The sequence below is a fragment of the Panthera tigris genome, chromosome D2 (genome assembly GCF_018350195.1).
Source record: "Panthera tigris isolate Pti1 chromosome D2, P.tigris_Pti1_mat1.1, whole genome shotgun sequence".
NCBI classification, from domain to species: domain Eukaryota; kingdom Metazoa; phylum Chordata; class Mammalia; order Carnivora; family Felidae; genus Panthera; species Panthera tigris.
The window spans coordinates 77,538,019-77,596,816 of record NC_056670.1 but is presented as its reverse complement, the minus strand read 5'-3'; the positions used below and the strand labels follow the sequence as shown (position 1 = coordinate 77,596,816).

General features: G+C 50.7%; 2 protein-coding genes across 3 annotated transcripts in view; one reads left to right on the top strand and one right to left on the bottom strand.

The window, feature by feature from the left end:
- CD2H10orf120 (chromosome D2 C10orf120 homolog) overlaps nucleotides 1-938 on the top strand; it is a 1,676-nt gene extending 738 nt beyond the window's left edge. Inside the window, exon 3 of the mRNA XM_007084877.2 lies at nucleotides 166-938. Coding sequence (XP_007084939.2) covers nucleotides 166-909 — 744 coding nt within the window. The 3' untranslated portion in view covers nucleotides 910-938. The remainder of the gene's footprint in view (nucleotides 1-165) is intronic.
- A 23,219-nt stretch (nucleotides 939-24,157) lies between these two features.
- Nucleotides 24,158-58,402, bottom strand: DMBT1 (deleted in malignant brain tumors 1). 2 transcript variants are annotated; one of them, XM_042961225.1, is made up of 23 exons: nucleotides 58,249-58,402; nucleotides 57,356-57,397; nucleotides 56,305-56,628; nucleotides 55,469-55,498; nucleotides 54,607-54,633; nucleotides 51,659-51,982; nucleotides 48,814-49,137; nucleotides 47,985-48,014; nucleotides 47,337-47,363; nucleotides 44,389-44,712; nucleotides 41,544-41,867; nucleotides 40,715-40,744; nucleotides 40,067-40,093; nucleotides 38,057-38,210; nucleotides 37,571-37,773; nucleotides 36,845-37,165; nucleotides 36,173-36,193; nucleotides 35,012-35,041; nucleotides 34,649-34,799; nucleotides 33,178-33,386; nucleotides 32,165-32,349; nucleotides 27,329-27,717; nucleotides 24,158-24,780 (listed from the first exon to the last, which is right to left on the bottom strand). In XM_042961225.1, the coding sequence occupies exons 1-23, from the start codon at nucleotides 58,358-58,360 to the stop codon at nucleotides 24,483-24,485; spliced, it is 3,906 nt and encodes a 1,301-aa protein (XP_042817159.1). In that variant the 5' UTR covers nucleotides 58,361-58,402; the 3' UTR covers nucleotides 24,158-24,482. The 2 variants fall into 2 exon arrangements, with proteins under 2 accessions (XP_042817159.1, XP_042817160.1); XM_042961226.1 differs by lacking the exons at nucleotides 51,659-51,982; nucleotides 54,607-54,633; nucleotides 55,469-55,498 and having other exon boundaries at nucleotides 58,249-58,401.
- Nucleotides 58,403-58,798: the final 396 nt, after the last annotated feature.

The window sequence follows — 58,798 nt, the reverse complement described above, 5'->3', positions numbered from 1 at the left end:
GAGTCAGGATTTGAACTCCGGCCTGTCCGACCCCAAAGCTCCCACCGCAGAGGGGCCCACACACTCAGCGGCAGGTGGGGACAGGGGCCACCAGGCGATTCTTTCTGGGGGCACCCCCTGCTGCTGCCCCGCTGAGATTTTTGATAGTCCCCTTCACGTTGTCAGCGGCTGGGTGGTGTCCACACCGTGGCGGCAAGGAGATTTCTGACCCACAAGCAAGAGGAGGAGTGGGAAATGCTCAAGGAGCTCCAGTCGCTGTCTCCGGACTACAAGCGGGCGCTGAAGTTCGAAACACAGCATCCCCGTCCCTGTGCCACCTGCAGGCCCCGGGAAAAACTATGGACGGCCAAGGTGATCGTGCCCCCAGAGGAGTTCAGAATGCCCCAGCGCGAGAAGCTCACTGTCGTCAGGCACGTAGAACGGATGCAGCTTGCTCGAGCCCTACGGAATAAGCAGCTGTTGCCCTACATCGAGAGGCTCAGGGGCTCTTCATTTCTGTCTGGAGGGGGCCTGGGCCCAACGGCAAAAGACAAGACCAGGGAAGACGAGGACAGCGAGGTCGTGGCTTTCTACGACTCTGCCAAGCAAGAGGAGAGAGGCGAGGCAGAGAACAAAGCCACAAGCAGACGAGAAATAAAAATGAACGTCATCTTCAAGTCAGAAGAACCGAAACAACGTCTCACATGCCATCCAAACGATCAGAAACCGTTCTTCCCCACCAAGAAAGCGGAACGGTCCATCACTGGCCTAACCAACCGAAATCTTTTCCGCTTAGCTGACTTCCCTGGTGACCTAATGCTGATGAGTCAGGATTTTATTTCCCGGGGGGTCCACCCCGCTGATATGACAAAGGCCAGCCTCCTGGGGGAAGACAGCATCTGGAAAGGGTACTCGCACAAAGCTCTTTAGTATTAAAGTCTTACTTATTGCCATAGTAACCAAAGACCCTGGTCCTTTTCACTCTTGCAGCTCTGCCCCCAGGGTCCTGGGGTCTCCAGGCTTCTCAGGGTAACACCTGACAGCAGAGGCTTCCTGGTTTCAGGCATCTCTTCGCTCTTGGCTCTCAGCTGGCACCATCATCCCACAGCCCAGGCCTTTCCAGCATGCAGGCCCCTCCGCTTTGCCTTATTTCCAGGGGTCCTATGTCAGTTGCCCACTCCTGTGAAACAAATCACCCTCAAATCCAGTGGCTTAAAACAGCAATCGTTAATGTAGCTTGAAATCCTGTGGGTCAGCAATTTAGGCTGGGCTCAGTTGGGTTCCTCATGTGTCCACAGTCAACCATGGGTCAGTTAGGTGACTCTCCTGAGGGTTGACAGCTATCAGCTGGGTCAGTGGAAGTGACTGAGCCACATACTTCCTTGCCGCAGCAGGCTGGCCCAGGCCCGTTCACAGGGCCACTGCAGGATCCAGGAGAGTAAGCGGATGTTTGCAAAGCCCCTGAAAGCCAAGACTCAGAACTGGCACACCGTCCCTTTGTCACATTCTGTTGGCCACAGCAAGATACGAGGGTGGGCAAGTGGACTTCCTCTCTGGATAGGAAGAGGAGGAGGGTCATACTGCAAAGGGCACGAACACAGGGAAGCAGGTATGGCCGGGACCATGATTGCAATCACTCCACCACTGAGTCCCTGGAGCTGGGACCAACCTATAGCCCAGATGGGGAAAAGAATGTTACTTAAGGAGAAGGTTGCCCAGCCAGAAAGTCTAGAGGTCGGTTCCATGCTTCCCACTTCTTGCTTAGGTAAGCAGCTCCTACCTATGAAGGTAAAGCCCACCTGCTCCTGGCCGCCCTGCTCTCGAATCTAGCCAGGGGACTTCCACCTTCCTTCTCAAGCCAAGTGCAGGCACGGGGCATGCACGGATGCCGTGTGCACAGTCCTCTGGGCGTGTCTGCAGGTGGGTCCAGGGTCCCTGAGGTCAGCTCTTGCTTGTGCCCCCGAGGTGGCAGATCCAGGAGGCAGCACCCGGGGCAGCACGTTTGGCACCTGAGAAACAGCACACACTCATTTCATATCTGCATCTGAAGCACAGAAAGGTCTTTCAGTGAATTACACTCTGTCCTCAGCAATCTGCGCACAGTTGGAAAGATGCCGAACCTGCGCCCATGGCCCGCACATTCCTGGGACAAGGCCAGATTTCTCTCTGGCTCCCTCTTCTGGGGTTGGGCATGGGGTTCTCACTTCAGCTCCTTCAGAACCCTGCTGCCCTCTCCGCAGAGGCTGAGCCATGGGCAGGAAGGGGGCTTCTCTCTCTCCCAGTTTCCAGGATAACTCTGTTGGTCACAGGGGCCAACTTAACCTACTTCACTTGAAGCATTGTGTAGGTAGATGCTGTGGCTCACGATTCAGGGTGTCGAAATCACGTGAGCAAGGTGCACACACCAGCTGTGTCTTTTCACGATGTCAGCTTTATTCAGTCATAAAGCAAGGTTGTTAACATTCCAACCTCAATGACGTTCCGCGAGGCATTTAACTTGGCTTCGTACACGTCACACGAGACAAAACAAGTCATACATCAATCAGGCCATAAACAACAAGGGAGGAAGGTAACGTGTCCGTGAGCACGCCGTTGGTCTGTGGACTTAGTCTGGTCCTGGCCAGCCCTTGGCATTCTCTGCTTCTTACGTTCAAGCAGTGGAAGATCCCAGTGTTCAGACAGCAGTCGGGCAGAAACCTCGGGGGCAGTTGCCCTTCTTATGCGGTCAGACGTGGAGTCGAGGTCTGGGGAGTCTGACAGTTTCCTGCCAAAGTCCTCCCTTTTTAAAATTAATTAATTATTAATTAATAATAATAATTCATTATGTTCATTCATTTTGAGAGAGAGCATGCACGAGCAGGTGAGGGGCAGACAGAGAAGGAGAGAGAGAGAGAATCCCAAGCAGGCTCTGCATTGTCAGCACGGAGCCCGGAGCAGGGCTCGGAGCCACGATCCATAAGATCATGACCTGAGCCGGAATCAAGAGTCGGATGCTTACCTGACTGAGCCACCCGGGTGTCCCTAAAAGCCCTGCCTTTGAAAAGCTTCATCCTTCAGAGACCTCTTCTGGTTCTACTGATCATTAGTTCCGGGTTCTTTCCGGTTCTCTTGGCCTTGCTGATTATCAGTTCTTGTACCTCGAGTACACTCTGGTTTTAGCGATACCTAGTCTCAGTTACTGCTCTTTGGCTTTTTACATCACTGCTTGACATGAGTGACTCCATCTTGCTCCCTACACTATTCCTTGTCTCAGCCTAAACATCACCTCCACAGAGACAAAGGTCACCAAGTGCTTCATATATCTGGGCTTCATCAACAAGATGAAGTCGTCCACCCTAAGCTTCCCCACCCCAACACCCGCTGGTGAGGAGGAAGTAGAAAAAGATAGTTATAACGATCTTTCAGCACAGTGTCCCCCAAAAGCAGAATATCTGATGAACTAAGCCGATTTCCTTGTTCCTTGCCGGGGAAGTCTTTTTGACCTTGAACTAACTTGGACTTTTCTAGAGGGCTCCTGGAAAAACTCCAAAGCATTTGTTCTCTCTCCTTATAAAAAGAAAGATATGAAAGTAATTAGGCTTATTTGACATGTTAAATTACATGGAAACATTGTCTGATAAGAAGTGATGTCTGACCCCTTTAGGTTATATTGAGATGGGTACAAATTGTTAATATAAGTTTTCTAGAAACTGTATGACATCCCTTGACATCTGTCCTAGCACAATGTTATCAGTCATTAATTTTAGTTGTTAACTTAAAATGTTGTGTGTCACAGAAATAATGAAATCTCCTTGTCTGTTGCATTGTGATGAACTCTCATCGGATCTTTAACCATGGCCATTTTTGAGGCTTTTGTGTTTTACAGACCATTATTCTTTTACTCTGGTGCTTTTGCAAAAAAGCTCCATTTTCCAAAAGATTCGTGGAAGGAACATGACAAGGAGAGGTTTCTGATAACTTTAGGATCATACCACTGATCTGGGTGAGAAATTCCAGAATTCTAGTGAAAAACCTGGGTTCATAAAACCACTAACAAAAGACCAAAATCAACAAGAATTAATTGCGTGGGGCTGAATAAACTCCTGAGGGTGATTATGACTTTTGCTTTAAAACATCACTAGTTTTGGGCTACCTGGGTGGTTCAGCCAGTTGAGCGTCCGACTTGACTCAGGTCATGATCTCACAGTTCATGAGTTTGAGCCCTGTGTTGGGCTCACTGCTGTCAGCGTGGAGCCTGCTTTGGATTCTGTGTCTCCCTCTCTCTCTGCCCCTCCCCTGCTCACTCTCTCTCTCTCCCTCTCTCAAAAATAAATAAACCTTAAAAAAATATCACTAGTTTCTTAATGTTTTGATTTTCCAGATTTAAGAAGACATGTTTTTCTCTTAAGTTCTTTATGACTTGTAGCAATTTGGTAAAGTCTCTCTTTGTGAACGAAAATGAAACAATTACTTTTTTTCCCTCCAGAATTTGGGAATTCTTACTAAATATTCTTATTTTCATGGCAATATAGTTATTTGCAGAAGTTCAATAAGAACCCGATTTATCTCCTTATAACAGGACACAATTTGAAACATTGGTATGTTACCAAGGCTTTGACGGAATGCCATTTTTGACATGAATCAGATGTGACCAGACAACTTTAAAAACTAAGGTTGACTTTACGGAGCCAAAAAAGCCCCTTAAAAAAAAAAAAAAACTGGGCTGGTACCTTGCTTACAGTGTTCCTGGAAGCCTGGCCATCTGACTAAGGAAGGTCACTTCCTGGGAGGCCCAGGAAACCCAGGATATCTTGGGGACCTCAAGAAGAGTGGAACTGATCCAAATCTATAGGTATCATATGCAAAATCTGATCATGAGTCCTCGGCTTAGCTTCTTAGCCTTGAGAGGCATTAAAAAAATCTAATTTCATGAAAAGTTCTAGCAAAGCAGATTAAAAAGAACAAATACGGTCCCCACTATTCTTGCTGCATTTACATAAGTAATCAGCCCATATTCAATGAGACTAGACTTATATTGCAAACCTTGTTTTGATTATCTCTGAGAGACATGGGGGTAACACTAGAGGGATGATTGTATCTTACTAGAAAACTATAGCACGCCCATATGGGTGGCAGATTCTGCCTTGTTCATTGGCTTTGAGGTTTTGTTATCTACCTGTAAACTGGACTCAACCCTGAATCCTTTTAGCCTCTTCGGATATCTGGCTACAACTCCCCAAATTAATGTTTCCAATTATTCTCCCATCCTCCTGACGTGGAATCATTCAGCACGAAAACTGCTCTTTTCCTGAAGACACTCCAGTTACAGCAGGACAACTTGATATAAACTTCAGGGAAATGCCACCGTGGCTCATGTTTAGACAATTTTTACATCTGTTGCTGTGTGGGCCACTCAGGAAGTTCACCCAGAACATCTGATGATGTTTTTCCTTGCCCTTCCTCTCTGAAACTGGTCATAAAACTCCCATGTGAAAGGGACCTCCCCTGTGCCAGAAGGAAGGAAGTATCCTTATCACCAGAGGTGAGAAACTTGGGGCCAAGGTATCTATACAAATGAAACACATTAAGATCATCCTTATCTTCCTAGTTACTTCTTCACCCTTTACTACTCCCCTCCCCCCACCCCGACAAACCCCTTTGTCTTGTCAGATCTTCACAAATCTACTGTTTGTCTAAAAAGTGTAAAAACTTCCTGCTCTGGTAACTTCTGGTAACTTCGGGTCTTTGTTCTCTTGGGAAGGTTCCCATGTACATGGAACAACTTAGCAAAATTTGACTCCTTTTCTCCTATTAGCCTGTCTTTGTCAGTTTAATTTTTGGACCACGCAGGTATCCTAAGAAGGTTGGAGAAGTTTCCCTGCTTACCACATGCATGGCGGTCACTTTCCCTTAGTGTTTTGTCCATTTCCAAAGGCAGTCAGGGCATAGAACCTGATAAATACCAAGAATACCAAGTATACTAAATATAACGCTCGGAAAACACCCATCCTCAAGGTTTACATAAAAAAAGATTCTTACTGACTTATGTAACCTTAAACTTTATTGGCTAGACTTTGAAAAATTGCATCATGGAAACTGTGACCCTCACTAGAACAATGGCCCATATATTGCTACTTCCGGCTACAATTTCACATCCACCCTGAAAAAAAAGAACCTCACTCTCTGTTTGAACAATTATCACTCATCTTTGGTACACACTCAGAATTCTTTATATGAAACAAATCCAGAACATTCGGAAAACTTCATTTTCAGGGACATTATCTAAATTCCTATATAGATTAATTACCCGCTTGCACGTCTCTTTTTCTGTTGTATTCTGTGGTAATTGCCACCTGAGTGAGTAAGCACAGATGATGTAAAGTCCACAAAAGTACCCCCAAGCATCACTGGATGTTCACTCCCTGCCAGTTAGACTCATCACTCCCCATTTGGCAAACGCTCTTTCTGGCAAGGCGGATAGCTTTTAGCATCTAAGGCCGGCCATTGTCTTGAAATGCGTTCAATCACAGCTTCTGACGACTCAACTCATTCTCCCATGTCAGGGGTGTCCCGGTCATTTGGAAAAAGAGTGTAGAGGACATTCTTTTCTGCTTAGAGGGGAATGTTTTCCATTGAAACCTGAAACACACAGAAACCTTTACATGATTTATAAAGCATTTCGGGTTTCAAAACCATGGTGGCATTGAAGGGCTTATACTCTGGGGGGAGAAAACGTTGACCGATTTTATTTTCATCCTAATGAGTACCGGGTTCATAACCATCCAAAGGTAAACATTATAACCTTAGAACCTGATTCCTCCAGTAGCTGAAGGAAAAAAAGCGGGACAAACATGTTGTCCACATTGCCCCTGCGTCCTGGTTGGCTGTGCCCATAGTGTGCGGGAGGGAGGGTATCCCTTTTTTCCCTTCTGGGCTGTATGGTTGTTCCAAGAATTAAATTGACATAGGACAGATTAACGAGGGGGGAAAATTTGATTATGTATGTACTTATAGAGCCCCCCAAAGGTATGAAACTTGAAAGACAGCCAGATGATTGAGACTTACATACTATCTTGAGAAAAAAAAAAGGGCTGGGAGTTTGGGGCTTCTAGAGAAGGGGGGGTCACGGTTTAAGGGGAAGTGACAGGAAGAAAAATATAAGAAACAAAGGTTAACTTGTGATGCAGGTAAGTCTCTCAGGTGAAACATGAAGGTGATCTCTGGTTGTAGCTCCCTTCCTGGTACAGGTACACTTTCTAGCAGAAATTTCCTTTACGAATATGGTACCTTTACAGACGGGTAACCCCCGTTTCACAGCTTCTCCTGGATTTGCGCTTTCTCAAAAGTAACCAGTTCCAAATAATCCTTATACCAAAGAGGCATATTTTGTGATGGTGATATTCTGTTCCCCTTAATAGGTCTTCTGATTTTGAGTTATCTTTGCACTCTTGAATAAATCCTATTTTTGTTGACTATTTTTTTTATGCTGCTAGATTCAATTGCCTAAAAATCTATCCCATTCTATTTTGTTTTCTCTCACGGTGGCATCTATGCTCAAAATCAGATTGCACAGTTTCCTGCCTGTACTGTTCTAGCCCGTCACTCACATGCAATGATAATTGTATTATTGCAAGGTGATAAAATAAATTGAACAGCCTTTCACCTTCTGTAAGATACTTTATTCTTTGCTGGTGTTTATTTTTGAGAAGGTGGGAGGGGTAGAGACAGAGGGAGACAGAGGATCTGAAGTGGGCTCTGTGCTGACAGCAGAAAGCCTGATGCGGGGCCCAAACTCACAAACTGCAAGATCATGACCTGAGCCAAAGTCAGATGGTAAACTGAGCCACCCAGGCGCCCCTAAGAAACTTTAAATAAGATAAAGATTATTGACAAAGATTAGTTGGCCATACTTTTGTGCGTCCAATTCTGGAGTCTCTATTCTATTCCATTGGTCTATGTGTCTGTTTTTGTGCCAAAACCATGCTGTCTTGATGATTACAGCTTTGTAGTAGAGGCTTTGACAAAGCAGGAAAGAATATCCAATGGAACAAAGACAGTCTCTTTAACAAATGGTGCTGGGAGAACCGGACAGCAACATGCAGAAGAATAAAACGAGACCACTTTCTTACACTGTTCACAAAAACAAACTCAAAATGGATAAAGGACCTGAATGTGAGACAGGAAACCATCAAAACCCTAGAGGAGAAAGCAGGAAAAGACCTCTCTGACCTCAGCCGCAGCAATTTCTTACTTGACACATCTCCAAAGGCAAGGGAATTAAAAGCAAAAATGAACTATTGGGACCTCATCAAGATAAAAAGCTTCTGCACTGCAAAGCAAAACTAAAAGGCAACCGATGGAATGTGAGAAGATATTTGCAAACAACATATCAGATAAAGGGTTAGTATCCAAAATCTATAAAGAACTCACCAAACTCCACACCCGAGAAACAAATAATCCAGTGAAGAAATGGTTAGAAGACATGAATAGATACTTCTCTAAAGAAGACATCCAGATGGCCAACAGACACATGAAAAGATACTCAATGTCACTCCTCATCAGGGAAATACAAATCAAAACCACACTGAGATAAGACCTTATGCCAGTCAGAGTGGCTAAAATGAACAAATCAGGAGACTACAGATGCTGGAGAGGATGTGAAGAAATGAGAACCCTTTTGTACTGTTGGTGGGAAGGCAGACTGGTACAGCCACTCTGGAAAACAGTGTGGAGGTTCCTCAGAAAATTAAAAATAGATCTACCCTATGACCCAGCAATAGCACTGCTAGGAATTGACCCAAGGGATACAGGAGTGCTGATGCATAGGGGCACTTGTACCCCAATGTTTAGAGCAGCACTCTCAAAAATAGCCAAATTATGGAAAGAGCCTAAATGTCCATCAACTGATGAATGGATAAAGAAGATGTGTTTTATATATACAATGGAATACTATGTGGCAATGAGAAAGAACGAAATATGGCCCTTTGTAGCAACGTGGACGGAACTGGAGAGTGTGATGCTAAGTGAAATAAGCCATACAGAGAAGACAGATACCATATGTTTTCACTCTTATGTGGATCCTGAGAAACTTAATAGAAGACCAAGGGGGAGGGAAAGAAAAAAAAAAGAGAGGAAGAGAGCCAAACTATAAGAGACTCTTAAAAATTTTGAATAAACTGAGGGTTGATGGGGGGTGGGAGGGAGGGGAGGGTGGGTGATGGGCGTTGAGGAGGGCACCTGTTGGGATGAGCCCTGGGTGTTGTATGGAAACCAATTTGACAATAAATTTCATATAAAAAAATAAAAATACATAAAAAATTTCAAAAAAAAGATAAAGATTATTGAAGACTTTTTAGTTTTATTTTGTAGTATCTGGACATAACCAATTTCAGCACAGTTTGAGAGGGATGGGATATGATATTTCATCGCTTTCCTAGATTATTGTGGTGCCCACACCCATCTACAGCCCAGCTGGGTGCGGTGCGATGTCACCCTGTGCCAGGGGGTATCACTCCTCCGGCTCCCTCACCTTCAGGACTGGCTCAGAGCCCACTGCCTGCCCCTCAGCTGCACCCGCAGCAGAAGGACTGACACCCACACTCCGCCCCAGTGACCAGAACAGCAAGGCAAGCTCCCCTGTCCTGAGTTGTCTCCTCCCCCATCTGCACACACAGCCCGCCTGCCAGCCCCTCCCAGACAGCAGCCTCTCCTGGCTCACGCTCCTGCCATGCCTCCTGGGAACACCAGAGGGCGACACAGCTGTGCCCTGGGCCTTCTGCTTCTAGGGAACTTGTTACTTTGTTCCCTTTGGGTGCCTGTGATGGTCCCTCCCAGGAGGCTGTTCCGCAGTGTTTTGCTCTGATAAAGAGCCCAGTAAAGAGCGGCCTCTGCCTCCTCTCCCCACCTTTATGAAAACGGAGTCCTTCTGTGATCTCAGCAACAGCGGGGTTGATATTTCCCATTTCACCCTGATTCTCATGGCGGAGTGGGGAGGCTGCCCAGCGGCTCCCTGGATACTGCTCCCCAGACCTGTTCCTGGTTCAAGGAGCCCTGGAATGAGCAGCACAGATTCTGCCCCAGGTGGGGACGCGTTTCCAGACAGGTGTGATCAGGGAAGTTTCCACGTGAGCCCCGCGGGGACGGCCTCAGCTCAGAGCCGCTGCAGGGGCCATGGATGGACGTGATTTTCCCGTCGATTACTCTGATGGCTGGGACACAGGGTACCAAGTCACAGGTAGCCTTGCTACGTGCCAACTGGGAGGAGGTGGTCAGCTCAGGGCAGCCGGCAGCTGTGGTGTGATGCATTTTCAGAAATCGCACAAGTCTGCGATTCATCACAGCCCTTAGGAAAAACTAAGTTGTAAGAACTGAATACACGAATTCATTCAGTTGCATTCACAGCAAAGGTGATGAATGCTCAAACTCATCATTTCGCTGTTACTTAGCTCCATTCTGTTATAATCTCTCCCTCAGGGTGTATCTATGATTGTATCTGGTGGATATTGTTTGTCCGGGGGGGGGGGGGGGGGGGGTGACAGCACATCCTTCCCAACTGCGTGCTCAGTGATGTGACGCTGGTGGGAGATATTGGCCACAGTGGCAGATGAGACACCACAAAAATCCTGCCACGACTCAGGACCACACCCATTGCCAATCATGAAATATTTCCCAACTACCATGCCCACATTCACCAGGAATGGGCCTCGGGGAGCTTGAAAGCCATCCAGGGGTCTCCAGGAGTTGAGATTCCTTCTTTAGCATTGCATCTTAGAAAAAGAAAATGCACTTCGGTAGGTTTGGCATCTGAAGTCATCTGGGTGAAGAGACTCCTGGCAGCTTGAGAAGGCGCCGGTGAAAGCAGGGCCCACATGAAGCCCAGGTGGGGTGATGGTGGTGGGCCCGGGCCTGCTCTGGGTCCCCGAGAGGGGGAAGGAGCCCAAGTAGCGGTTGGGGCAGGTCAGGGCCAGGGAGGCAGGAGGTGGGAGCTACGGCTCAGAAGGCAGGCGCCACACGTCTTGTCTCCCTGCCCGAGCCCAGCACCCCAGACCCTCTCCTGCCCTGCTTTGCCAAGGGGAAGTCTGAAGCCTCTGAGCCCCAGCTTGGGGTCTCTAGCCTGAGGCCACCTCCAGGTGACAGCTCCACGTCTCCAGGATTCTACGTTTTTGTGTGGCCGGAAGACAGTACCGTCCACGCTCTGAAACGAGGACCAGCGTGCCTGACAGGTCACAAACACACATTTGTGCCCCAGAGGCCAAAGCCCCAACAGTGAATGAAGGCGTCCTGTGGGGCCTCCGCGTCCCCGCACAACAGTGGTGCTCAGCCCGGGGCTGCTGCTCAGAAGGAACAGGAGACAATTGGGACAATTGAGACAACTGGGACAATTCCCAAAACAAGCTAAGAAAAAGTTTAACAAGAAATGTGAATTAAGAAGGGAGAAATAAGTCAAAATATGTAAGTAACCATAATAAAAGTCAGTGGGTTATATTAATCTGTTAAGAAAAAGATTATCGTATAAGCTGTTAGGAGCATGAACTGATACAGAGACTTGGAAACTGGTGTGGCAGGGTCTGTACAAATGAAATAAATATTCCCACAAAAATGACTCCAGCCCATTGGCCCAGTGGCCTGCTTTCTTCTGGTCAAAGATATGGGTTAGAATATTGATAGCAGCACTTTTTTCCAGGCTGCTGGACCTACACAAGTCCCAATGCAGAGAAAAAGGGGGAAAACCTGGGGCTACATCCACACAGCGAAATGCTAGGCACCAATGAGAGTAAACGGTGTATGGCGACCCAAAAGGCAACCAGGGAACCTCAGAAACGTAACAGTGGGTGAAAGAAGCCAGACATAAAGGAGTACGTACTGACGCATCCCATGGAGGTCAAGTACAAACCAGGGAAGTCTGCTCTGTTCCCTTTGGGGGAGGGGCAGGGTAAAGGGACTCCCCATTTAAGAATATAGGAATTCTTAAATGCTGAAAACAGGCTGTACACTTCAGATAGTTACATATTTATATGTACTCATGCCCGTAAGTTGTACTGTAGTAAATGGTCAAACGCATGAGTAGGAACTTGTAAAAATCTAGCTACATTCTACTTTCCGTGACATCAACCTAAAACAAAAACACGGAAGGTTGGAAATAACTGCTGAAAATAGCAACCCATCCCTTCCAAAATGTGATGAATTTGAAATAATGATACAAAATAATATGCTATTTAATATACAAATCAATTATATAGATACTAAAATAATGAAAACAGCAATCATAAAGAAGACACAATCACTGCCATCAGTTGCCTACCTAACCACATAACTGCAAAGCAAAAACTCAGAGCATGAAAGGGAAAACCAAGCCAAGCCAAGGATTGGTCATTAGACTTCACCTGCCATACCCATGGATTTGGGTGAATTCTTCTCTTTTCATGGTCCCCCAATATCCTACCAAGAAGTAACCTTTCTTACTCACCCAGTAAGCCAAGTAACAGGCTTGGTTTTTGATGAAGGTTGTGTAAGCATCAGTTCCAAAACGTCCATTGTAGCTCCTAAAAATGTGTGGACCTGATTTCTGAATTATGGATGTTTCAGGGAAAGCCATGGTAATATAATCAATAGACACCCAAGGAAGTTGAAAACTTTTGCTCATACATGTGTTCACCTGGATGGTACAGTAGCTATATTCATAATTGCCAAAACTCAGAAGGAACCAAGATGTCCCGGGCAGGTGAATGAGTAAAGGGACTTTGGATAATGGAATTTCCTTCCAGGCAGTGGAATGTTATTCAGCACTCAAAAGAAATGAGCTATCAAGCCATGAAAAGACATGGGGGAAAAAGCTAAATGCAAATTGCTAAGTGAAAGAAGCCAATCTGAAAAGGATACAGACTGTGCAATTTCACTGTGTGATTTTCTTTTTTTTTTAATTTTTATTTTATTTAATTAATTTATTTATTTATTTACTCATTTATTTATTTATTTTCAATATATGAAGTTTATTGTCAAATTGGTTTCCATACAACACCCAGTGCTCATCCCAAAACGTGCCCTCCTCAATACCCATCACCCACCCTCCCCTCCCTCCCACCCCCCTCCAACCCTCAGTTTGTTCTCAGTCACTGTGTGATTTTCTAGAAAGGGCAAAATGATGGAGACAGTAAAAGATCAGGGGCTGCCAGGGGCGGGGGTGAGGGATGAATACACAAAGCATGGAGGACTTTCTGGGCAAGGAAAACACTCTGTATGATTTTCCAGGGATGGATAAATGTCATGGTGCTTTTGCCCAAACCCACAGAACGTACACACCCAGAGTGAGTGCTACTGTGAATGTGGACTTCAACCGATCACAGTGTTTCAACGTAGATTCACCATTTGTAACAGATGGAGCTCTCTGGTCGGTCCTGACGATAAAGGGGGTGTGCTGATGCGTAGGTGGGAGGCAGGGGGGATATGGGACATCTCTGTCCTTTCCTCTCAGTTCTGCTGTGAACCTAAAACTGCTTTCAGAAATGAGTCTTAAGGAAGCACGAATAATGCCACAGATTCCCTTAATAATAATTTTTTCATCCGTGCATCAATTCCTTGATTCAGTACATACTTCTTGATTGCCTTACCACAATGGAATTCATCAGCAAAAGTTTTCTGCTCCAAAAGACCATAGTTCCAGACAGTGTTACAAGGAAACATCACTGTGTTGAATCATGTTCATCGTATCCAAACTATCTTAGAGGAAACCAAAAGGCTATCCAACTCATTTTACAAGTTTAGAACAATCTGATATACTTGTATTCTGATAGAAGCAAAGGGCAAAGGCAGTACAGGGGAGGAAATGTTAGGAAATCTAATTTATGAACGTGGATGCAAACATAAGGTAAAATAAAATCAAATAGGAGAGAATTTCAGAAATTAAAATTAGTAGTGTGGAAAGTCTTAAAAACAAAGATTTATCTTAAGGATGCAAAGATATTTCAAATCAGAACATCTATTCATGTCATTTCTCATGGTAACAGAATTAACACTAAATTCCTATTAACATTTCAATCAGTTATAAAGAAAATTGAACGAAATTCAATGGTTATGAATGATGACAAAAAATCTTTTAGAGACTAGTCATTAAAGGGAAAGAGCTGAACGTCACAAAATACAACTAGAAAAAACCTCTGGCAAATATTGAATTTTGGGGTGAGACTTTGGAAGCAATTCCATTAAAATTAAGAGTGGTACGTGTTTGTCATGACATTTAGTCAACATTGTGATGGGGGCTCTAGTTACTGTGGCTCACTTCCCCACAGGAAAAAGACGAGGGGACTTTAAATATTGACAAAGAAGAACTTATTATTTTCAGCCAGTATAGTAAACATGGAAAATCTAATTCATCTACATTAAATTGTACACAAACAGGAAAAATCAGACTTTCAACTACAGAAAACAAAGCGGTGGTTGCCAGAGGGGATGGGGGACAGAGAGAAAAGTGATTGAGACCCATCGAACTTGATGAGCATGAGAAATGTACAGAATGGCTGTATCATAATATTAAAAAATTAAAGGAGTATTAAGATTAAGGTTGTTGGGTCCATGTGTGAAAAAGATAACACTTCTTATTGTAATACTATGTGTATCTGGTTTCTATGGAAGGAAGTATTGAAAGACCTAAGAGAAAATGTGAAATGGAGAGACATAGATGTTAATGGTTCAAAACCTTTGATATTATAAAATTGTCAACTTCTTTCAGAAACCTACTGATTTCATGTGCTTCCAAAAATATCAAATTTCCTGGAGTTTGACAAGATAAGCCAAAGCAAGTATGGAAGCACAATGGGTCAAGAATAGCCACGGGGCACCTGGGTGGCTCAGTTGGTTGAGCGTCTGACTTCGGCTCAGGTCATGATCTCATGGTTCGTGGATTCGAGCCCCGCGTCGGGCTCTGTGCTGACAGCTCCGAGCCTGGAGCCTGCTTCAGATTCTGTGTCTCCCTCTCTGCTCCTCCCCTGCTCATTCTCTCTCTCTCTCTCTCTCTCTCTCTCTCAAAAATAATAAACATTAAAATTTAAAAAAAAGAATAGCCACAACAATTTTGAGAAGGAAGAGAAATCACACATAGCGAAGAGAAAATGCACCTGCTGCTCATTAAGGACAGTTCTACAACTGTGGCCATTAGCCTATCATGTTATTGGCACAAGGAGAGACAGCTGGACCAGTGGCAGAGGGACAAGTGGATGTTCATATACAGGTGAAGAAACTAGCGTGTTCCCTTCTACCATTCACAAATGATCAATGACAGGAAAGTGTATAAATGAATTGATTTTAGGTGTTTTGTGGAATGAAACACTTACAGCAGTTAAAATGAAGGCTATAGAGCTATTTCTATCATCCTGGATAAACATCGAATTTGACGTCAGATTGAAAAAAGAAACCCCAAGTGTTGGCAGGGTAAATCTATTACCAAACTTCCAAACCAGTAACACAATATTCCATAATGTGTATGGATACATCAGTACCTATTACTCAGTCCTGAGGTGGTCGGTTGCCACTTGATCATGAAATTATAGCTGAAGAGAGTGATACGCAGTCATGGATTTGATCGGCAGCACAATTTTCTTGATTTGACTTTGGAAAGCCCAGTCGATAGAGCTGGATATTACCTAAGTCTTTCAGAGTTATTTTATGCAAACCTTCAGGATGAGTGTTTTATCAACTCTCATATTCACATATATCCCCATGATTACTCTTGATATTTATTGGGTTGTATTTTCCGACAGTTCTGCCTGGATTTTGGAGTTTTGGGTGAAGCACGTAACTGTAGATACGCATGCAGATACGCATATACACCTCAGGGCCCCTGGAGGCTGAAGGGGACATTTTGTCAGGACGGCCTGGAAAGGTGTTTTGTAAAACCTTCCCCAAACTGCTTGGATCTCCAAAAGTGAAGACCTGGGGCAGGTCTGCTCAGCTTGGGGGCTGGAACAGAGGACAGCCTGGTCTTGTGCTTCCAAGAACCTCTGAGGGGCAAGCACTTTGCTTTCGGGGAACATGGGACTTGCAGGGGTGAGGACGTTTGATGCTGAACGTGACTCTCGTTGCCTGGATAGACACAGTTTGTTCTCCGCTCTTTGGCGGATGGACATTACTGCTGTTTCCACTTTTTGCCTCTTGGGAATACTGCCGCCATGAACATTCATCATCAAGTTTCTGTGCGGACGTGTTTTCATTTCCGGAGATATAAACCTGGTGGCGATGCTGGGCCACCTGGTACCTCTTGTGTCACATCGAGAGTCTGTCAGACCGTCTTCAATAAGGGCTATGCTGTGTTCCTGTGGCTGTGACACTGCCTGGGACTAGCCGTGTGTGTTTCTGTATTATGGATATATGCCAAATGAAGAGAAGTACACACTGTCATCCATGTGGCCACATGTCCCCAGAGGCTGATCCGCCCCACAGCTGCTCTGATTGACACCTGGACCTGCCAGGTGACTATTTAGGTGGTTTTGCCCCAAGGGACAAATACAGGGCTCTTAGTGAGAATGGATACCTCAGAGGTCAGTCCTCCTCTGGTTCTGCATTTTTCACGCTCTGACTTTGGGCAAATCTCTTGGTCTCGGTTCCTTACCTGTCCAGAACACAGGGCCTGCCAGATGTTCTGAGGCTCACGTAACTCAACAGAGGGAAAGATGTTCGACGTTAACCCTAAGCAGGATGGCTTTCCCATCAGGAGGTCGTGCTGGGCTGCGGCCACCTTGTGAGTCTCATCCAGGATGATACGGGGAGGGCAGGGGAGGAGATCTGTCCATCACTTCTCAGTCTAGGCCAGAAAGGACCTGAACCTGGCTGAGGGGGACAAGGGATGATGAGCAGATCCCCACACTTAGCCCCATAGAACACAGCAAATCCTGACACACTCTGGGGGCTCCTGAGACACTTCTGGCCAATGCAGCAGAGGAGGGCAGGGGATCAGATCTCAGGAACTGTGTCTATATAACCACAGGCCTTCAAAGCCACCCTCACTCCTGAGGTTGGCGTTGGGACCACTCAGACGGAGCTGTTCAGCGCCTTCCCGTGGGCCTGGCTACTCAGTGCAGGTAACCATGGTCCATAGGCCCCTTTCTCCTGGGTCTCTCTCTGCTCTCCCGCTCAATTTAGAGATTGGGAGCAATCTGCTTGTTGCCTTCATAGAAGCCCCATGGGTGACACTCTCCCAGACACTCTCCTTCAACAAAATGCCTCCCTTCAGCCTTAGCTAGAGGAGGAGGGGACAATGGAAACGGCCAGGAACCTGGGTGAATCCCATCCTGATTTAATTTACCGTATTCAATTACTTAAACTATAAATTTTATATAAATACATAAATTTATTGAAATTATTTTTATAAAAATAATTTAAAAGTAAAGTTATTTAATTTTAATTATTAACTAATTAAAAGTATTTGTTTAAATTGTTACTGTAAATAAATTCACTGTATTTAAATTATTTAATTATAAATTACAGATTAAATATTCAATTAAATAAGAGCAATATATTATTGTATAATAAATATATTATTCACAGAATTATTTCAAATTCAGCACATTTTGGGGAGGGATGGGTTGCTATTTTCAGCAGTTATTTCCACATTTGCATGTCTTTGTTTACACAGTAAATCATGCATTCGACCATTTACTGCAGTACAACTTACATGCATAAGTACATATAAATGTGTAACTGTCTTCAGCGTACAAGTTGTTTTCAGCATTCAAGAATTCCTGTCATGACCACTTGCCGTCCCTGCACCCACTCCGCTCTCCTAAGGGGAACAGAGTAGGCTTCCCTGGTTTGTACTTGACCTCCACGGGATGCGTCAGTGCATACTCCTCTATGTCTGGCTTCTTTCACCCACTGTTACGTTTCTGAGGTTCACTGGTCGCCTTTTGGGTCGCCATACACCGTTTACTCTCATTGGTGCCTAGCATTTCGCTGTGTGGATGTAGCCCCAGGTTTTCCCCCTTTTTCTCTGCATTGGGACTTGTGTAGGTCCAGCAGCCTGGAAAAAAGTGCTGCTATCAATATTCTAACCCATATCTTTGACCAGAAGAAAGCAGGCCACTGGGCCAATGGGCTGGAGTCATTTTTGTGGGAATATTTATTTCATTTGTACAGACCTTGCCACACCAGTTTCCAAGTCTCTGTATCAGTTCATGCTCCTAACAGCTTATACGATAATCTTTTTCTTAACAGATTAATATAACCCACTGACTTTTATTATGGTTACTTACATATTTTGACTTATTTCTCCCTTCTTAATTCACATTTCTTGTTAAACTTTTTCTTAGCTTGTTTTGGGAATTGTCCCAGTTGTCTCAATTGTCCCAATTGTCTCCTGTTCCTTCTGAGCAGCAGCCCCGGGCTGAGCACCACTGTTGTGCGGGGACGCGGAGGCCCCACAGGACGCCTTCATTCACTGTTGGGGCTTTGGCCTCTGGGGCACAAATGTGTGTTTGTGACCTGTCAGGCACGCTGGTCCTCGTTTCAGAGCGTGGACGGTACTGTCTTCCGGCCACACAAAAACGTAGAATCCTGGAGACGTGGAGCTGTCACCTGGAGGTGGCCTCAGGCTAGAGACCCCAAGCTGGGGCTCAGAGGCTTCAGACTTCCCCTTGGCAAAGCAGGGCAGGAGAGGGTCTGGGGTGCTGGGCTCGGGCAGGGAGACAAGACGTGTGGCGCCTGCCTTCTGAGCCGTAGCTCCCACCTCCTGCCTCCCTGGCCCTGACCTGCCCCAACCGCTACTTGGGCTCCTTCCCCCTCTCGGGGACCCAGAGCAGGCCCGGGCCCACCACCATCACCCCACCTGGGCTTCATGTGGGCCCTGCTTTCACCGGCGCCTTCTCAAGCTGCCAGGAGTCTCTTCACCCAGATGACTTCAGATGCCAAACCTACCGAAGTGCATTTTCTTTTTCTAAGATGCAATGCTAAAGAAGGAATCTCAACTCCTGGAGACCCCTGGATGGCTTTCAAGCTCCCCGAGGCCCATTCCTGGTGAATGTGGGCACGGTAGTTGGGAAATATTTCATGATTGGCAATGGGTGTGGTCCTGAGTCGTGGCAGGATTTTTGTGGTGTCTCATCTGCCACTGTGGCCAATATCTCCCACCAGCGTCACATCACTGAGCACGCAGTTGGGAAGGATGTGCTGTCACCCCCACCCCCCCCCCCCGGACAAACAATATCCACCAGATACAATCATAGATACACCCTGAGGGAGAGATTATAACAGAATGGAGCTAAGTAACAGCGAAATGATGAGTTTGAGCATTCATCACCTTTGCTGTGAATGCAACTGAATGAATTCGTGTATTCAGTTCTTACAACTTAGTTTTTCCTAAGGGCTGTGATGAATCGCAGACTTGTGCGATTTCTGAAAATGCATCACACCACAGCTGCCGGCTGCCCTGAGCTGACCACCTCCTCCCAGTTGGCACGTAGCAAGGCTACCTGTGACTTGGTACCCTGTGTCCCAGCCATCAGAGTAATCGACGGGAAAATCACGTCCATCCATGGCCCCTGCAGCGGCTCTGAGCTGAGGCCGTCCCCGCGGGGCTCACGTGGAAACTTCCCTGATCACACCTGTCTGGAAACGCGTCCCCACCTGGGGCAGAATCTGTGCTGCTCATTCCAGGGCTCCTTGAACCAGGAACAGGTCTGGGGAGCAGTATCCAGGGAGCCGCTGGGCAGCCTCCCCACTCCGCCATGAGAATCAGGGTGAAATGGGAAATATCAACCCCGCTGTTGCTGAGATCACAGAAGGACTCCGTTTTCATAAAGGTGGGGAGAGGAGGCAGAGGCCGCTCTTTACTGGGCTCTTTATCAGAGCAAAACACTGCGGAACAGCCTCCTGGGAGGGACCATCACAGGCACCCAAAGGGAACAAAGTAACAAGTTCCCTAGAAGCAGAAGGCCCAGGGCACAGCTGTGTCGCCCTCTGGTGTTCCCAGGAGGCATGGCAGGAGCGTGAGCCAGGAGAGGCTGCTGTCTGGGAGGGGCTGGCAGGCGGGCTGTGTGTGCAGATGGGGGAGGAGACAACTCGGGACAGGGGAGCTTGCCTTGCTGTTCTGGTCACTGGGGCGGAGTGTGGGTGTCAGTCCTTCTGCTGCGGGTGCAGCTGAGGGGCAGGCAGTGGGCTCTGAGCCAGTCCTGAAGGTGAGGGAGCCTGGAGGAGTGATACCCCCTGGCACAGGGTGACATCGCACCGCACCCAGCTGGGCTGCGGTTGTCTGTAACCTCAGGCTGCACCTGTTTCCTTAAAGATCCTGGGTCCACCCCACAGCCCTTTGCATCTTTGCAGAAGATGCAAACCCTTTTGAGGCCTGTCCCCCTGGGGCTGAGGACACAAGAAGGAGGAGCACCTGAGACTACTGGTCCGGGGACGGGGCTCTGCAGCCAATCTGGGAAGCCCTGGCCCTGTCTTGCCTGGATTCTGTGCTGTCACCTCTCTGAGCCGTGGTGTCCCTCCCTGCCAGGATAGCTGACCCGCACAGCTGTCGGGGGGATTGCGTTTCACTCCATGTCCAAAGTCAGCGCCGGTGAGAGATGCGGAACTAACATCTCCACATAGGTTTTTTATTAAGCGGATAGGCTGAGGCAACATGAGGTACTTCTGGAAAACGCCGTTTCAGATGTTCTCTTTAGAACAAATTGAGTAGCGGGGCGCCTGGGTGGCTTGGTCGGTTAAGCGTCCGACTTCGGCTCAGGTCATGATCTCATGGTCCGTGGGTTCGAGCCCCGTGTCGGGCTCTGTGCCGACAGCTCAGAGCCTGGAGCCTGTTTCAGATTCTGTGTCTCCCTCTCTCTCTGCCCCTCCCCTGTTCATACTCTGTCTCTCTCTGTCTCAAAAATAAACGTTAAAAAAAATTTTTTTTTTTTAAATAAAAAAAGAACAAATTGAGTAGGTATCTAGTCAAAAGGCATCTGGGAGTAGTTAGGGCAAGGCTTTAGGCCCAGCCTCCAGATTCCTCCCATGTGGACACCGAGGACCTTTCTACCTCCTCAGTAGCAGGGCCCCAGCTGGCCCCTTCAGAGGCACTTAAGGACTTCTACACAGTTCTTCTCGCTCCTGGTTAGGAACTCCCTGGATATTTGAAACCACCAACGTCAGGCCCACCCCGCGGAATTCTGATCTAACGGGTCTGGGTGCACGTTGGCAGTAGAAGCTTGAGCGCCCGGGGAATAATCCTCATGTTCAGCCTGGAGTGAGCACCCTGCCCGAAACCAGTCTGGGTTGCCGGAAAACACAGCAGCTCATTTCCACTCTGCCCCAGCGGTGGCGCAGACACGGGGTGCCTGACTGCCCAACAGACTGGCTGGAGGGCTCTGGCCTCTCCTACGGCCTCTGTCCAGAGCCTGGGGTCTGGCTCGATGTCCCCGTCACCAACAGCCATACCTTCTGCCTCTCTGTCCCTCGACCTGTCTCTTGTTCCCACATTCCTCTGTCCACATTAGCCGTTCACTGGTATCTGTTAAGCTGTCACCTACCCACCTATATAGCTGCCATAAAATTTGGCTCTGCTCACGTCCTATATGCTCCTCGCTGGAGATGCAGGGGTTCTCCTGTGCTGCTCTCTCTGCCCCAGCTCTACACGGCCAGAGCCCCAGCTCCAGAGGAGACTTGCTCCCCACTAGCCACATCCACACGACTTCGCTGAAATATACAGAGCCCAACCTTGTGCTGAGGAAAGGGCCATTTCCTCTTCCCTTGATGGCTGCTAAGAGCCCATGGCCAAGAGTAAGTCTGGACATGGCATCCAGGAAGGATGGCTCGTTCCTGAGTGGGAGGGGATATTCCCAGGGAGAGAGAAGAATCCAAGAGGAGTCTGGTGTAGCATGTTTCCGCTTTACAAAGGACCATTTCTAACCCCTCTCTGTATCTCCAGGGCCAAGCACAGAGCCTGGCTTGGGGCTGGTGTCCCACGGAATGAACGAATGAATCTGTGCTGCTTCCCAGGCTCTGATCCTTTCAGCAGTTCTTAGATGTCCCGCTTGTTGCTTTGCTCCTCTGATGTGATGCTCTGATGCCCCCTGGCAGAGCTCACGGAGTGGGGAGGTGGGAGTGGGGGGAAGGGTCACCCGCATCCCATGGAACTGAAGATTTCTCCCTGCGGCTGCTTCCCACCTCTCCGTCAGCCCGAATCCACTGGTAGCTGTGGCCACAACTCTGTTGGAATTCTCCTACCCTCGTCCTGAATGTTTGCCTACAGCCGCTGCCCTTGTGGGTCTCACCCTGCTCAAGTCACATGCTTGGAGTTAGGCTCCCCCTAGCAGTCCCCTTTCAGGGCCAGGGTCCTCGGCCTGGCTCAGAAAGACAAACATTGGCCTTGCCAAGGCAATATGCGAAGGCTCCCGCTCTTACTAAGCCTGATCGAGGTGCCCAGGGTATGGTTGCTCTCCCAGTTTCCGTCAAATTTACTGCCTCCTTGGAAGGCATCCCATCCTTTTGTTTCTTCTGACATCCTAGGGCCACCTGTCAATCAATTTTTTCCTTGGAGATCACAATGCAGACAGGTCCCAGAAATCTAGGGGCCCTGAGGAGTTTGCTCTCTTGCCTAATCTCTCTCCCCTCCTGCACCTTCTGCCCCACTCACTGTACTGGATGTCCGGTCAAAAGCTAAAAGATGCAGATCCCTGGAAAATTGAAGCAACTGTTTTACTTTTAAGTCTCAGGCACTAAATGTGATGCTGCATTAGCATTCTGATCTTTCTCAAGCCTTTATCCTGAATTTCTGCCTTTGGGCAGAACCAAAACATGTCAAGGACAAAGGAAGACACATCTATTCCTTAGAATTGTGGGAGCCACAAGGCAGAGACTGTGGCCTTTGTCATTCCTTTTGACAGCCCACCCTGTTTCCTGAATTCGAAAGGATCCAGTGCTTAGGTGAGCCACTAGGAATACTGAACAAACCAACACTTGCTTTGAAAAAAGATCTGTATTCAGCTTTTCTATCATAAGTAAAGGCTAAGAAGTATACCACATCCAAAGAACCTAGCTTATGATAAGTAAAAAAGAGAGACAGAGAGATTCCATCTAGAAAGAGCTCTCCTGCTTTTTTTGTTCTCTGTTGGCTCAGAGCTGCCTGCAGGATTTGAAGATATTGGCACCTGCTTGCCTGACATTTTGTCCCAGCATCAAGCCTGTGTTTCCAGGAAAACCAGCCACTACCTGTCTGCACTTGCCCTTCACCTTGTGCCCGTGACAAGGTAAACAGAGTTGGGGTGCTGCTGGGCGCCAAACTCTGGGGCCCCTTTTCTTCCTTTCTCACATGGGTTCCAGAGCTGGTGGGGCCAACGTTTGAGCACCACATAAGTCCTCCTGGTTTCACATCCTAGGGCTCCAGGGCCAACCACTGGCCATGAGGGTGCCATGAGGCCCTGGGGTGAAGACTGCCACAGCCAGGAAGACTCCAGCCGAGATGACAGTGTCTGCGGCGTCCCTGTTGGCCCCCCGTCACCAGTCACCCTGTCCTGTGTCCTCTCCATAGCTCCCACCCCACTGGAAGTACCATGCACTCAACTTATCTCTGAATAGCATCCCCTTCCCATGGAATGTAAGCTCCACGGGGGCAGGGGGCAGGGGGCAGGACTTTGATCTCTTTCTGTTTGTCTCCTGGCACATAAGAGTCCCTCGATGAATGGTCACGGAATGAGTGCTCATGTGAGGTAAGAGCCTAGAATCAGCTGGACACGGGCGCACCAGGACACATGACACGAGGAGACAGAGCCGCCAAAGATGCCACGTGGGGTGGAACCCAATAACCCAGAGGAGGGTTTGTGATGACTACCACTACCCCACACCTGTCCCTGTCACCGGTGCTACCACAGCTGTTGACCTGTCTCAGCCTGGACCAGAAAACCTGGGAATCAGTCTGGTGATATGTCATCATCCACACCGCCAACAAAACAGCAGAGCAGGAAATGCGATCCCTGTTCTAGAAGAGGAGGAAAGTGGGATGGCCGACCCCCGAGGAGACATCAGCCTTGTGAGCAGCGGGAATAAACCGATCCTGCCTGCATCCCCACGGCCTAGACCCCGATTCCGCCGTGCCCGGGGACACGGGCCCCTGTTGTTATTACTGTCATGCGTCATAATGTTATCATTAATGTTGTGTTGTTGATACTGGTGACAATGACCATAGTAACAAAAGCCACCATTCATCACCCCCAAGAACTTAAACCAGGTAGAGGCCAAGGCAGTTTAACATTATTTTATTGTAGCTCCTCAACAGTCCTAAAAGGGAAGTATTAACATTTTTGTGTTACAGATGAGGAGTATGAGGTTCTGGGAGTTCAGATCCCAGAGGACAAAGGTATCGGTGTCGCGGGGGGGAACTCTCTTGCCCAAGCACTACACATGGTCCCCCCTAGACCGGGAGCCCATGGAAGAAGGCGGGAAGCAGATGTAGCGAACTCCGCATCGCCCGGTGTGGCACGGCAGGCCTGGCACACGGTGGGTGCCCGATTTGAGGTGGACCACGACACCGACAGAATCATCCCGGGTCCCCGCGGGCCGCAGGCCTAGGGGCGGGAGGGCGGCCACCTGGCCAGGCCCCTCTTCACAGCCTGTGGGGCCTGCAGCTGGATGGGTCCCAGGACGACGTCCACCTTCTCCTGGTAGGAGCCCACGTCCCTCTTGGACCTCACGATGCAGCCTCTGCGGCAGCGGGAGAAGTAGTCGTCCGCCCGGCACACCACCATTTTACACCGCAGGTACACGGAGGGGAAGCGCTTCAGGAAGTAGAAGGAACTGAATTTGAAGCGGGCAATGCGAGGCGAGGGCGGAGAGTAAGATTGGTAGGTTCTGTCCTTGGCACACCTGGAAGAGGAGAAAAGCTGCCTGTCAGCCCTGGGTGCGCTGCCTTTCTCAGGACACGCCTCCTCTAGGCCCGCGTTCCCGGCTGCACCTTCCTGCCCTCAGTACGCGTGGTTCACACATGGCCTGGCAGCCTCCAGGGAAATCCCAGTTCTGGTACCTCAGCAGCATCTTAAAGCGGGAAATCAGCCCAGGGTTGCCGCGCGGACAAGCAGGCCCCGGATTGCACAACGGGTGCCCAGTGACCGTGTGCTCGGCGGCCCTGGCAATCCAGGTGATTCGGGGAGGTCGCGGGGCCCAGAGAGAGGGCAGGCAGGCAAGAAGATGGCATTCCCTTTCCTTTCCTGGTCTCAGGGCCAGGCAAGATGACACTCGGCTACTCTCCAGTGTCTCTGGTGCCGCCCTCTCTCCGGGGCTGTGTCTGCTGACCTGGCCCGGGTGGCTGTACTTCCCACACGAGCCTGACTACCCTCGGCGTCCCCTACTCCAATATCAGCCACCTCCTTCTTCCCTCAGTCGCCTCATCTCCACTGTGTTAGAAGGAACATGACCAGAATCCCCCGAAAGAAACTGTACTATGATATGGATGAGGAGTATCTCCCAGCTCCACCCCGAGCTGAGGAAGGAGCTTGCCTAACCCGTGAGTGTCTCCTACGGTAGGATTTGGCATGACGTAGCGAAGAGGAGAGCAAAGAAACTGGCCCGTGGGGTTTTAGGCGGAGATTTTTGGTGGTGGACGGGAGCTGTCCCTAGGGCGGCCCTGACTCCGCCTGCGAAATGTGACCCGGGGTCTACTCGCTGTCTTCCTTCTGCCTTCCAGAAGTTCCTTCCTCCACTTTCAACACACATTCTCTCAAATACCACGTTCTTTTTTCCCACAGGGGTCACTTTAGCCGCAAAGGTGAGAGGGAAAGTACCCAGAGCCTCGTCAGGAAGTAGGACAGTTGTAAATGAGGTCAGGGTAGCTCAGGGGCTGCCGGGAAATGATCGCATTCCCCAAAAAACCACACTAGTCATGGCGGTCTGTGTAGGCCAGAGCTCCAGAACCCAGGCTGCACTTCAGAATCACTGGGGGAAATTTAAAAAATACGGATCCCCAAGCCCCACCACAGACCAAATAAAGAGAATGTGCAGGTGGGGCCTGGGCATGGGTGTGTTTAAAGCTCCAGATTACTCTGAAGGGCCCCCAGGTGGGTGATCTGGTTGATGGCCAGATGTACTCCAGGGACAGCTGGGCCCACATTTACCCCCACATGCACATCCCCCTTTCCTGAGGACACTGCATTATCTTATATACATATATGCCAGAATTTGGCCAGAAAGAATCTTTTAGCAGAGAAGAGCCAAATCACTCATTCGTGTTAATCTCAATCGTTTGACATAAATTCCAATGTCACCGTGTTACTATTTGTAGAAAGAGAATTTGGGTAAGCTTCTCTCCCATCTTTGCTGCCAAGGGGGTGGGGGTGGGGGGGTGCCGTGAACGGAACCAACTGCATAGATGGAACGAGACAGGCCTTAACACCTATTTACCAAATTGACACATACTCAAACTGCCTGGAAAGAGATGCTGTTTTTAGTATCTCAGGGAGGTGTAAGATTTAACCTCCCAACCCTGATTCATAACAGAGCCCCTTAGCCTATCAGCACAACCTCTAAATTGTGCTTCTATGTGATTGTTACTGAGGTGCCAAGGGGCGCCTGGGTGGCTCAGTCGGTTGAGCGTCCAACTTTGGTTTAGGTCATGGGTTCAAGCCCCGTGTTGGGCTCTGTGCTGGCAGCTCGGAGCTTGGAACCTGCTTCAGGTTCTGTGACTCCCTGTCTCTCCTACCCTCCCCTACTCATGCTGTCTCTCTCTCTCTCTCTCTCTCTCTCTCTCTCTCTCTCAAAAATAAATAAATAATCCAGGGAAGCAGGACTGTAGTAGAGAAGCGCAACCTGGGTACCAGTAACTGCAGTCTGGCCACCACTGGCCACCACTGGCCACCAACTGGCTTGGTTGGAACCACCATTCTCAGCTTCTAGGTTAAGGGACCCTTGCCGACCCCTGCTACTCACCCACAACCTTCCTTGTGGACCGCCTTCTGTGCCTGCTCTTTGCCCAGGGCCGCATCTACTCCCTCCCATCTCATCCTCCCAACAGCCTATGATGTGGGCATCACTATGAGCATCTGATGGGTGGGGAGACTGGCTCAGGATAGACGCCCTTGCCCGCCCACAGCAATGCAGCTGGTCCACGGCAGAGCTGGCATCTCAACCTCTATCTGCTGCAGAACCAAGGCTTTCCCCGCCACACATATGTCTTCTTATGGAGTTTGGTCACCTGGGTCAGATCCCAGTTACAGCTAACCTGCTTGGTGACTGCTGGTGACTCATTCACTTCTCCACCATCTCCACACATCTGTCTCCCTATATGTGAACCAGGAATGACAACCTGAATGGTTACGTTGGAACCACTAGAACCCAAATCTGCATTCCTTGAGACTTTGGGCTACTTGGGTTTGAATTGTCAGGTGAAGGCTAACATTCACTCCATGAAGACACTCCTTACCCACTCCGGATAAGATCGTAAGTCAAAGATGTAAAGTCATTGGAATATGGGGACGCCACACAGGTATCCACAAACAAGGCCAAGGAGGCATCAGAATGGAGGATCTCAGCTTGAAGGTACAAGTTCTGGTTCAGGTCCACATAGTACGGACTGCTGGTCACAGGATACAAAAATGAAGATGATGTATAAAAGGAAAGGTTCACGTTGAAACTGCTATACTGCACTTCCTTGACGTCGACGGTGTCATTAGCAATGTACATGGTGTCGATCCAGGTGTTCTGGAGCATCCTGCAGCTGATATGAATGCGGAAGTCCTTATGCCTCTTGATGATGGCATTTGAAGCAGCTGCTTCGAGGAAGTTGGAATAGATGATGGTATCGTTATTGGCCTGGGAGAGGAAGGCGGGAGAGCAAAGTCAGGCGACTGTCACCTGCTGAGGGAAGCTCATTGCTGATTTGGGTGACAACGAGGGGAAAGTGACTCAGCCAGACTTCAAAACCCTCCCAGGACCACACAGAGAAGGCACGCGGCTGCTACCATGGCTCCCACGACCTGGGCTGGGCATGCTGCTACACCAGCAGGACTCCTTCCTTTCACACAACTCCCTTCCTCTACCATGTGATGGGGACCACAGTGTGGGCCAGGTGTTAGGGTTTCCTGGGAGCCGCTCCTCTTGGGAAGACGGGCGTGTCTGGATGACCCCTGGCCGTGCTGCACAACTAAGCTGCCCGGACTCCGTGGCTCAGGGCCCTCTGTGCTGGCTTTGCCTCCTTCTCACCATGGCTGGGATAAACCAAGGGAGGTGGCTATGTATTTGACGTATTTGGGGGAGAGGCTGGTGGGATCGGTTGTCATTGTGCTGTTCGGATGGCTCAGTAGCTATTGCAGCTTGGTGTCTGAGGCTGCCGGGACGGGAAGCGACCTCAGGGGTGGGGGCTTCCCCAGAGGCTCAGGTGGGCAATTGAATGGGCTGCAACAATGCTGGCGTCCTTCCCGTCACACTCTGCTTTTCCACTCCCCCTACCACGGGACCGCTTCCTACTGTGCCTTTTACAGCAAATTCATAGGAATGTTGATCTCTCATGCTGTTCGATGTGCCTAAGAGTGACCTTCTGGGGATGAGAGCCTTGCACTCCATGGTCTGTGAGCATCTCAAGGAAAAAATGATGTCATCAGGACTTGGCATGGTGTCAACAGTTCTATTAGCATCAATAAAAACCGTGGAATGAATGAAAGGCACAGGGGACAGGGCTCAGCAAAAGTACTGTCATGAATGAAAAATGGGGCCCAGATGGCCAAGAAGACACAGATAAATGCGGCCCTCTGGCAGCTTCGTGGTCATGATCACCTGGCCCCAAGCGAGGTGAGCCCAAGCCAGTGGTTGCCAGGCAGAGGCAGGGGTAACACTCCCCCTCCCAGTGTTACGATGGTCAGAAGCAAACTTCTTTTTGCTAGCCAAGTATGCATTTTCGCAAGCAACTGGTGCTTTTGCAAGAACAAGAACGAAAATAACACCACGGTGGTGTCCTAAAATGTGAAGCTAAATTACTCTTAAAAAAAAAAAAAAAAAGCAGTTTGCCATGTCGTCACATTTCGTTGTGTGCCCTGTCCAGAACAAAACCCAGTTCCTGACTATTTGGGAATCTAGACAAGTTCTCTGCTGCAGCCAGCACCTGTATGTACACCTAAACACCACTGTTCTTCAGAACAGAGTGTGCTGGGGGCCAGCTGGTGGCTCAGTTGGTTAAGTGCCCGACTCCTGACTTTGGCTCAGGTCATGATCTCAGGGTTTGTGAGTTCGAGACCCACATCAGGTTCTGTGCTGGCAGTGGGGAGCCTGCTTGGGATTCTGTCTCTCCCTCTCTCTCTGCCCCCCCACCACTTGTGCTCACTCGCTCTCTCTCTCCCCAAAATTAAAAACAGAGTTGTTCGAAAGGCTTTCACTTCAGGCCTGCAGTTGCAGAACTCAACTGAATTTGTCCCTTCCAGAAAAACACGTGGAAAGAGAACATTTTAACAAGTAATTATAATGTTTTTGCCAGCCCTATGACCCTTCCTTCCCCTCCTTTTCCTTTTCTCCACTGGGTGGCTGGGGAGGTCTCTGCAGCCCCAGACAGCAGGGGAGTACCAGAACCTTCTGGACTCAGGTCTGGGGAAGGCATCCTTCTGGTGGGGTTGGGAGACCTTATCTCTTCTATGCCCACCATCCATGCATGGAAAATACACTATATTTTCTAAAACGAATTAAAGAAAAAAGAATTGCTTTATGTTTGAGTGAAAGTGGTTGTCAAAGGCAACCATATAGATGTCACTTGGTTACTCCTTCAGAGACCAGCTGAGGTGCCTTCAATGTCACTCCAGATACTGAAACCAAAGTTTTCTTAGAATTCACATTTGTCCCTGACTTCTGCGGTCAAGCTAAATTCTGAATCCACTCCAAGCAATGAATGTGGCGTGAAGGTTTATTTGTTGATCATAAAAAGCAGTTCTGATTTTATATTACAATTCATTATCAGATGTCTGCTCAGTCTGGAAGGAACTCACTATGTAACGGGGAGTCTTGCACATAAGTCAACTGCTATTCTCATGAAGTCTCAGACTCGGGATTCCACTTGGCGTCCCTCCCCTGTGGTGGGGGGACCTCACCTATTCAGACACACCAGCCAACACTTGTCAGACGCTGCGTGCCGTCCAGCCTTTGAATCCTGGCTCTGCAGTTCATGACCAGGTGGCCTCAGGCGAGTGGCTTAACCTCTGCAAGCCTGCGCTTCCTCACGATTACATGGGAATAAAAGTTTCCCCGAGAACTTCGGAAGTCATGTAGAACTTAGTTCAGTTGCTGGCATACAGATTAGTGGTTAATAATATGATTATAAAGGGTTGGGCACCACTGGGAGCTGCAAAGACGAATAAGACGTTGGCTCTGCCCTGAGGCCCTCAGCCCGGTAGGGGACGCAGCCATTTCAATAAATGGAGGAAGGGCAACGTAGCATGTGTTGCCCACCACCAGCCAAGTTAGGAGAACCAGCACCGGCACGTTGCTTTGGTGGCTCCTAATGGAGACGAAGGAACATCGATGAGGTGACCCAGATGTCAGAGTCTCCAGGCTGCACGTTTGGAACCAGGAGGGATAATCACCTTTGGTGCACTGACTCCCACTGACTAAACTCATGGCACACCAGAATCCAACAGAATTAAATTATAGGGCAAAATATAAAAAAGCCAGGTCGACTAAAACGTTTGCATGGTGTGAGTGATACGCTCCCTTCTCTGCGTGTAGGTCTCCCTGACCCGCTCGGTTCATCTCAGAAGGAGAGCTGGTGTCTGTAGGGACTGAGGAAAAGGAGCCAGTGTCTGTAGGGACTGAGGAAATGGCCACAGTGGCAATTTAGACCCTCAGGCCTAGGCGCCCACTCATGGCCGACAGACCAATCTGTTTGGCTAAATGACCATCCCCTTCGTCTCCCGTTGTTTCTTACGTGTCAAAGGATCAGGAATGACCTTGCCAGGTAATGAACAGCATCTTCCCGGCACCTGACCCAGTGCTGGGTCACGGCAAATGCTCAGTACGTCTTTGGTGAGTTGACACCCTCTGAACGTGTGTGTGTGCTGCACACATTGTATATGTTCGAGCATTTCATGTTGTGTGTTTACTGCAGTCCTAAGCCACGTAAAAACATTTGCACTGCGCCTGTTCCCCGAAGACGAAATCTTGAAATGATTACTTAGGTGTCAGCCAAACGTTCAGAACTTAGAATAGATAATTTAAAGTGAGTTTACATAAAATTAAATGCCACCATTGTAAGGATGCCACTCAGCGAGGTTTGACAATCAGCACTACCACAAGAGACAGAACACTTCCACGAACCAAAACAGCTCCTTCCTGCCCTTTTGCAGGCAATCCCCTCCGACCAGGTTGGCTTGCCATCACTCACTTGTTCTCCGTGTCTGAATTTTACACACAGGGGATCGAAGAGTAAGTACTCCTGTGTGGCTGGCTTCTTTCACTCCGGGGAAGGCTTTTGGGATTCCCAGAGTCTGGCATTTGCCCTCCTGTTTCTTGGCCAAGTGGTGTTGGGCAACCTGCTTGACCCCTCGAAGCCCAACCTCCCTATTTTTAAAGTGGGTTGATAATGAGAGAACACTTGACGGGGATTTGGGGAGCGTGACACCGGCTAATCCCAGTGTCTGGTCCCCGGTAGGATGAGCAACCGTCCAGTTCGCTCAGGATCGAGGAGTTTTGTGGGATATGGGACTCTGCCATGCTGAAATCTGCAAAGTCCCAGGCAAGCCAAGACGGTCGGTCACCCTAGATGGTGACAGCTCAGCAAATGGTAGCTGCAGAGGCTGATTTTCTGTGAAGCTAATGAAACTTAAGCCTCAGGGCTTCCCACATGCATGGTTTTGTCCAAGGCCTAGCGGTGTGTTGGCATAGCCATATATTTTTATGAGATTTATAAAAGGTCGCATCGTTCTCTTTAATGAGGCACCCCCCCCCCCAACCTCACCAACCCTAATCCCAAACTCTATAAGCTTCAGGCCCTGTAAAACCTGGAGCTGCCCCTGGGAGGCGCTACGGTCACTGCTGATGTGAGTGGCAGCCTGCCCTGCACCCTCTATGCCCGACAGGGTGGGGAAAACTGGGTGCGGAAGGCAGCCTCCTTCCTCATCCTTACATTTGGAAGTGGCTGTAGCTACATCATAGCACCAAGGGACAGATTGAAATCTTCACCCTGATTACACTGACTGTAGCATCATGAATTCAAGAAACACAGCATACATCACTTTAAGAAAGATCACTCAGTAGGAGAGAGAGTAGAAAGCCTTAGGCTTACCTGCTTGATGGTGCCACAGCCTGAGTATGGAATTGTGAATGTCACCTGGCTGGCCGTTATCTGAGGCTGACACCGGTAGCTTTCATTCCAGCTGGGAATGAAAAGGTCCCGGGCAGAGTAGCCCAAGGATTGGAGGTAGCTCCTGCTCACGCTGGCTTGCATGTGATCCGGCAGACAAAGCAGCTCTGGTGGCCAAGGGAAAACAACAGCGGCAGTCAGCACCCCAGCAAGCCCGCCAGGCACCCCTCCCGTAGAAAGGCGCAGAGGCCAAGATGGCGGATGAAGACAGTCCACATCGGAACAGGCTTCAGCCCAACCCCCCACCTGCCCCCTGGCTCGGGTCAGCGTCATTCTCACAAGGCCCCTTTGAGGGCACAGGAACTTAGGATTCCCCTGATGGAGAAACGGAGGCAGGACACGAAATGGGTAAAATGTTTTGCCAACCTGCCATTTACCCATAAAGTAATGCTCCAGTTGAAGGGTTGGGAAATTGTAAAATAAAGTCCTTTCGCTACGGAACAAGTCAATGCTTAAAATCCCGACTGCAAGAGAGAGCTTGGATGTCACCTTGCCCAGTCCCCAAGCCAATCTGTAAATCAGTCCATTTAACAGCTCAAATCGTGGCCATTAGCTGGAAGCAGCTGAGTGAATGGTTCAGTCCATCTTTAGATCACAGCCGAACGTGCTGTCTCAGGACACAGTCTCAGTGGCCCCAAGGTCACCTGTGTCCCCTGGTGCAGACATCTCACCATGTGCTGAAAGTATGACCTCACATTTAGTCTCTGATGACCACAGTAAGGCCACCACACTGCCCATCGGCCAGTTCTGGCCCTTGACCTCATTTCTGGGCAGCCAGAGTCCAAGACCACTGCTCTTGGCCCCTCCCAGCACCAGATAAGCCTCGGTGACCTGACAAGGTTGCCCTAGTTTCTTACTTCACAACCACAGAAGGGTTGGGCAGCAGAAGCCTCTCAGAGGTGCCCTTGACAACGAGCTCTCACGAGGGGACTTACGGGTGCTGTCATTGGAAGGACGGGAATAGTAGTCGACCTGGAAGCCCCTCTTTGTGATGCTGCCATCGCTGAAGAAGCGAATGGACATGAAGTTCGATGATGAAGTGAAGGAGCCCCTGGCTCCATCACAAACGCGGGCAATCAGAGGGGAGCTGTGGGAGGGGCCGTCAAACACTTCGATATAGTCGTAATTACAGCCTCCTTCAAGCCTGCAGGGACAGAACACAGAGTTTTGGCTTCGATTTCAGCCAGGATTTAATGCAGGGGGTCAGACTTCAGTGACGGGGGCCACACCTCGGTGTCAGAAATGGCGACTTTCTGAAAATAATAGCTGAAGATAATACAGTGACATTCACCTTCCGGTGACCTCCATGGATCTTAGTCCTGCCTTTTGGGGTCACGCATATGAATCTACAGCCCCTCTCCTGACACCCCTTTGCACCATGAAAGGAAGGGATCACAGCCTGCCTTAGACTGTTTCTGCAATCAAACAGACCCTGGTTTCCCATAGAATAATATAAATATTCATGAATTCATAGTGATAGAAATAGGTAACTGAACTAATAAATATTGGGCAAGTCAAATACCTCTCTGAAGGTTAGGTGGTCAACCTTCCTCCAGAGGATTGAATGGGCTTTAAGTACAGTCTCCGAAATCCAAATTGAATTATAATGATGAGGAAATTAAAATAATATTATATCTTTTACAAGACTCCAAATGAATTTCCAAGGCAGAGATTCGCAAGGGCACCGCAACCAAAAAGCAAGAGAGAAAACCATTCTGTTCAAGAATGGCTGTTACAGAAAAAATAATGGTACCCTCCTTCCTGGACTCTAAAATACCTCTGCATGGTCACTCCCTTCCTTGGACCAATATTATATTAATGCGGCTTTGATGTTGTCTCTTCTGCTTAAAACAGTGATTCCCACTCTTCATTGAATGAGGAACAGATAAACTAACCTCTGCAGTAGTGACTTCTCCACCTCTGCTTGACCCCAAGAACTCATCCCAAAAAAGGAAGGAGTGGAGAGAAAATTGTTTTAAAAACAAACAAACAAACAAACAAACCAAAAAGCTACAACCGGGGTGGTTAATAAGATTCTCTGTGTTACTATTACTCCAACAATCATCCCTCCTATTGGATAATATTTTCCAAGTATTTTCGCATATTTCTCTCGTGTGACCTTCCCAGTAGCCAGAGAGGAGAGGGAAGCAGGTATTTTATTCTCTTGCTTTGACTCAGGTTCAGGAAAATTAGGTGACTTCCTGTGGTCACGTAGCAAATTAGTGACAGACTTGGGACTTTAAACCAAGGCTCTTGTCCTGGCTGCACCTCCACGGGCTGCCTCTGTGCTTGATAAACAAATTGAACCCATAAGAGAACATGTCAAGCGGGCAAACATCATTCCTGAAGGGCTAGGTGCCATTTGCTCTGTTCTGAAATATCCGTGAGGCAGCCCCACACACTTACTGGACATCTCTGAAGACAACAGTCACACGGTAGTTGTTTCGGACCTCGATGTCCCACAGGCATTTGGCATTGTTTGGATAGTTCCCAGGATAGAACGGGCTGGAAAAGTGCCCTGATGGTTGGGACAGGAAGCCTCCACAGGAGTAATTTGCTGCTGGGATGAAACAAAAATGTTGAGGACCCCCAGAGCCCACGGCACAGTCACCTGGGGGAAATTTTTAAACAACTCCCTAGACAGAAACCCAGCAGGAGGCGTCCTAGACCCAGACTGTCCAGAGAGGCTCCCCTAACCCCCGCCGCCCCACCTGGTGGCACCGTCACTGGGGAAGAAGAAAGGGATTTCTCAGAGAGCCCAGAACTTACTGTTCGGGTAGGTGACGTTGTAAACAGGGGCTGTTGATAAAGAGAAAAGATAACAATCAGTTTCCTGGCATCGTGGACACAGTTGTTGTCCTCGCTTGTGCTGTGAGGAAATGTGCCGACCCTGGGTTCAAAGCCAAATGCTGGATACTTGCCCTCAGGGAGCTCACAGCCCAGAGGGATGGATGGGAAGGAGCAAATCCCAGCATAGCAGGATGGGGCTGTGATCAGGGTAAGCCCAGGACATGGTGGGAGCCCAGAGCATTGGCTCCTGACCCAGACTAAGCAGAGGAAAGAAGGCAGGTAATTTGCTGGGGGTGAGGGGGGGTCGGGGTTGGGGGGATGGAATCAGGCAAAAAAGTACAGGGGCATTCCAGGCAGAGGGAACAGAATGTGCAAAGGGACCCAGGTGTGAGAGTACGGTGCACATTTAGGGAACATCAGTGTGGACGGAGCGAGGAGGGGGTGAGGAGGAAATGAAACAGACAAAGGAAGTGGATCATGGAGAGCTCTAGAGACTCTCCCAAGCAGTGGGGATCTGTGGCCAGATGGCCCTGGGGAGTCACATGAAGGGTGCAAGGGTGTGGAGGCTGGGACCAACACCTGCATTTCATAAGGATGCCCAGCTGCTGTGTGAAGAAGGAAGGCAGGGAGGCTGAGGGGTCGCTGCTGCGGGAAGCAGGTGGTGAGGAGGGGAGGGGTGGGGACAGAGGGGAAAGATCTCGGGAGCCAGGGGTGTGTTGGAAATGCTTAGAGCAATTTTGGCCACAGCTCTGGAGCAATCAGGAGCTCCGAAGCAATCAGGAGCTCAGTTCTCCGGGCAATCAGGAGCTTCTACTGGCCCTGCATGGAGTTCAGTGATGAAACAGCACCCCCTGGCCTGCACTGAGCAGGGTCTGGTGTCCTAAGGATAGGCAGGACCTACACGGGTGGCTGGCCTCTCCTAGGGACTGACCAGAGAGCTGGCCAGGCTGGCCAGGCTACCGATGAACAAAGGGAGCCGAGAGAGAGGCCCAGCCCTCCTCAGGTAGGGACATTAGTTGCAGGGTTGCCCCCAGTGCTGGGGAAGGCCTTGGGGACAACTCTTGTGAAACCGAGTGGGACATCTTGCGCCAGCAGTGGAGAGGGCCGGCCAGGCAGCGGGCAGGAATCACAGGTACTTACCCTGTGTTGTTGGGTAGCTTCCTGTAAAGGGATAGAAAAAAAGCATCAGTCACTGAAGTGTGTCTGGAGGAGGGGCCAGAATGCGGGAGGGCACACCCAAGTGACACAGTCTGACCTCTTCAGTGAGCGCATTGTGCTGTGGAGGCCTGTGTTAGCAGGGGGAGGCCTGCACACATCTCCCCAGCTGCTCCCCCAGCCCCATCATTACCTGGGGGTCGTCAGTGCCACAGCCAAAGTCACACCATCACTCATTCCTCATTTCCTACTTGTCTGGAACCATTCTAAGGGTTCACGCGCATGAGCCACTTAGTTCTCTAATCGCCCTTAGAAGCAGGCTTATTGTGACCATCTCCTCTCCATACACAAGGAGACTGAGGCCTACAGACATGACCTCATTGCTAAAGGTCACAGGGCAGATAGAAGGGTGAGAACACACTGCACGCCAGCTGTGTGTTCAGCGCGATGGCTCTGGGGCCCAGAAACCCACCGGAGACACAGTGGCCCCTGCATGGTCTCCTGGAGTGGGAAGGCCAAGGGCATAAGCTGACAAGCTCCAGTCTGCCTCCACTTCCAGAACTGGGCCACAAATACCATCAGCCACCGGCCCTTAGCTGTCACTCTGTAGCAGGTCAGAGGTGAAAGGGGCCTTCCATGAATGACGTCATGTGGTACCTGAGCAAATGACTCCGGCATCTTCCCGGTGGGCACAGTCATGGGAGAACCAGCCTCGGTTCCGGCACTGCCAGAGAGTAGATTCTGTCCCGGAGCACACCACATCGTCCAGGGTGATGGGACCAGAGCCGGGCCCAAAATGGGCATTTCCCAGGGCTGACACTGCATATCCACACCGCAGCTGTCTGCAGACCACTTGGGCATCCTGAATGTCCCAGGAGTCATCACAAACCGTCCCCCATATGCCATTGTGGTAAATTTCCACACGCCCGGCACAGGCACCGTAGGAGGAATTTGAACTGACTAATCTCAGGCTGGCATCTGAAAGACACACGGCATAAGAAATGATGGCCACTCCCACAACAGACCTCACAGGCCAAATAACCCATGGGCCTTTCTCACTCCTAAAGTCACCAGGCGGCTGATCAGGGTACAGACGTCTCCAAGATCAAGCTGGAAGGGGCTCAGACCCCCTCACCCTCCAGATGGGAATATGTTGGTTCACAGTAAGGTCAGTCACCAGGTCTCCAGGGAATTTCGTGGCAAACCCAAGACCAGGCTGTGTCCCCCATTCCCTACATCTCTTAGCCTTCGTTTACCAGTCAACTGTGAGACAAGGAGGAGGGATGTTTGGTTTCATGTGGGAACCACGATACCCAGAAGCAGGGTCCACATAAACACACTGAGCCTCCAAGGTCAGGTCGATCGGGTTAAGTGTGAACGCACCTTGAGGAAAGGAGTTATACCAAGCAGAAAAGCCGGTGCTTTGGATACTGATGTCACTTCGAAATCGAACAGTCATTCGGTTGTAAGAAGAGGTGAATATTTGCCTGGTGCCATTACAAATTTTCCCCAGCAAGTTACTGCTGTTCAGCGGTCCATCAGAGATTTCGACATAATCGAAATTGCAATTGCTGCTCACCTCCAGCCTGTATGAAAAAGTGGATTCGTGTCAACATCGAAATCTCTATCGCTCCTGTATTTTACAGATAGTTTGGACTTTCACGGGCAACATTACTGAATCTAACATATTCTTTGAGCTGTTCCTCAATCAGATTAAAGGAATTCCCAATGTTGCCGGACACTTCATGGTAGGTTCAGAGCAATGTGACATGTGGTCCATGGCATCTGAGAGTGTAAATCATCTCAGCCCCGCACACAGCACAAACCGTGGAGGACCATCCTTCGCCAGATGACCTGGCTGTTACTCACTGCAGACTGTTGAATCCCAGATTTATGCGATAGCCGGGGTTCACTTCTATTTCCCAGACACAGTCAGCATTGTTGGGGTAGTATCCAGGGTAAGATGGGCTGAAAAATGTCCCGCTGGCATTGAATAAGAAGCCACCACAATTTGAAGAGGGTCCTATAGAGGAGAGAGAGGGACACACCAACATGGCAGGTTTCAGATGTGTTACGACAAGCAATTGTCTTTTGGGTACGAGTCCTCTGACCTTAGAACATGACTCAGTTTTTCCTCTCTTGGGCCTGGTCCTGGGCTGCCTCACATTAGGGACCTTGATCTGAGGATCTACCTCCCCCAAAGGGCCTAGAAAAGTGACTCTCTGTCCAGAGGTGACCCAAGCTTCAGAGAGAGCATGAGTCACCTTGAAGCAAAAATGCCAAGAAAGCAACAAAGTGATGATTGTCATTGTTCAGGGGATTACAGGGATAACGCTGGCTGAGTGGGAGTGTTGGCCCATGCAGAGCGCTGTGTAAAGGAACTTATTCCCTAGGGTATCATGCCAGTTGACAAGAAACAGTGTAAAGTGGGGTTCAAAGTAGGGTTTCTGCCACAGAAGGCCTGGGCTTGCAGCTTGACTCTGCCGTTATCAGCTCCATGATCTTGAGCAAGTCACATAACCTCTCTGCCTCAGCTTCCTTATCTGAAAACTGGGAGTGATCATAACATCTGTCTCATCAGATTCTTAGGAGTATTAAATGAGACAATATGTGAAAACTCTCAGAGCATTTCCTGGCACATAAGAAGCACCCAACAGTATTAGCTATTACTATTTAGCAGAGAATGACAAATAGTATTTAGCATTCAAGTAGATACTGTGCTGGTGGCACTGCTCTGACTATCCTCAAAACTCCGGACTCTAGACCTTAGGCTGGGGAATTGTGGGGTAGCGGTTATGCCCAGAGACCCAAAGAGCAGAAAAGCAAGCACTATTTGGCCATTTGCTACAGTCCTGAGTCACACAGACCATCATCCCCGTCCTACTGTAGGACTGAAAGAAGCAGGAGCAGACACCCCTACGATCCCTACGGAAGACGAGCTACCAGGCTGTAGGGGCAATCGAGTCCCTCTCAGTTGCCCCACGGACACTGCACTGTCCGCACAGAACCGGACCTGAAACCGGAGGCCAGCTCCAGAGTAGAGCGCGACATGGCCTGACAGCCCTGGGAGAGGCAAGCTTCTGTGCCTGGACTGGGCAAATGTGGGCAGCATTCAGCAGAGACCACTTGGGACAGAACAAAGCTCTGACAGGGAAGAGCCTCTTTGGGTCAGAAACCGCTTGCCCTGAGTTGTAGGTACAGACACCATCGGTCCCATGAAGTCAAGTGGCCAAGACCCCTGTCCATGAGGGTCAAGGAGGCCCTAGTATCACATCTTGTCCCTGTCTCCTGAGGAATAGGACGGTGGCCATGGGGACCCTGACCCGGGAATCAGAGCCCATGCACATGGTTCCGGTGACTCATCTCTTCCCAAGCAGGTATCAGAGGCCTCCCAGGACATGTCAACCAGACAATGGGTGACAAACAGAGTCCTTCTCCTGGTGGCACAGGGACCTGGCACTGGCATCGGCCCCTCATGTGCACAATGCACAGCCATAGTGAGCCCGAGCACATAAGAGAAAATGGTGCTAAGACAAACACTGTGAGCAGGCAGTCCTGGGACTTGTACATCCCGTTGTTCCTGAAGCTAGACCCACCCACCACTAATGTCCTCATTATGGACATTAGCATATGTCATATGCTCTCCTAGCATAAGACAGGTAGAGCTGGGTTCCGGTCAATTGCGAACAAAAGCATCCTGACTAGTAGATCCCACAACCGGTAGGTGGCAGGAAATCATAATTCTTGTGGGGAAACAGAACGCCCCACGCTGAATACGCTGGTTAGGGCGGAAGCCGAACCCACATTTAGGAATTTCACCCACGCCACTTGGTTATGGTGTTGATGATAATCTTTCGGCAGGAAATCAAGGATGCTTACCGTAGGAAGGACTTGTATACCACCAATCTGGAGAGACAGAGAGAGAGAGACAGAAACAAAAAGTAGAATTAGAAAGGAGGTGGAGTCAATCAAGGTTGGCTCAAGTGACTATTAGGTGGGACCAATGGTGGTGATATCTGAGGAGTTCTGCCGGATAGAGGAGAAAGGGGTCTCTGCCGAGAGGCTGCCAAGAGCCAAAATCCCACCGTCGAATGTCCAGCACAACGGCAACGAGGTGGTGCCATGTGCAAGGGTAATTGCCGTGCTGTTATGACCCTGTCGTTGGGAAACGCATCACGTAGGCTCCACATGGGGAGTAGGACGTGAAAACGTCTCTATTCTCCCAACACGTGGAGCATTTGGTCCAGGCAATGCAATCCAGCAGAAATGTTCCCGAGACAGCCTTCTCTGTCATCTAAAGTCTTAGTGAGGACGGTGTACCCAGAGGACTCTTATTTCTCTGAGCCAGTAAGGACAGTCCGTGTGTTGTGGGCTGTTCAACTGGAAGTGTCTACATAACCGAGAGGGACCAAGGAAGGCCCAGGAGAGAGAAAAGCTCCGGAGTCCCCCTTAGATGTAAAGTTTGGGGCCAGGGCTGGCTTACAAGAGGAGACAGATGCTCAGGAGTCAAGAGGCAGCAGAACTCACCTGGTGCGGTCGTGGGCTGGGACTGGGCAGCTGTGAAGAGACAAGAGCACGTGAGACACCGCACAGAGCTGCCCCAACCGGACGCAAGGGGGAAGGATCTGAGCGGGTCAGATGCCATCGATGCTGGTCCCCAGCCACGGAGGGTAGGGCCCGTGACATCCACACCCTGGAAGGACGACCCTCTTCAAAGGGCCAGGCACACCAAGAACATGATTTCCCATGTCAAGGTGATTGGCTCCAAGGCACACAAACCAAACGTGTGCCTTGAGCTTTCAGCCGCTCACCATGGCAGCAACACCGAGGAGTCCAGCTCCCGCCAACATGCCACGGCTGATCTTTCAGGCCTAAGCAGGGCTCATGACAAGGTTTGTCTGGCAGTCATTGCAGAAGCAGCTGGCCCCTCGCACCACAGACCCGCCGCACGGACCGGGCATCACCCCTCCAGCGGGGGACATGCAGTCAGGGGCTCAGGACCCCAAACCCGCCGCGGCCGTAGCCACACACATACAGGTTGGTCTGCAATCCTAGCCCTGGGATCCCCGCGAGAGACCCCCATTCAGCAGGCCGATCACTCGCCGCCACCTGCAATGTTGCAGGAGGGCCAGTAACGGCTTCGCGGGGACTGGCAGTTTGGCACGTGTCCTACTTTACCATCTCCACACCTGCCAGCCTGACAAAAACTGACACTGACACTGACACTGGAGGAGAGTTGAGGAGACGTGAGGAAGACAGGGATGGTATATAGGTAGCTTCCAACGATCGGATCAGAACATGACGTCTCTCTTCCCTAGCCAACAGCAAGAGAAACTCCCAACGACAAGAGGCTCACCTGAACAGATGACACTGGCGTCCTCACTATGGCCACAGTTGTGCGAGTTCCAGCCGTTGTGGGGGCAGCGCCACAGGTAGGACTCTTGCCCGGAGCAGCGCACGTTGTCCAGGACAATGGGCCCTGAGCCCTGACCAAAGCGGGCACTTCCCGGGGCCGACACGGCCCAGCCACAGCCCAGTTGCCTGCACACCACGTTGGCGTCATTGATGTCCCAGTCGTCGTCACACACGGTGCCCCAGGAGCCTTGGGACAGGACTTCCACGCGGCCCTGACACCGGTCACCTCCATTCACCAGCCTCAGGGACAAACCTGCCTCGTTCCCTAGAAAGACAAAGAACAAAACCCACTGTCCATGTCCGTCTTCTGGCCAAAGGCTTAAGGCTTGGTCCAGACTCAAAAGCTTGCTCACGGCCAGTCTTCCCCGGGCACCGTTCCCCTTCGAACATGCCAAGAGCTGAATCTTCAGCCCACGCACCCTAAGAGCTGAGACACCTAGACAGACCTGTCCAAAGGATGCCACGATGCGGGAAAGGACGCTATGATGCAATGCATGTGAGTAGGAAGACAACCCCCATCCACGCTGGGCATGCTCACGAGGGCATCTTCCAGCCATCGCTGTCAGGCCGAGACCGCTGCCCTGTGGGGCAGCTTGTTGGCTTCTGTAGGGTCCTGCCTGGGTTCAGGCAGAGCCCCAGGACCTGCTTGCAACGTGGCAAGAAAGGTGTAATACTAGCACATGGGCCTCCTTCTTCCCAAGGCTATATGCTCCACGGCCTGCGAGCCATGAGGGAGGTCTCAGGAGATTGGACAGATCTCCAAGCATTACGTTAACCTCCTGCAGAACGGTCAGCACTGAACATCGATCCCACTGGAGTCAGGGGGCTATCCGCCTACCTTCAGACCTGGGATCTGAGAGTCACCTCTTTCTGCTACCAAACACACACAGGGGTTGCGGCAAAGAGAGCAAAGACACACCCCGAGTCCCCTCCTGTGACTTCCATAACCAAACTTTACGTAGAAGGAGAGTGAGCCAGGGACTTGGATAGGAATATTTATTCCCTGTTGGTCTTATAGGTGGGTAGACCGGGGGCCCGGGTGTCCAGAAATCGTGACAGAGGGAAGAGCGAGAGGTAGACATCTCGGGAAGGAGTCTTCGAAAAGAGTGTGTGGCGGGCCTCTTGACCACTGACACCTGCAATTGTCACCTTGCTGCACAGGCCTGCTGCTCGGCCAGCCCTGTTGGGATGAAGGCTCTGCGGGAGGACCACCTGGTCCGTCCACATCCATCTCGAAACCTGGCATGTCACTGTCTCCCTCACAGGGCCTTTGCATCCTGCCCACCCTGAGGTATGCATGTCTGAGTGGTGCTGGGTCAACCTGAAATGAGTCAGATATCCTAGTGCCTGTAACACACCATCACTTGCTACACTTTCACCCCCAGGGCACTGTTCATCTGCTTTGGACATATGCACGGGACACAGATGAATCTGAGGGCGTTCCAAACGGCGAGCGATGGAGAGAATCCAGCATGCTCTGAGGTCCCTTCAGGAGAAGGGCCGTGGTCATCCGTGTCCATTGTTCCACCCAACGTGTCGGCCCAGATTGCATTACAGCTGAAATCCAAACACAGAGGCCAGTTCCCTGAACCTGCACGCAGCTGTCTCCTGGGACAGCCTGAAACAACTACACGAAACCTCCTGGGCCGATGGCCAGACGGGCCTCTTAGAGCTCCAGGTCTCTTTAAGAGCCACTGTCGTGACTAACTGACAAGCAGAAACACGGGATACCCGTAATTTCGACCAAGAGCGGTGCTTCCCCCGAGCGCTGAGAAGAAGGATGGGAACCATGAAAAGAGACATTCCCAGTGGGGTCACCTGACACTCACCCGGGCGAACCGTACATTGGGGTGAACAGCTGTAATAGAAAAAACCTCAAGGCAGACCCAAAAGCACACAGGTGCTCCAACTGGATCAAAGGTTGAAGAAATCAGCCTAATCTCACAAGCAGATGACTCCACGTGTCCTTGGGCAGACACAGCAAGGGCCCTCCATGAATCTCTCAGTCCTCTGGGAGCCCCACCCTATGCCCCACTGCCATTGCTTGCCTTGCTGGGCCTGAGGACTGGCTTTCCGGCAGTCGGAATGCCACCAGCAGGCCCACGAACACCCTCAGAACCACTGCATCCACGCCACGTGGAAACAGCTAGAATGGGTTGAACAGTTATGCTAGGAAGATCCCAAGCCTCCCATCCCAGGTGCTATGCGCTCAGCCTTGACAAGGTTTCACAGGCTTTCTGCAGGGGGCCAAGCTCAGGCCCCGGGGTCCTCGGTGGCTCATCAGTGTTCCATGTGCCACTCACCAGCCATTCCCTACATCGATCCCCTTCTCCACTACTATCACCGTCGCCCCAGATGCGCAATCTAGACTGCAATCCTGCTCCCTAGGTTGGCTTCATGGAGGACCCCGAAGCATAGGGCCACAAAGGAGTGAAGGTGGCTCGTCTTTCAACCACATTCCCAAAAGGTGCGCCTTGAGAAAAGGGCCCTAGGAAATCAGGTGTGGACTGAGCAGATGATCCAGCTGACAAGCAGGGGGTCATTTTGGCTGCCCACTGAAAGGTGAATGCACCTTGTCACCCACAGTGTCACTGATAATCCCAAGCAATTTCTGTCCACAGAAAGAGGGCAGCCGCCCCTGCGGTCCACCTCTGTGGCACTTCAGGGGACAGCTGCGCCCAGGAGACCGACCTCGAGACACAGATATCCAGGAGAGGTCGGGTGGGGACCCTGGAGAAAGGAGTGTGTCGGTTCTCAGTAATCGCCATGAGAGTTTTGAAGTTCACCTGAGCAGATGACACTGGCGTCCTCCCCATGGCGACAGTTGTGCGAGTTCCAGCCGTTGTGGGGGCAGCGCCACAGGTAGGACTCTTGCCCGGAGCAGCGCACGTCGTCCAGGACAATGGGCCCTGAGCCCTCACCAAAGCGGGCACTTCCCGGGGCCGACACGGCCCGGCCACAGCTCAGCTGCCTGCACACCACGTCGGCGTCATTGGTGTCCCAGCTGTCGTCACACACGGTGCCCCAGGAGCCTCGGTACAGGACCTCCACGCGGCCCCGACACTGGTCACTTCCATTCACCAGCCTCAGGGACAAACCTGTTTCGTTCCCTAGCAGGAGACACGAAAATTATCTTTCTCTTCCTCCCTGGAGGAAAAGCCCCAGGGTCTCAGTGGACAAGAATTACTTCAGGGACCATGACTTCTGCATGCAGGTTAAGGTTGCCCAGCACAGGACTCTCTGAAGCTTGCTCACCATTGTTCACCATTGAGGGGCTATTCAGATACCCCGGAGGGTCATGAGGTTTACGCATGTGCACAGTTTGGTGGCCCACGATGTCAGCATTGGGATTGCTGACTGGTCATGGGAAGCAGGGGCGAAGGGTGAAAGCCAGCCGCCTGCCTCCCTACCTCGATGACCAACCCAAGCACCCACATCAAGCCCAGAGTTCCTACCCAGCCACCATCAAGAAACTGTCCTAGACCTAGTGCTTACAGACTCCACCTTCCCCTGACCGTCCTATGTCGTGCACCCTACTACTGGGCCTGAGGGTTCTTGTGAAGGTTCCTTTATGCTGACCACTGACTCGTGTCGCTCTTAAGCCCCGAGCTTGTACTCAATCTGAAACAGTCCGTGAGCCCTCTGAATATCATACCAGTGGGCAGGACTAACGATCACTGACTCTGAGCTGTGCACACGCACAGCAGCCCGGACCTGTGGGTGGCAGAAAAGAAACACAACATGGCAGCATTAGGTCTGCCGGCAGGAAGGTCATTTGCCACGTTCAGCACGACAGCACAGCTCATGAGTGATCGGGCTCACCTGGACCCAGCCCTTTGCACCCTGTGAGCTGGGCTGGGGCATGACCATTGCTGGTTCTCATTCTTCCAGGCATGCGTTCAATGAGAGCTCTGGTCTCCAAACAAGATGGACACATGCAACAAACCCATGAGAAGACGACCGCTTCCGCAGCCGTTAGGAAAAGGCAAATCCTATCCACAGACAGATGACTACAATGAAAGGGACAGAAGAAGTCGTGTCGTTGAGGATGTAGAGAAAGCACAACTTCCAGACACAGCTAATGGCACCCTACATTGGTGTGGCTACTGTGGCAAACAGTTCAGTGCTTCCACAAGAGAGAAACATAACGTCATCACTTGACCCACACATTCCACCCCAGGTATATACCCAGGAGATCTGTAAACAGCTGTTCAAATATCAAAATTGTACACAGCAGTCACGGAAAGCCTATTCAAATGAGTCAAAAGATTCAATTAATCAACATGGCCTTCAACCGATGAATGGTTTAAAAAAAAAAAAAAAGGCTAGGGATTCATGGGGCCACTGTGTACGTGTGCCATCGTGGTGAACCTTGAGAGAGTCTGCCATTGAAAGAAGCCAGCCACAAAGGGCCACATATGCACCGAATCCATTCATACGAAAATGCCAGAGTAAATAAATCCATATTGATAGAAGGCAGACAGGTGATGACCGGAGAGAAATGGGATTGGGCGTGAATGGTAACGGCATGGAATCTCCATCAGGGGCATGAACAATTCTGGAAGTAGATACTGTGCTGGTGGCACTGCTCTGACTATCCTCAAAACTCCAGACTCTAGACATTAGGCTGGAGAATTGTGGGGTAGCGGTTATGCCCAGAGACCCAAAGAGCAGAAAAGCAAGCACTATTTGGCCATTTGCTACAGTCCTGAGTCACACAGACCATCATCCCCGTCCTACTGTAGGACTGAAAGAAGCAGGAGCAGACACCCCTACGGTCCCTACGGAAGACGAGCTACCAGGCTGTAGGGGCAATCGAGTCCCTCTCAGTTGCCCCACGGACACTGCACTGTCAGCACAGAACCGGACCTGAAACCGGAGGCCAGCTCCAGCGTAGAGCGCGACATGGCCTGACAGCCCTGGGAGAGGCAAGCTTCTGTGCCTGGACTGGGCAAATGTGGGCAGCATTCAGCAGAGAGCACTTGGGACAGAACAAAGCTCTGACAGGGAAGAGCTTCTTTGGGTCAGAAACCGCTTGCCCTGAGTTGTAGGTACAGACACCATCGTTCCTATGAAGTCAAGTGGCCAAGACCCCTGTCCATGAGGGTCAAGGAGGCCCTAGTATCACATCTTGTCCCTGTCTCTGGAGGTATAGACGGTGGCCATGGGGACCCTGACCCGGGAATCAGAGCCCATGCACATGGTTCCAGTGACTCATCTCTTCCCAAGCAGGTATCAGAGGCCTCCCAGGACATGTCAACCAGACAATGGGTGACAAACAGAGTCCTTCTCCTGGTGGCACAGGGACCTGGCACTGGCATCGGCCCCTCATGTGCACAATGCACAGCCATAGTGAGCCCGAGCACATAAGAGAAAATGGTGCTAAGACAAACACTGTGAGCAGGCGGTCCTGGGACTTGTACATCCCGTTGTTCCTGAAGCTAGACCCACCCACCACTAATGTCCTCATTATGGACATTAGCATATGTCATATGCTCTCCTAGCATAAGACCGGTAGAGCTGGGTTCCGGTCAATTGCGAACAAAAGCATCCTGACTAGTAGATCCCACAACCGGTAGGTGGCAGGAAATCATAATTCTTGTGGGGAAACAGAACGCCCCACGCTGAATACGCTGGTTAGGGCGGAAGCCGAACCCACATTTAGGAATTTCACCCACGCCACTTGGTTATGGTGTTGATGATAATCTTTCGGCAGGAAATCAAGGATGCTTACCGTAGGAAGGACTTGTATACCACCAATCTGGAGAGACAGAGAGAGAGAGACAGAAACAAAAAGTAGAATTAGAAAGGAGGTGGAGTCAATCAAGGTTGGCTCAAGTGACTATTAGGTGGGACCAATGGTGGTGATATCTGAGGGGTTCTGCCGGATAGAGGAGAAAGGGGTCTCTGCCGAGAGGCTGCCAAGAGCCAAAATCCCACCGTCGAATGTCCAGCACAACGGCAACGAGGTGGTGCCATGTGCAAGGGTAACTGCCGTGTTGTCATGACCCTGTCGTTGGGAAACGCATCACGTAGGCTCCACATGGGGAGTAGGACGTGGAAACGTCTCTATTCTCCCAACACGTGGAGCATTTGGTCCAGGCAATGCAATCCAGCAGAAATGTTCCCGAGACAGCCTTCTCTGTCATCTAAAGTCTTAGTGAGGACGGTGTACCCAGAGGACTCTTATTTCTCTGAGCCAGTAAGGACAGTCCGTGTGTTGTGGGCTGTTCAACTGGAAGTGTCTACATAACCGAGAGGGACCAAGGAAGGCCCAGGAGAGAGAAAAGCTCCGGAGTCCCCCTTAGATGTAAAGTTTGGGGCCAGGGCTGGCTTACAAGAGGAGATAGACGCTCAGGAGTCAAGAGGCAGCAGAACTCACCTGGTGCGGTCGTGGGCTGGGACTGGGCAGCTGTGAAGAGACAAGAGCACGTGAGACACTGCACAGAGCTGCCCCAACCGGACGCAAGGGGGAAGGATCTGAGCGGGTCAGATGCCATCGATGCTGGTCCCCAGCCACGGAGGGTAGGGCCCGTGACATCCACACCCTGGAAGGACGACCCTCTTCAAAGGGCCAGGCACACCAAGAACATGATTTCCCATGTCAAGGTGATTGGCTCCAAGGCACACAAACCAAACGTGTGCCTTGAGCTTTCAGCCGCTCACCATGGCAGCAACACCGAGGAGTCCAGCTCCCGCCAACATGCCACGGCTGATCTTTCAGGCCTAAGCAGGGCTCATGACAAGGTCTGTCTGGCAGTCATTGCAGAAGCAGCTGGCCCCTCGCACCACAGACCCGCCGCACGGACCGGGCATCACCCCTCCAGCGGGGGACACGCAGTCAGGGGCTCAGGACCCCAAACCCGCCGCGGCCGTAGCCACACACATACAGGTTGGTCTGCAATCCTAGCCCTGGGATCCCCGCGAGAGACCCCCATTCAGCAGGCTGATCACTCGCCGCCACCTGCAATGTTGCAGGAGGGCCAGTAACGGCTTCGCGGGGACTGGCAGTTTGGCACGTGTCCTACTTTACCATCTCCACACCTGCCAGCCTGACAAAAACTGACACTGACACTGACACTGGAGGAGAGTTGAGGAGACGTGAGGAAGACAGGGATGGTATATAGGTAGCTTCCAACGATCGGATCAGAACATGACGTCTCTCTTCCCTAGCCAACAGCAAGAGAAACTCCCAACGACAAGAGGCTCACCTGAACAGATGACACTGGCGTCCTCACTATGGCCACAGTTGTGCGAGTTCCAGCCGTTGTGGGGGCAGCGCCACAGGTAGGACTCTTGCCCGGAGCAGCGCACGTTGTCCAGGACAATGGGCCCTGAGCCCTGACCAAAGCGGGCACTTCCCGGGGCCGACACGGCCCAGCCACAGCCCAGTTGCCTGCACACCACGTTGGCGTCATTGATGTCCCAGTCGTCGTCACACACGGTGCCCCAGGAGCCTTGGGACAGGACTTCCACGCGGCCCTGACACCGGTCACCTCCATTCACCAGCCTCAGGGACAAACCTGCCTCGTTCCCTAGAAAGACAAAGAACAAAACCCACTGTCCATGTCCGTCTTCTGGCCAAAGGCTTAAGGCTTGGTCCAGACTCAAAAGCTTGCTCACGGCCAGTCTTCCCCGGGCACCGTTCCCCTTCGAACATGCCAAGAGCTGAATCTTCAGCCCACGCACCCTAAGAGCTGAGACACCTAGACAGACCTGTCCAAAGGATGCCACGATGCGGGAAAGGACGCTATGATGCAATGCATGTGAGTAGGAAGACAACCCCCATCCACGCTGGGCATGCTCACGAGGGCATCTTCCAGCCATCGCTGTCAGGCCGAGACCGCTGCCCTGTGGGGCAGCTTGTTGGCTTCTGTAGGGTCCTGCCTGGGTTCAGGCAGAGCCCCAGGACCTGCTTGCAACGTGGCAAGAAAGGTGTAATACTAGCACATGGGCCTCCTTCTTCCCAAGGCTATATGCTCCACGGCCTGCGAGCCATGAGGGAGGTCTCAGGAGATTGGACAGATCTCCAAGCATTACGTTAACCTCCTGCAGAACGGTCAGCACTGAACATCGATCCCACTGGAGTCAGGGGGCTATCCGCCTACCTTCAGACCTGGGATCTGAGAGTCACCTCTTTCTGCTACCAAACACACACAGGGGTTGCGGCAAAGAGAGCAAAGACACACCCCGAGTCCCCTCCTGTGACTTCCATAACCAAACTTTACGTAGAAGGAGAGTGAGCCAGGGACTTGGATAGGAATATTTATTCCCTGTTGGTCTTATAGGTGGGTAGACCGGGGGCCCGGGTGTCCAGAAATCGTGACAGAGGGAAGAGCGAGAGGTAGACATCTCGGGAAGGAGTCTTCGAAAAGAGTGTGTGGCGGGCCTCTTGACCACTGACACCTGCAATTGTCACCTTGCTGCACAGGCCTGCTGCTCGGCCAGCCCTGTTGGGATGAAGGCTCTGCGGGAGGACCACCTGGTCCGTCCACATCCATCTCGAAACCTGGCATGTCACTGTCTCCCTCACAGGGCCTTTGCATCCTGCCCACCCTGAGGTATGCATGTCTGAGTGGTGCTGGGTCAACCTGAAATGAGTCAGATATCCTAGTGCCTGTAACACACCATCACTTGCTACACTTTCACCCCCAGGGCACTGTTCATCTGCTTTGGACATATGCACGGGACACAGATGAATCTGAGGGCGTTCCAAACGGCGAGCGATGGAGAGAATCCAGCATGCTCTGAGGTCCCTTCAGGAGAAGGGCCGTGGTCATCCGTGTCCATTGTTCCACCCAACGTGTCGGCCCAGATTGCATTACAGCTGAAATCCAAACACAGAGGCCAGTTCCCTGAACCTGCACGCAGCTGTCTCCTGGGACAGCCTGAAACAACTACACGAAACCTCCTGGGCCGATGGCCAGACGGGCCTCTTAGAGCTCCAGGTCTCTTTAAGAGCCACTGTCGTGACTAACTGACAAGCAGAAACACGGGATACCCGTAATTTCGACCAAGAGCGGTGCTTCCCCCGAGCGCTGAGAAGAAGGATGGGAACCATGAAAAGAGACATTCCCAGTGGGGTCACCTGACACTCACCCGGGCGAACCGTACATTGGGGTGAACAGCTGTAATAGAAAAAACCTCAAGGCAGACCCAAAAGCACACAGGTGCTCCAACTGGATCAAAGGTTGAAGAAATCAGCCTAATCTCACAAGCAGATGACTCCACGTGTCCTTGGGCAGACACAGCAAGGGCCCTCCATGAATCTCTCAGTCCTCTGGGAGCCCCACCCTATGCCCCACTGCCATTGCTTGCCTTGCTGGGCCTGAGGACTGGCTTTCCGGCAGTCGGAATGCCACCAGCAGGCCCACGAACACCCTCAGAACCACTGCATCCACGCCACGTGGAAACAGCTAGAATGGGTTGAACAGTTATGCTAGGAAGATCCCAAGCCTCCCATCCCAGGTGCTATGCGCTCAGCCTTGACAAGGTTTCACAGGCTTTCTGCAGGGGGCCAAGCTCAGGCCCCGGGGTCCTCGGTGGCTCATCAGTGTTCCATGTGCCACTCACCAGCCATTCCCTACATCGATCCCCTTCTCCACTACTATCACCGTCGCCCCAGATGCGCAATCTAGACTGCAATCCTGCTCCCTAGGTTGGCTTCATGGAGGACCCCGAAGCATAGGGCCACAAAGGAGTGAAGGTGGCTCGTCTTTCAACCACATTCCCAAAAGGTGCGCCTTGAGAAAAGGGCCCTAGGAAATCAGGTGTGGACTGAGCAGATGATCCAGCTGACAAGCAGGGGGTCATTTTGGCTGCCCACTGAAAGGTGAATGCACCTTGTCACCCACAGTGTCACTGATAATCCCAAGCAATTTCTGTCCACAGAAAGAGGGCAGCCGCCCCTGCGGTCCACCTCTGTGGCACTTCAGGGGACAGCTGCGCCCAGGAGACCGACCTCGAGACACAGATATCCAGGAGAGGTCGGGTGGGGACCCTGGAGAAAGGAGTGTGTCGGTTCTCAGTAATCGCCATGAGAGTTTTGAAGTTCACCTGAGCAGATGACACTGGCGTCCTCCCCATGGCGACAGTTGTGCGAGTTCCAGCCGTTGTGGGGGCAGCGCCACAGGTAGGACTCTTGCCCGGAGCAGCGCACGTCGTCCAGGACAATGGGCCCTGAGCCCTCACCAAAGCGGGCACTTCCCGGGGCCGACACGGCCCGGCCACAGCTCAGCTGCCTGCACACCACGTCGGCGTCATTGGTGTCCCAGCTGTCGTCACACACGGTGCCCCAGGAGCCTCGGTACAGGACCTCCACGCGGCCCCGACACTGGTCACTTCCATTCACCAGCCTCAGGGACAAACCTGTTTCGTTCCCTAGCAGGAGACACGAAAATTATCTTTCTCTTCCTCCCTGGAGGAAAAGCCCCAGGGTCTCAGTGGACAAGAATTACTTCAGGGACCATGACTTCTGCATGCAGGTTAAGGTTGCCCAGCACAGGACTCTCTGAAGCTTGCTCACCATTGTTCACCATTGAGGGGCTATTCAGATACCCCGGAGGGTCATGAGGTTTACGCATGTGCACAGTTTGGTGGCCCACGATGTCAGCATTGGGATTGCTGACTGGTCATGGGAAGCAGGGGCGAAGGGTGAAAGCCAGCCGCCTGCCTCCCTACCTCGATGACCAACCCAAGCACCCACATCAAGCCCAGAGTTCCTACCCAGCCACCATCAAGAAACTGTCCTAGACCTAGTGCTTACAGACTCCACCTTCCCCTGACCGTCCTATGTCGTGCACCCTACTACTGGGCCTGAGGGTTCTTGTGAAGGTTCCTTTATGCTGACCACTGACTCGTGTCGCTCTTAAGCCCCGAGCTTGTACTCAATCTGAAACAGTCCGTGAGCCCTCTGAATATCATACCAGTGGGCAGGACTAACGATCACTGACTCTGAGCTGTGCACACGCACAGCAGCCCGGACCTGTGGGTGGCAGAAAAGAAACACAACATGGCAGCATTAGGTCTGCCGGCAGGAAGGTCATTTGCCACGTTCAGCACGACAGCACAGCTCATGAGTGATCGGGCTCACCTGGACCCAGCCCTTTGCACCCTGTGAGCTGGGCTGGGGCATGACCATTGCTGGTTCTCATTCTTCCAGGCATGCGTTCAATGAGAGCTCTGGTCTCCAAACAAGATGGACACATGCAACAAACCCATGAGAAGACGACCGCTTCCGCAGCCGTTAGGAAAAGGCAAATCCTATCCACAGACAGATGACTACAATGAAAGGGACAGAAGAAGTCGTGTCGTTGAGGATGTAGAGAAAGCACAACTTCCAGACACAGCTAATGGCACCCTACATTGGTGTGGCTACTGTGGCAAACAGTTCAGTGCTTCCACAAGAGAGAAACATAACGTCATCACTTGACCCACACATTCCACCCCAGGTATATACCCAGGAGATCTGTAAACAGCTGTTCAAATATCAAAATTGTACACAGCAGTCACGGAAAGCCTATTCAAATGAGTCAAAAGATTCAATTAATCAACATGGCCTTCAACCGATGAATGGTTTAAAAAAAAAAAAAAAGGCTAGGGATTCATGGGGCCACTGTGTACGTGTGCCATCGTGGTGAACCTTGAGAGAGTCTGCCATTGAAAGAAGCCAGCCACAAAGGGCCACATATGCACCGAATCCATTCATACGAAAATGCCAGAGTAAATAAATCCATATTGATAGAAGGCAGACAGGTGATGACCGGAGAGAAATGGGATTGGGCGTGAATGGTAACGGCATGGAATCTCCATCAGGGGCATGAACAATTCTGGAAGTAGATACTGTGCTGGTGGCACTGCTCTGACTATCCTCAAAACTCCAGACTCTAGACATTAGGCTGGAGAATTGTGGGGTAGCGGTTATGCCCAGAGACCCAAAGAGCAGAAAAGCAAGCACTATTTGGCCATTTGCTACAGTCCTGAGTCACACAGACCATCATCCCCGTCCTACTGTAGGACTGAAAGAAGCAGGAGCAGACACCCCTACGGTCCCTACGGAAGACGAGCTACCAGGCTGTAGGGGCAATCGAGTCCCTCTCAGTTGCCCCACGGACACTGCACTGTCAGCACAGAACCGGACCTGAAACCGGAGGCCAGCTCCAGCGTAGAGCGCGACATGGCCTGACAGCCCTGGGAGAGGCAAGCTTCTGTGCCTGGACTGGGCAAATGTGGGCAGCATTCAGCAGAGAGCACTTGGGACAGAACAAAGCTCTGACAGGGAAGAGCTTCTTTGGGTCGGAAACCGCTTGCCCTGAGTTGTAGGTACAGACACCATCGCTCCTATGAAGTCAAGTGGCCAAGACCCCTGTCCATGAGGGTCAAGGAGGCCCTAGTATCACATCTTGTCCCTGTCTCTGGAGGTATAGACGGTGGCCATGGGGACCCTGACCCGGGAATCAGAGCCCATGCACATGGTTCCGGTGACTCATCTCTTCCCAAGCAGGTATCAGAGGCCTCCCAGGACATGTCAACCAGACAATGGGTGACAAACAGAGTCCTTCTCCTGGTGGCACAGGGACCTGGCACTGGCATCGGCCCCTCATGTGCACAATGCACAGCCATAGTGAGCCCGAGCACATAAGAGAAAATGGTGCTAAGACAAACACTGTGAGCAGGCGGTCCTAGGACTTGTACATCCCGTTGTTCCTGAAGCTAGACCCACCCACCACTAATGTCCTCATTATGGACATTAGCATATGTCATATGCTCTCCTAGCATGAGACAGGTGGAGCTGGCTTCCTGTCACTTGTGAACATAAGCATCCTGACTAGTAGATCCCACAACCGGTAGGGGGCAGGAAATCGTAATTCTTGTGGGGAAACAGAACGCCCCACACTGAATACGCTGGTTAGGGCGGAAGCTGATCCCACATGGAGGAATTTAACCCACGCCAGTTGGTTATGGTGTTGATGATAATCTTTCGGCAGGAAATCAAGGATGCTTACCGTAGGAAGGACTTGTATACCACCAATCTGGAGAGACAGAGAGAGAGAGACAGAAACAAAAAGTAGAATTAGAAAGGAGGTGGAGTCAATCAAGGTTGGCTCAAGTGACTATTACGTGGGACCAATGGTGGTGATATCTGAGGAGTTCTGCCGGATAGAGGAGAAAGGGGTCTCTGCCGAGAGGCTGCCAAGAGCCAAAATCCCACCGTCGAATGTCCAGCACAACGGCAACGAGGTGGTGCCATGTGCAAGGGTAATTGCCGTGCTGTCATGACCCTGTCGTTGGGAAACGCATCACGTAGGCTCCACATGGGGAGTAGGACGTGAAAACGTCTCTATTCTCCCAACACGTGGAGCATTTGGTCCAGGCAATGCAATCCAGCAGAAATGTTCCCGAGACAGCCTTCTCTGTCATCTAAAGTCTTAGTGACGGGGGCGCCTGGGTGGCGCAGTCGGTTAAGCGTCCGACTTCAGCCAGGTCACGATCTCGCGGTCCGTGAGTTCGAGCCCCGCGTCAGGCTCTGGGCTGATGGCTCGGAGCCTGGAGCCTGTTTCCGATTCTGTGTCTCCCTCTCTCTCTGCCCCTCCCCCGTTCATGCTCTGTCTCTCTCTGTCCCAAAAATAAATAAAAAACGTTGAAAAAAAATTAAAAAAAAAAAATAAAGTCTTAGTGACGATGGTGTACCCAGAGGACTCTTATTTCACTGAGCCAGTAAGGACAGTCCGTGTGTTGTGGGCTCAACTGGAAGTGTCCACACATTGACAATGGTCAGGGAAGGCCCAGGTGGCAGAAACAGTCCACTGTTCCCCCACTGAAACTACTGACTGAGATAGTCAGGAGACAAGAAGCAGCAGAACTCACCTGGTGTGATCGTCGGCTGAGACTGGGCAGCTGTGAAAACAAAAGTACATGAGACACAGTGCACAGAACTGATATGACTGGACACAAAGGTCGAGGACCTGAGGAGGTCACAACCTTTGAAGCTTGTCCCCTGCCATGAAGAGCAGGGCACAATCCACCCACACCCTGGAAGGATGCTCCTTGTAAAAAGACCAGGAAGACCACAAATATTCTATCCAATAGTAAGGTGATTAGCTTCATATCTACATGTCATTACCATATTGAAGCAAAAAAGATCATCTCCGTAGAGCTTTTGGCAGCCTGCTGCAGAGGCAAGTTCAAGGAGTCCAGCTTCTACCAAAAGGCAATGGCTGATCTTTCAGGCCTAAGCAGGGGTCATGACAAGGTTTGCCTGGCAGGAATTGCAAAAGCAGCTGTCCTTCGCAGCACAATCCAGTGCACGGACCAGGCATCCCATTTCTCGGGTGGGAGATGCAGTCAGGGACTCAGGACCCCAAGCCCAGGGCCACCATAGGCACACACATACAAACTCTGTAATCCTAGCCGGGATCCCCATGAGAGTCCTCCATTTTGCAGGAGGATCTTTCGCCGCCTGATGCAGCATTGCAGGAGGCCCGTAATTGTTTCATGGAGACTTGTGGTTTGGTTCTTGTCCTAAATTACCATCTCCACACCTGGCAGCCTGAAAAAGCTAATCCTGATTCTAGTGGAGAGTTCAGGAGACTTGAGGAAGACAAGGATGGTATAAGTAGCTTCCAAAGAGCTGATCAGAATGTGAGGTCTCTCTTCCCTACCCCTACCCCCAAAAGACAAACACCGAATGATGAGAGGCTCACCTGAGCAGATGACACTGGCGTCCTCACTATGGCCACAGTTGTGCGAGTTCCAGCCGTTGTGGGGGCAGCGCCACAGGTCGGACTCATGCCCGGAGCAGCGCACGTTGTCCAGGACAATGGACCCTGAGCCCTGACCAAAGCGGGCACTTCCCGGGGCCGACACGGCCCAGCCACAGCCCAGTTGCCTGCACACCACGTTGGCGTCATTGGTGTCCCAATCGTCATCACACACGGTGCCCCAGGAGCCTTGGTACAGGACCTCCACGCGGCCCTGACACCGGTCACCTCCATTCACCAGCCTCAGGGCCAAACCTGCCTCACTCCCTAGCAAGACAAAGAACAAAACCCGCTGTCCATGTCTATCTTCTGGTCGTAGGTTTAAGGCATATTCCAGACTCAGGGGCTTGCTCATGGCCAAAGTGCCCTGGGCATCATTCACCTTTGAACATGCCTAGAGTTTAATCTTCCTCACAGGGAAAGAGTGGAAACATCCTACACATCCTAGGCCTTAGGATATTCTGATGCAGGGAAGCACCTTATGATTCAATCGAGGTGAGTAGGAAGATAACCCCAAACCCCACTGGGCCTGCTCAGGATCGAGCCCCATAACTACTGGTTGCAAGCCAAGACCACTGCTCTGTTGGGCAGCTTTTTGGCTTCTGAGGAGCCCTGACGTTTTCTGGAAAAAGCCCCAGGACTTGATGGCAACTTGGCAAGAAAGGAGCAGTACCGTCGTGTTGCCCCCCTCTTCCTGAGGCCCCACTCCATAGCGTGGGAGCCATGAGCAAGGTCACAGCAGGACTTTTGAGGGCTCTAAGTATTACATTAACTCCCTGCTGGAGACTCTTCACTGAACTTCATCCCATGATTCCCCTGATTCAGGTGGCCAGCCCCCTAAGATCAGACCTAGGGTGTGAGAGACACCTCTTTCTACCACCAAACACACACACACAGGGACAAAAAATAACGAAGGGCACACCCTGCAACTCCTCCTGTCACTTCCAAACCCAAACTTTATCTAGAAGAAGAATGAGTCAAGGGGGTCATTTACCTATATTTGGTGTTACAGGTGTGGAGGTGGGGAGCCAGGTGCCTGGAAGTGATGACAAAGGGAAAGGCCAGAGTTAGACCTCATGGAAAGCGGTCTTTTGAAAGAGTTTTTGGCAGGCAGCTGACAATGCACATTGCAGCCTGCCACCTTGCTTCTATTTGTGATACACAAGCCTCCTGCTCAGCCAGCTCTCTTGGGATCAAGGCCATGCAAGAGCACAGCCTGGTCCATCCACATCAGTCTCTAAGCCTAGCATGTTCTTTTCTCCCTTACAAAGCCTTTGCCACCTCCCTGCTCTGAGGCATGTAGTCTGAGCAGTCTCCCACACTCTGAAGCTTGGGCAAAAAGCGTCAGGAGCATAGTGGGTTGACTTGAAACCAGTCAGGTATCTTGGTACCCGAAACTTGCCATCAGTTATTACACTCCTATCCCCTGGGCACTGTCCCTGCCACTTTGGATATACATGTGACCCTGATGAATCTGAGGTTGCTGAAAGCAGTGAGTGATGAAGAGAATCCAGCCTGCTGTCCCTTCAGAGGAGGTTAATCGTCATCCGTGTCCACTCTCCCACTCATCCTATCAGCCAAGATTGCCTTACAGCTGAAATTCATGTAACGCAGGGCCAGTTCCCTGAACCTTCAGGCAGCTGTCTCCTGGGACAGCCTGAAAGGACTGGATGAAACATCATGGATTGATAGACAGATGGGACTTTAGAATCCCAGGTCTGGTTAAGAACCACCTGTTGGGGACTCTATGATGGGGGTGGGGGACAAAGCGTGTACATAGGTTCTCTGAAGAACAGTGGTTCTCCCAGAATGGGTAGAAGAGGCATGGGGCGGGGGGGGGGGGGGATGAAGAAAAGGAACATTCCAAGTACGGTCATAAGGACTCACCTGGCTGGCTTGTGGACTGGGTGTGAGTAGCTGTGAGAAAGAAACTTGAGGTTAGACACAAAGCGACCGGTGCCCCAACTGGATCAAGCTGGAAGATTATGAGACTATGCATACAGAGCTGATGACTTCACGTGCCCTCAGTTAGACAGAGCCAGGGCCCTCCATGAATCTCTCCATCCTCTGGGGGCCCCACCCTATGTCCCATTGCCATTGTCTGCCTTGCTAGGTCTGAGGGCTGACTTTCCAGCAAGCAGAATGCCACCACCCTGCCTGCAACAGGCTGCCAAATCATTGTGTTCATTCAGCATGGGAACAGCAAGAATGAGTCTGGGCAGTTATTCTAGGAAGACTCCAATTCCACCAGCCCAGGTGCAATGCTCTCAATCTTTACAAGGTCTCTTGGGCTTTCTGCAGGGGTGAAGCTCAGGTCCCTTAGTCATATGTGGTTCTTCAGCATTCTGTGTACTACTGAGCGGCCATTCCCTGCACCTTCCCCACTTCCAACTGCTATTCACTGCCTGCGCAAATGCACAGTTTGGACCGCAATCCT

Bases quoted from the DNA above. Each gene is read 5' to 3' on its own strand.
- DMBT1 (XM_042961225.1), bottom strand. From the start codon at position 58,360: ATGCATAGTCTCATAATCTTCCAGCTTGATCCAGTTGGGGCACCGGTC. The intron at 57,398-58,248 runs GTGAGTCCTTAT...CATCACTTCCAG, and splicing joins CCAGTCCACAAGCCAGCCAG to GCACCTGGCTCCCCACCTCC. The intron at 44,713-47,336 runs GTAAGCATCCTT...GTCTCCTGCTAG, and splicing joins GTATACAAGTCCTTCCTACG to GGAACGAAACAGGTTTGTCC.